At 40.4% G+C, this 69,383-nt stretch overlaps 5 protein-coding genes across 7 annotated transcripts in view; 3 read left to right on the top strand and 2 right to left on the bottom strand.

Annotated features, from left to right (window-relative positions):
- Nucleotides 1-12,194, top strand: part of tnfaip8l3 (tumor necrosis factor, alpha-induced protein 8-like 3) — an 18,209-nt gene extending 6,015 nt beyond the window's left edge. The window contains 2 exon segments of the mRNA XM_029454414.1: nucleotides 11,005-11,309; nucleotides 11,311-12,194. Of these exon segments, the coding sequence (XP_029310274.1) occupies nucleotides 11,005-11,309; nucleotides 11,311-11,568 (563 nt within the window). The 3' untranslated portion in view covers nucleotides 11,569-12,194.
- Nucleotides 12,195-18,590: 6,396 nt separating this feature from the next.
- Nucleotides 18,591-32,075, top strand: scg3 (secretogranin III). 3 transcript variants are annotated; one of them, XM_029428602.1, is made up of 12 exons: nucleotides 18,591-19,024; nucleotides 19,877-19,929; nucleotides 20,057-20,099; nucleotides 20,295-20,519; nucleotides 21,672-21,814; nucleotides 22,165-22,323; nucleotides 22,415-22,664; nucleotides 23,205-23,321; nucleotides 26,612-26,695; nucleotides 27,466-27,576; nucleotides 28,497-28,586; nucleotides 31,175-32,075. In XM_029428602.1, exons 1-12 carry the CDS (start codon nucleotides 18,922-18,924, stop codon nucleotides 31,291-31,293), a joined length of 1,497 nt encoding a protein of 498 aa, XP_029284462.1. In that variant the 5' UTR covers nucleotides 18,591-18,921; the 3' UTR covers nucleotides 31,294-32,075. The 3 variants fall into 3 exon arrangements, with proteins under 3 accessions (XP_029284462.1, XP_029284463.1, XP_029284464.1); XM_029428603.1 differs by having other exon boundaries at nucleotides 20,295-20,507; XM_029428604.1 differs by having other exon boundaries at nucleotides 18,592-19,024; nucleotides 20,295-20,495.
- Nucleotides 32,076-32,217: 142 nt separating this feature from the next.
- Nucleotides 32,218-37,335, bottom strand: lysmd2 (LysM, putative peptidoglycan-binding, domain containing 2). Its single transcript, XM_029428607.1, has 3 exons — nucleotides 36,304-37,335; nucleotides 35,128-35,456; nucleotides 32,218-32,935 (listed from the first exon to the last, which is right to left on the bottom strand). Exons 1-3 carry the CDS (start codon nucleotides 36,547-36,549, stop codon nucleotides 32,884-32,886), a joined length of 627 nt encoding a protein of 208 aa, XP_029284467.1. The 5' UTR covers nucleotides 36,550-37,335; the 3' UTR covers nucleotides 32,218-32,883.
- A 5,405-nt stretch (nucleotides 37,336-42,740) lies between these two features.
- On the bottom strand, nucleotides 42,741-60,721 carry tmod2 (tropomodulin 2). The gene is made up of 10 exons (XM_029428605.1): nucleotides 60,568-60,721; nucleotides 55,497-55,717; nucleotides 54,048-54,204; nucleotides 47,869-47,991; nucleotides 47,480-47,554; nucleotides 47,262-47,392; nucleotides 47,062-47,169; nucleotides 46,815-46,958; nucleotides 45,244-45,388; nucleotides 42,741-44,610 (listed from the first exon to the last, which is right to left on the bottom strand). The coding sequence occupies exons 2-10, from the start codon at nucleotides 55,620-55,622 to the stop codon at nucleotides 44,579-44,581; spliced, it is 1,041 nt and encodes a 346-aa protein (XP_029284465.1). The 5' UTR covers nucleotides 55,623-55,717; nucleotides 60,568-60,721; the 3' UTR covers nucleotides 42,741-44,578.
- A 2,772-nt stretch (nucleotides 60,722-63,493) lies between these two features.
- leo1 (LEO1 homolog, Paf1/RNA polymerase II complex component) overlaps nucleotides 63,494-69,383 on the top strand; it is a 9,478-nt gene continuing 3,588 nt past the window's right edge. Inside the window, exons 1-10 of the mRNA XM_029428601.1 lie at nucleotides 63,494-63,617; nucleotides 65,406-65,548; nucleotides 65,710-66,044; nucleotides 66,255-66,463; nucleotides 66,783-66,887; nucleotides 67,063-67,157; nucleotides 67,380-67,528; nucleotides 67,719-67,803; nucleotides 68,017-68,111; nucleotides 68,287-68,421. Coding sequence (XP_029284461.1) covers nucleotides 63,560-63,617; nucleotides 65,406-65,548; nucleotides 65,710-66,044; nucleotides 66,255-66,463; nucleotides 66,783-66,887; nucleotides 67,063-67,157; nucleotides 67,380-67,528; nucleotides 67,719-67,803; nucleotides 68,017-68,111; nucleotides 68,287-68,421 — 1,409 coding nt within the window. The 5' untranslated portion in view covers nucleotides 63,494-63,559. The remainder of the gene's footprint in view (nucleotides 63,618-65,405; nucleotides 65,549-65,709; nucleotides 66,045-66,254; nucleotides 66,464-66,782; nucleotides 66,888-67,062; nucleotides 67,158-67,379; nucleotides 67,529-67,718; nucleotides 67,804-68,016; nucleotides 68,112-68,286; nucleotides 68,422-69,383) is intronic.

Below are 69,383 nucleotides of genomic sequence, written 5' to 3' on the forward strand. Positions count from 1 at the left end.
TATTACAGCCATATCTGTATTTATAATGTAATTACTGCTATTACCAGTGGTGGAAAGTAACTTTACTCAAGTACATAGCTTTAGTACTATTTTGATGTTGCCTACTGATACTTTACTTGAACATTTACATTTTACACAGAAAACAATAACCAGAACTATAGTGAGTTTCTAAAATGATATGGAGTTAAGGGTTGAACTACCAAATTACAAGGTATATGGTAATTAAAATGAGCTCCACCTGGACCAGCTTCAACATTATTAGCCATGTTATAGTAATAATAATAATCAGATAGTCTATGACACAGTAGCATTACAACAACATACTAATACTTTCATACTTTTATTGCTACTTTTACTTAATTTAAATCATTGAATACTTCGTACACTTATTACAAATGTCCCTGTGATCCCTTGGACTGTAGTTGCAGACTGCCAACAAAGGGCACTAACAGACTGGGCCTCCAGGGGCTTGAAGCTTTCCAATGCCTCACTTTTACGTAAACTCTGTTTTAGTGGATGAGCTAGTAAACAAACCAGGAGGCCAAAGTTATGGGGAAAGTTGGCAAGGGCTGGAGGATTGTGTGCGTGATTGTGTGTGTGTGTGTGTGCGTGCACGTGTGTGTCTCTTTTGTAAACGATGCCACGGCATGCTGAGACTTGGCTGAGGTCTATGAGAGGAGCGACTCACCCAGGGCCGGAAAACCTTTACTTCCTTGCCACTCACGCTCGGCTGAGTGTAGATCTGGTGAGAAATTAAACAGAGAGAGGAAGAGATAAAACAAAAAGAGACGAGAGCTTCATGAATGTAAGACAAAGATTCACGCCACATCCGGTTCTCCATACAGCTGCAGAAGATCTAAAAGGGAATGAGGCTGAGGAGATGTTCTTGATGTTTTGTGGGTCTGTGTCTTACGTAAAGGGACATTGACAGCAGCTATGGACATATGATTTCACCTCTTTTTCTTTGACACCCCCACCTCCTCCATCCTTCTTTCTATCACTCCTCCACGCTTGTTTTAAATAAAGTGACACATCTGCAGGCTTTCAGAACGGCGGTGATTGTATATCTATTTTTATTTTCTTCTGCGATAATTCAGAGCATTTTTCAAGCAAATATATCCTCCTTCCGCTCATCTTTTCTACTGCTTTTCTATTAGTTTTGACTGAATGGTGTGAAATGAAAATGTACATATTGTCAGCTCGGCCCACCCTCTCCATATTTCTCTTGCCCTCTTCCTTTCTCTGTAAATAGCTTAGTTTCTTTGTGTCAGATGGAAAAAGTCAAAGGAACTTTCTGTCTGGGTTCCAGGCCAGATAAAGTAAGGAAAGCACCAATATTTTATCCTCCTCTGTTTTTTATTAGGCCTCAGTCTCACAGTCTGTCATTATGGTTCACACACACACACACACACACACACACCCACACATTTGGACCCAGCTTTCTATAAATAGAGTGTTCTATGAATCAAATCATTTTTTGAGTTGGTTATCTACAGGATTTTCAGCGAACATTTAAATCAAACCGCATTTTGTGTGCTGTCCCACATTACACAGTAAAGTTCGACTGTAGTTGGCGCTGTTTGTCTCCCCGGTGTTCCAAACAAACTGCTTCAGTTTCGGAGACATATGTTTTGAGCTGTAAATGCAAAACCTGGCTATAGTTTAAATGAATTACTGTGTTATAGAAATTACAAGTGGACATTTATTTATTCATGGAGAAATGTTTAGTATTTGGCCCTCATCCACCTGACGACTAATGATCGTGTCAGAGTGGTTTTCCAGAGAAGCTCCCAGAGGAGTGAAGCAGAAAGTGGACACTGCCTCCAGCCAGTTCCCATGCCCGGCTAACCAGCTAACTGTGGTCTGGCTCTTTACTGGTTACACAATGGAAGCAGAGGAGAGGTCAAAGGGCGGCGATCTCTCAGGGCCTTGTAGTCCTGACAGGATGTCGAGGATACCACTTCTCATCCTCTGTGGACCAGCCTCTTCTGTGGTCCTCGTGACGAGGAGTGACTTTGATGAAAGCCAAGGTCAGAACCAAATGTAGAGGTCAAATCGTTGATTCCTCCCTCGCCCTTTGCCCTCCTCCCGATACTTGTGACAGACGGTCAAGCCAGTGGTATATTAATCAATCAGACATCTCCTGCCACAGCCTCATTCCACCCTCATCTCTGCGGTTCAGCTCTACAGGGACATGGCCATTAAAACTAAGAGACAGAGAGAGGCGAAAAAAGACATGAGAGATGGAGCATTAAATAAAGGCCATGCAGCGATCTGTTCCTGTGTCCCTCCTGATTTAGAGAGGTTCCTAAGTGCTTTTCCCTGAACTGTTAGTCACAGTAGAGACACTTAGACCGGTCCCAGGATAAACACACTTGTATGTTCAAACACTGTCTCGTGCTGTATATCGGACCTCTTCATTACAGCTACATTGATGTACATCAATTTGCTTTAATTGACTCCTAACAAGTTTGTTTATGGGATTTTTAACCATTATGCATTTGGCAGTAACGCTGAGTGATACCTCTTGTGTGGCTGCTCATTTCCATGTACTCTGACCTGCACACGGAAAACATCCTGAAGTCTACCATCTTCATTTAGACTGCTTGTTATGCCTTGATGTTGGAAAGATGTGTGTGTGTGTGTGTGTGTGTGGGGGGGGGGGGGGGGGGGGGGGGCTAAAGCATGAATCATCTTTTTATCATAATTCACTAATGAACAAACAAATGCAGCCATTGCTTCATGTTATTTTAATGTCGTCAGAACATACATACAACATCAACACAAACAACAAACGTGTTTAACTACCGATATTGGATTATTGAAGCCAACACCGATACCGAGATGTGAGAGCTTTTAAATGATCTGATAATGATATATTGATATATATATATATCACTTTATAAACATCATGATTTTTACTAACATCCATTTTGCACTTTATAATGTTCCCTTTATCTTTATGTTTCTCATACGTTTCCTTGAGGGAACGCAGCTACTTTTGTGCCTCACCTCATCCACGTTTACTATTTAGGACAAATAAAAACTTCAAGCTGAGAAATGTAACACATGTAAAAAACATTAACAGCAAAAACAAATCCCTTTTACAAGCCTTGGGGATCTGTGAGGAGGATAAATCTGTATTTCCTGCTATTGCACTTTCTTCCAGTAAAGCACGAGTTAGCTGTAACCTGTGCGTTCCAGTTTCAGCCAGAAACACTAAATGATCCACAGCTACAAAAGGGAACGAACTTTACACTTTGTACCCCACTTCACACAAATGAGAGTCATTAAGGCATTAACAAGGAGTTATATATTAACCTTTAAGGTGTGAATGCTTCTCTACATCCTGAGCAGTTGTTAACTGCACGGTGAATGACCTCTTTCAGCACTAGAGTGCACTATATGTCATGAATAATGCAACTCAATGCACTACACTATACGTACTATACCGCACTCTCTTTATCTCAGTAAAATTCTCAATCTTGTTACTTTCATCTAAATACAAAAACACACACACAACAGACAGAGAGTGTGCAGGGGGTGGGTGGTTGTGGGGGGGAGAGTATTTGAGTCATCTTCTGATTAGATTAGTGGGAGTCAAAAGTACGCCAGAACGGAGCCTTTGCAGGTCCGCAGTAAGTGGAGGAGACATGAAAAGACAAAAAAAGCCTCAAATTGTTCCACCGCCTGGATACTTTTTCAGCTCTTTCCTTATGTCTGAGGCTTGAATCGTGATATATCTCTGCACACTCTATTTAATTGTGTGTGTGTGTGTGTGTGTGTGTGGTGTGTGTGTGTGTGTGTGTGTGTGTGTGTGTGTGTGTGTGTGTGTGGAAGTGAACTGACAAACACAAAGCCTACAGCACATCAAGTCGAGCTCTGGAACCAGCTGGCACAACACACCATCCTTCTCCTCCTCACTCCAGCCCACTGGCCTCCCAGGCTTGCTTAACACTAACCCTGCAGGCTATTAAAAACCTCTTTACTGTTGCTGAATGACCTGCTCCATTGTTTTCCTCAAGCCTCGTAAATGCAGCCAGAGAGAGTCTGCAGTGACTCTTCATTGGAAACCAGAAGCAAACGAAAAGGCCAAGGCAAAAGAAGAGGAAGTCAAGCTGTCACCCTTGTTTACGTCTCTTACTTCTCTTTCCACTGACATTTTCTTGCTATTGATACTTTGTTTAAGTTGTCTTTGTACTCTGTGAAATGGCAGTGCTGATGGATGACACACTTTATTACTGAGGCTGTTTTCCTTGACTTCTTGTCACAACATGAACACACTGTACACAAGCTGGCAGACTTTAAAGTCGCTTGTATATTAAATGTGATCGTACGCAACTACTGCAGAAGTTCAGTACATATTAGGGGGATTAGAACTTTACTGCTGTTTCCCTTATAAAAGAAAATATCTGAAAAGGAAAATGTCTGGAAAATGATTTCCGTTTTAGCATTTACAGGGTGCAAAGAATGGCCTGGCAACCGTTCATTTCAGTGAGGGGTGTCTTGCTATTCAGTTATAAAATACATTAAAATAATCGGTTGCACATGTGCAGCGGGTAATTGTGATGATGGCAACAACTGGGCAACAAAAAAGCTTTGCAGAGCTCAATACCTATTTCCGTTTGCCACTCAACAAAAACACTCTGAGCCGGGTTGTCTGTCAGCAACCTTTAATGTTTGGCTGTTTGAACTAAGGATGTTTAGAGGAAGGAGTGTCCGGTGCTAAGCAGTGGAGAGTATGGTAAATAGACCTTTTCTTTGTTTCTTTCCTCTCTTCTTATTGAATGTCACACGTTCATCCTGTGCTCATATCCAGCCCTAATAGAGTGATTGTGTATGAACACCTGTGTCTGAGAGTTCATATAATTGCATGTGAGGTGAACATGTATTTGCATCTAGCAAAAAAAAACAGAAAAACATCCAATGCACCTGTGCAGAGGGTGTGACTGGGTTTTGTCCAATACTAAACATGAGCATGTTGTTATTAGCAACGCCAAACAGAGAAGCATTGATAGAGCATTTTGTTTCCGTGTGTGTGTGTGTGTGTGTGTGTGTGTGTGTGTGTGTGTGTGTGTGTGTGTGTGTGTGTGTGTGTGTGTGTGTGTGTGTGTGTGTGTGTGTGTGTGTGCGCGCGTGTGTGTGCGTGTGTTTTAGATACCTGATAGCAGCAGCTCTGAATGATTCACAGCAAAAACATCTCGTTATTAGTGGCTGCAGTGTCCTTAAATATATTTCAGGATTATTTTAGTTTTGTATTCCCATTACTTTTTATTTTTAGATACCTTGAGATTCTTTTGTCAATGTCTGTGTTTGTGATAGTTTAATTGAGATTTTTCAACCAATATATGTGAAAATGCCTTGTTGTAATATATGACTATATATTATATTATTTAACATATTATATATATATATATTTATATATATTATATATATTTTATTTTGCTCTACAAATAGCTGCTGCCGTTTTGTTATGTATTTATGTATTTGTTTTCATTCAATTCAGTTGAATTTAATTTAATTTCCAGACAATAAAAAACAAATACTGAAGAACAATATTTGTTATCTAATATCAATATTACATAGGCATCGCCAGATGGGTAAATAAACTTCCACTGATCTAGCTCATGTCAGATGTATAACGTGCAGGTTTTGGTACCATTAAACAACATAGCATCAGTTATGCTATTCACTACTTTACCTACACATGTATACACATGTTTACACGACCATGTATATACAGTATACGTTTCCTTATCCCGGCCTGACGTCGGTACATTTCTGCAGATGAACATCCCTTACTTTATTTAGGCATTTAATTTATAGGATGTTTCTTACCCCAGTGGGTCTAATTCAGTTATTACTATCTGTTACTATCAACTATTTATCTTGAAGTGTTTTTTTATTTTGCTGTTGAGACATGAAGCCCGACCCACACACACACACACACACACACACACACACACACACACACTGGTCCTGCTAATGGCTCATTCCTTTGGTTGCTCTGGAACGAGACCAACACAAGTCTCAGGACCCGTCTCACAGTCCAGCTTCCCAGCACGCTATGGAAATTGACCAGATTAGCAAGTAATTTATTTAGTGTTAAGTTGAATTGCTATGGGGATAGGATCAGCTCACTTAACTTCAAAAGAAAGCCTACTTAGTTTTACCTTCGGCTTGTGTTACCTTTGGAAAGAGCTAGGCTAGCTGCTTCCCTTTGTTTCCAGTCATTGTGCTAAGATAAGCTAAGCTGCTGCGAGGTTGGTCAATTGCAATATTTACCCTAATTGTAACAAAGCTTGTAGTTTGACCAAGTGAATATCTGTTTTGTCTGTATATGAAGCCAGTTTGTTATTGCTTTGTTATTGCCAGTTCTGGACATTCAACACCATAAATTAGTTGTATCCTCCATCGTTGAGTACCAGCAGTGGTCAACGCAGCAATTGGCTGTGGCCACAAAGGTCACCGCAGCTCAGTCAGAGTTCAGTGCACCAAATACACACAGTCTTTTCCCGTGCCTGTGTTAATACAGCATAACTCTCTGCCAGAAAGCTAATAAGCATATTTACCAAAATGTTACTTTAGAGGGGATTAGTTTGCTAGAAGAATCCTTGTTTTTTGTGATAGCTTTACTGTAGAGCCATTTGCTAAAAGTGTCCTCCTCATTGATTTAAGTGTCTCTGACTAAAACGAAAATAAATCCACCCAGATGGCCATTTTTTTGCAGGGTACCAGCTTTAGCAGGGCAGGTTTGGCTGCTCTCCATGTTCCACACTGTATGTATGTTCTGATGCAGCGCAGCAGAAACTGTTGACTCAGTGCTCTAAAAACATCAGGCGGAACAAAGAGAGACTGTCTAGTCAACAGCCACGGCCAGAGAGCAGCGAGCACCTTACTAATCCTGATGTTAAAAGTAAACTTCACCAACTCCCAAAACACTCTTATGCAACCATTCTGAGGGGCCGGTGGCTGATACCACTGCATCGGTGGACAACTGTGCTCCTGGTGTGTTTTCAGTAACTCATTCCCACACGCTCACTTTATTTAAGTGAAAACTTTACACAAGTGAGAAAATATTGAGCAGGCAGAAGAGAAAGTGTGAGAGAGCCCTCTCCGCTGACAGCTTGGACTCTTCTCTAACTCCTTCTGACACTGGCTCATGAATGTCACTCATCTCAGCCTCTGGGTGACGGGCTGTATGTGAGTGTGCGATAGAGCTCGGACTTCTCTGTCTCCCTGTGCACACTTCTCATCTACGCTCGCTTACTGTATCTGCAGAAATCTCCAGCCAGACTCTGAATCATCCACCTCCTTCCCAAGCACTCTGACTCACGCCTCAAGTAGACTTGTGTCCATTCTTCAGTGGTATTCCCCCCCCCCCCCCACACACACACACACACACTCCTTCATTTTTTGCTTACATTCTTCGCTACGGGATGTGAAAACAGACTTGAGACAGGGGTCAAAGCGAGTGAGTCCATAGCCACCTGCTGGTCCTCAGAAACAGGCTCCAGGCTGTGTGGTGGGGGGTGGCAGGAGAATAATTAGTCTACTTTTATCTCTGCACTAAAAACAGAAAAGATCCAACCACTTCCTTTAATGCAGCACTCTTTTAAGTTATGTGTTAAACTGGTCGTTGCATTGAGAATCACCAGTATTGGTTGTTTCATTGCACACTGCGGCTCCAAATATAAATAGTCCGCATTGGTCTGACAAGGCCGGCTTTATGGAGCAAGCTGTCACCTTTATCCAGTTGGGTGTCTGAATATCAGAGGCTCCCTGGAACAAAGAGCTGCTTCAGAGAAACAAGAAATTACATTGACAAAGAGAGCCTGTTGATGAGAGGCACAGATCTGCCTAATGAGAACCAAAGTTATATGTTCTGGTATTCAAATATCATTGGAAACTACCGTATTGTTGTGAGGTATGTTATCTATTCATCACCTCTGGGGATGAGACAGTTTGATTCTTTCTCCCAGTAATGTTGACTATACAAATTTTAGGAGTCATTCTGAGTATTGTATGTAGGTTATGTTCTGGTCACAGTATATAACATCCTGTATAAATGCAAAATGCATCCAACAAAGAGCACAGAACAGGACTTTCTTGGATCAGTCACTTAATTCAATTTACTTGAAGCTGCACATATCAATATTTTCATGTCACCAATGATTATGTGTAACATGAAAGGAGTCGCTCACTGTGACAAACACATAGAGAAGTATTCTCTAACTTTGCAATGACACTTTTAGCATCTTTCAGCTTATTGTTTTGGTTTTGTGGAACACAACTTAAAGGTTTTGGTTCAGTCTCATCACTCTCATCAACCTTGTTTCTATCAGGAAGCTGTTTTCAGGGAAAGACTTTTGTGATCCCAATTTTAGCTACCTGCCAGAACCAAAATGCAGACGGACAACTAGCTAGTGAAGAAAGTAAAGCATTTAGCATCTTAAGAGCCAGATCCTTCGCTCAGAAGTTGGTAGAGACCAAAACAGAGCTAGAAGAAGAGAAATTGGATCACTCAATCAGTTGAATTTATTTACATAAAAATAATTTTATAAAACTTTATTTCTGCAGGTTTGGCGTCTTCATACTGACCCACACCACTTTTGTCTAACATACAATAATTCTGACCACCACTCATGAAGCTGCACAAAGGAGCAGTACATCAGATCTTATGTATTGGGAAATGTCTGTAGTCAAAGACATTTGCGTTATAACTTATAAATGTCAAAGTGGGCTAATTATATGTACATGAAATGTAATTTAGCTTGAGACCATCAAACAAAATGTCACTTCTGTACATTCACATGAAATGCCACGGATTGGATTTCTCCCAATTGTTGTGGAGTGTTAAACCTCTTGTGTATATAGACACACGCAGATGATGTGATGAGGGAGTGAATTCTGCACGGTCACATACGTAGCTGTCTGTTTTGATCAGAATTATAATGACAACAGAGCAGGTGTCTTTGAGCTTGGGCTCATCTGTTGTTCTGTGCAGAGCTTACTGGGCAATGATGCCCCCATCCGCTCTCTCTCTCTCTCTCTCTCTCTCTCTCTCTCTCTCTCTCTCTCTCTCTCTCTCTCTCTCTCTCTCTCTCTCTCTCTCTCTCTCTCTCTCTCTCTCTCGCACTCTCTCTGGACATACATGTGGAGGAGGACGAGGCTGACAAGGTGCCCAGGAAAGAGGAGGAAAAAGTTAAGCCTCTTTCCTGGGCTTTAATCATAATAGGAGTTATCTGGTGTGTAATTTGTAGCTGGGTGGCACCTAAATAAAACCCCTTTCCGTCCTCCCACTCCTCACATTCACACAGACACATGTTAAGCTGCTGGAATCGCTCTGTGATGACACAAGCAGCTTTTGATGTTCTCCTCTATGATAAATTGCGACTGCAGTGGGACATGGCATAAAACTGTGATCGTCTGAAGAGAGACAAAGTGCAGAGAAGTTCTTATCGGTGCACAGCTGTTATCCAGAGCAGATAATCATTCCTCTTATAGTCAGCCAACCACACCACAGGCAGCTCCAGGAAGGACACCGCCCTTCGTTGAATGTGGCTGCACCGCGTTTCATCTACTCCTCAGCTCTCACTTGTTCAGACTGTGTTCTGTATCAAGTTACTTCTGTAACTTTACAAAAGATATCAAAGTACAATTTAGTTTTTCGTGAAATAAAATTTTAGTCAGCAGCTGTTTTGTATGTCCAAGTTTGCATATACAAAATCAGGAGGAGGATGAGCCTTTGGTCATGCCAAAAATAAACTTAATCATCCACTGCTGCGCCTTCATATTTACTGGGGTCACATTAAATACTGCTACCAATGAGTTGTTTAACAACTTGCTGTTGAACAAAGCCAAGAGGCTTCCGCTGAATAACTAAGACATCTGTACATATTACTTTTCTTTTCTTTTTAGCACACAGAGTTCTTTATGCAAGGACAAAGTAATGTCAGTGAAAACAGGAGAAAGAAAGGACCCATATTTGTATTAGAAGGGGTCAACAGAGTTGCACAAGCCTGTTTGTCCAGATGGAAGTCAGCTGTTAAATGTAAACATACTGACATTTAAGGGCAGTGGTTGAAGTCTATAATAATAATATGTACCAAGATATACGGCAAAAGGGTTTATCTGTTTTATAATGTTCAGTCTACTGTATTTAGAGGGGTTGGTGGAAAACCAAAACAGAGCTAAAAGGAATATTAATGTTGGTTTGTTTGTGGACTACAGTTTTGAAGCCACGTTGTTACTGTATTTTATTCTATTTAATTGTGTACTCGCCACTTTACTTTCTTGTTCTTTTGCTGTAACACGGTAAATGTCCCCGTCGTGGGACTAATAAAGGATTTCTGATTCTGATTCTGAAGTTTGGTGCTTTGGCAGTCGCATCTTAGTTTGTTTCACTAGAAGGGACACAAGAGGGTGTAGCTAAGCACAACCGAATGCTGAACAAGACAATCGCAGGCGGCCAAAATGCCACAATTAACTTTCATGAACTGAAAACACACTGTTACTGTTAAAATGAAAACATGAGAGGACACAGACAGGACACACTGTGGTAGCAACCTGTCAATCACAAGCCCTAAAACATACCCTGATTTATCGTCTATTTTAATCGAAAATGTTTACTGAGGTAATGATGTCGCCCCCTGCTGGATATCAGAGAGAATGCAAGTTTAAGACACTTCTGCATTGTCTTCACTTTTTTCAGACTAAAACTCCAAACTAATGCAATTGTTGCATGCTGGATGTGTGACTAGTCAACTGTCTGCTAACACATTTTCCATATCAACCAACCATATCAATGAGTTGACAATATGTCTCTGTTGTGTTTCTAGAATGTTCTTCTGCCCCCCAGTGGCTGCCGCAGCAAGATCATTATTTTACTTTTTTGTTTGTTAGGTTCCCTGTTCCTTAAACAAAAAGTAATGTTGTAATAAAGATGTCTGACCTTTAGGCTTAACCTCTAACCACTTGTCTTTCTTCTTTCTCTCCCCTCAGGACAGGAGAGCTTTAACTCTCGCTCGCTGGCCCTGCAGGCCCAGAAGAAGATCCTGAGCAAGATGGCAACCATGGTGGTGGCCAACATGCTGACAGATGACACCAGCAGTGAGATCTTGGACGAGCTCTACAAGACCAGCCGGGAGTTCACCAAGAGCAAGAAGGAGGCCCACAAGATAATCAAGGACGTCATCAAGATCGCCCTGAAGATCGGCATCCTGTACCGTAACCATCAGTTCAGCCCCGACGAGCTGGACACAGTGGAGCGCTTCAAGAAGAAGATGAACCAGGCGGCCATGACGGCAGGTGTCGTTCTACGAGGTGGAGTACACCTTTGACAGGAATATTCTGTCTGAGCTCCTGCAGGATTGCAGGGACCTACTTCACACCCTGGTCGAGCAGCACCTGACGACGCGCTCACATGCACGCATTGATCACGTTTTCAACCATTTTGCCCATGGGGAGTACCTGGCCCAGCTGTACGGGGACAGAGAGGAGTACAGACTCTCCCTGAGGAAGATCTGCAACGGTATCAACAAACTGCTGGATGAAGGAACGCTTTAACCTCAAACACATGACCTCTTTCGTCTCTAGCTCTTTCTGTTGCTGGTCTCTCCTGCCTCCTTCTTTTTCCTTTTCACTTGCTCACCCCTGACCTCTCACATCCTCTGCCTTCTTTTTGCTCCCGTCTTCCTGTCTCTTCATCATCCATTACCATGAAGCGAGCTGTAACATCCTGCTGCTCTGGTTCAATGAGGGAATTTTATGGACTGTCTTTCCACTCCGTGCATCATTGCTGCACACTGGGACAGCCTGTGTCATGATTTATGCATTATAGCATTCCCTTTGTGTACTGTACCAATGGCCAAAAAACATACATTAGGTATAGTTGGATATGGAAGATAATCAGTAGTAATCAGTCTCTCTTTGTGTGTGTGTGTGTGTGTGTGTGTGTGTGTGTGTGTGTGTGTGTGTGTGTGTGTGTGTGTGTATGTGTGTGTGTGTGTGTGTGTGTGTGTGTGTGTGTGTGTGTGTGTGTGTGTGTGCGCCCATGTGTCTGTATGGGATTCGCTTGAATAATGTGTTTGTACATAAGACCAACTATGACATGACGTGTGTATTATGTAACTGTGTCAATCTTCTCTACAAGGGTGTAACACTTGTCTTTTATTAAAGATTTCTGGTAAACATTATTTTGCAATTCTTCTCAACAACCTCCATGTGAACTACAGAAATGTTTTAGGTAAGATGGGTTTGTTCCAGTCATAATAATAATTTTCTCTTATGAGACTAATTTCTGAGACATGTAAAGGAAAATAATGCTAAAGTTGCTTTCAGATTAATGTCTCAAATTCACTAAAACAAAAATTACTAAAGATTTTACCGCCTATTTTTCAAGGGGAAACAGCCACCATGACAGAAAATGCATCGGTGGATCGGATCTTGAAAATAAGCCACAAATGGTGCATTAAGCTACCACTTTCCCGTCCATTTGGCCCACATGCACGCCAAGCATAAATTTGCCAACACTCATTCTGAAGTGAGCAGGAAAAACAGTGATTTGTCATTTCTGTTTTTTTAGATGCCCTCTGGTGTGCTCTGCTCTCCAGTCCAGGAAAACATATTACTGGTGGCTTGGTGTGACTCCAGCTGAATTATGTTATCTCTGTCTCCTTGTAGAAACCCAAAATAGAAAGACCACCCACCCATTGAGCCTCTATTTGCTCTCACACGCTGACAGGCAGAAACACGTATCAAGTGAACCATGTAGTCGTAGTAAATTTAAATTTAAATGGTATTGGACATTAAGAGAAAAGTGGCATTTGTGTGAAACACGTAATTCATAATGTAGAATAGAAGATGACACACACACACACACACACACACACACACACACACACACACACACACACACACACACACACACACATCTTTTGATGTTTTCCTGGATTTGACTGAGATTTTAGAAACTGATCTTTTTTGTTATTTAACCTCCAAAAGCCTGCAGGGAAACTAAACAATGTGGTTTGGAACAGCTCATTCACATTGACACAAACAAGTGAATTAAGTAGTAGTAATCAATCACATATGTAGTTTTGGTCAGAGACTAGTTTCGATCATTAAATACAGTAGGTTCAGAGAGAAGTATCAATCTTCTTCTCTGCAAAACACGATCTTTCCTTTAACCCTAATTTCATCACACCCTTGACCTCATTTTAACCTTAAACCACCACATTAGTGTTGCACTAAAGTTGGGAGACTAATACAAATCGTAGTACCCAGTAAAATTACCCAGTATGAGTTAAATCAGTGGAGTTTAAAACTAAAACAGATAAAAGATGTTCCTATGATAAGGTGTTATAAACTCACACTGGTTCTCAGAAATGCAGGACCACACAAACAAAACAAAACATTTATGGACCTTTTCAGTGGAACAGCCTGTGGCTGGATGAACTCCCAAAGCTGCCAGCCAAAGGATCAGAGGTCTAGGAAGAAATCAGCAGCATCATCTGTCAGCTGTTGTACGAGAGGCCCAACTGCTGATAACACCGCTGGCAGGTCACATGTTTAATCCCTACATTAGGACGTGTGACCTTTTGAGAAGCAACAAAGGCTGTAACCTGCCTGAAGGTGATGCAAATAGTAAACTAATAAAAATAACATATTGTTATAACAAAACAGGAGTTGGCAGTGTGACTGATGTTCAGTGGCATTTCATCTACAAATAAGTTTCACTGAGGGCGATGCTCTCATAAACCAGTGGAACTAATTAGAAATAATATCATATAAAATGTATCAAAAGTATTTAGTGTGTTACAGCTGGGTGCTTTTCTCTGTCAACACTGCTGTTCGAATGGAACAAAGAACACTCTTCAAATGGGACGTATTTACACAGACACGATGACCACAGAATTATTTTCAGATTAATCGTTTCCACACAAAGGGTTGTTTGTCCCAAGTAACCACAGGATTTCTTGGAAAACACTGAACAAATAAAGTATCCTCTGCATAGTGTTTGAAAAAGACTGTAAATATATGACATATCAAAAGCTTCCCTGCTCTACAAAGTCACCGCTGCAGCCTTTGAAGTCATACAAACAGTTTGGGTCTGATATAAAGGGCGAATTCATTTCCTTCCATATCTGCCTTGTTCTCTGGAGACAGCATGTTTACTGTTTAGACCTTCCCAAAAGAGTCAAAGGGCATTTACAAATAACAGAAAAAGACAAATAAATACAGGGGTCAACGGTGCACCACCCAACACACACTCATTGCACACCCACAGCCAGTGACAAGGATTCTCATGTATTTGTGTGTTTTCTCCCCCCAATGTCAACCAACTACACTTGCACGTCATGGCGCAAACGTTGAGAAACTTCCATCATCAACCCTCCAGAAATGTTAACAAATGTTTATGCTGAAAATCCTCAGAGGTAAACTCCACAGATTTTACACACCACAGTCTGTTTGTGGAATATGACTGCATATATAAAAATATTTAAAAAAGTGCATAAAGCCTTTTAAGGATCTGATAAATTGCCTCGAGTGATGTCACTTGTGTCAGCGTCGGATCGGGCTGAAGTCTACAAGTATATTTATTGTTGCTTTGGACATAGGTGGTCATGTTAGTTTGTGTTGCTCCACTACTGTGTACGTTGACATTTAATAAAAATGATTTTGTATCCTGAAGATGTTCTTTAATTCAACAGTAGAATCATATATCTTCATCAAACATTTTCTTCAACCCCTCGGTTTTTTTTCTTTGAAAAATGTAACACAGTTTACTCTTTAACTGACCTTTGTTACACTTTTGTTAAGTACAATTGAGTAAAGTATCTAGTACTCTTTCCATCCCTGATGATATGTAGGCCTGTGTGTAACCAAAGTCTCATTTCAGCCCAAACTGTGGTATATTTAGTGAACACAGGATGGCAGTATATTCACTATATAGACCACGGTATAGGTCTAGGAATAATCTTCTTTAGCATATACAGATATAATTGTGTTAATGAAAATTAGGTTTGTGCCTAAAAATATTCACAGAAAGCAATAGTTAGAATAGAATATAATCAAGTAAGAATTGAAATAATGAGCACAAAACTATAATGTGAAACAATCTCACTTAAACACAGAGAGTTAAACTAAACGTGACTAAGACCAAAAAACTTTTGAAGAACAAAACAGATGATTTGAAAAACTCTTTAATTATTTGATATAATAATTATAGTAATAGTAATTCATGTCCAATGAGGCTTTGCCACTGCTTCTGTGGCTAAGATCAGGTTGTTGTTGTTGAATGTTAATGACAACATGAACCAAGTAGTGTTGATTGTTTTATTTATGATGAGTGGGTCGAAATGTAATAAAGCTGGACGAGGGCAGCAGTAAACCTTCATTCATCTTGAATTTTGAACAGAGAAGGTCTGTCTTATGTTTAAACTTTTTTAGAAAGACTGATTAAATGAACCATCTGTGAGAAAATATGAGCAGAGGCTATCTTAGAGTTTATACAAATAAAGAGTGAACTAGTGCAGCGTTTACAGGGGATGGGAATTAGCGAAATGTACAATTAGAGCCAAATCAGTAGATTACAAGAGATGGCGTCTTTTAGTGTTTTACAAGAGGTCAGGAAGTCCTTGTGAATGTCCTCTCTCAGGGAGGAAGCTGGCAGATAAAGAGTGTTTGGTTTTGGGGTTTCTTTTTGTTTACATGTTGACATTTTGTCAAGGTGCTTCTGGACAAATCAAATGACGAAAGAGTGTAATTACAGCCAATACGCACAAGATGTCAGTAGCGTCATGCATTGTGCACTTGGTGACAAACTGAGCAAGACTGACACAGAACAGATCAGATATGATGGTAGACAAATAAATCAAGCTGATGAAACTAAGATGATCCGTTGTTCTGATTTTCACCGCTTTTGGATGATTACATGGAGATGTGTTTTTCCTACTGGCCTGAGTATCTCCTAGACATTTCTCTTGGCAGTTGTCCTGTTCTTTAGTGCTGAGGCAGGCAGAGGACAGGAAGTAAAGTCATCCCACAGGAGGTGGCAAGCATCCCATACTGCACTGCACAGGGCAAAGTAATAAGGCAGAATTAATTTTACGATCTTAAAGCATCTGCACTGAGTAGGCAAAAATATTTAAAGATAATGATGATTATGATACAGTCTTAATGTTTTCTTCATTCTATCATTAAGGGAATGAACATTTTCTCAACTCACGTAAAACAAATGGCTCGGTGAACACATACATCCTGACACCGAGCAAAACATGTTGCATTATCTTTATGACAACCTTTTAGGGAACACATGGTGTTGTTGTATTAGACTGAATGCTGAGTTATTGTGTCTACTCCTTATACATACTGCTCATCATGCTAATAAACCTGAAGTGTATATAGTGCTCCCTGCTTGATACATGTTGTATACATTGTGTAATATATTTTCTATACTTCAATCACTGAAACCTTCCTTTAAACAGTTACATTACACACCCATCACAACTACCCCTTCTGAGTTGATTCTATTAAAAGCATAAGAGGCATCAACACTTAACTATGCTATGTAGGAAAGCAGGAGGTGTGTGTGCATGAGAATGATACTGAAAATAAAGTCCTGTGTCAGGTGGAGCTGCCCACACAAGTGTTTTCACTTGGGCTGCTTGATTCTTCTCAGGATTGTGTACAAACTGAGCTTAATCGACTTTTTCCTCACTGCTCTGTTAGTTTTGTTGCACAGCTTCAAGCTGAGAGGAGGTCGAATCAGCGAGAGTTATTGAAAACTCCTGCGTGGGTTTTGGTGGCCTTTTATACTGTATTTATAGACCTTTTTCATGGTAGGAAAAGCACAGGTGTAAATAATACGATTTCAGGTCCTAGCATTGTGCATGCTGCATGAATGGAATGGAACCATCTGTAAAGTTGCTAGTAACACTTGTACTTTTCTTATATAAAATACGTCTTCTGTGAAATTCTGTTGAATGCACCTAAAAGAAAGTGTAACTGTGACACACACACACACACACACACACACACACACACACACACACACACACACACACACACACACACACACACACACACACACACACACACACACACACACTAAAGGCATACAGACCAGCCAACAATGATACTAAATCATAACAGTGTGAAACCTTCTCTCCTACATACTGTGTGGGGAAAAGAACAACTGACGGTAAACAACATTTTATCAACGACATTCACTCACTCAGTGGAAGTACTCAGATCTTGAATTTTAGTAGTAAAAATCTAAAGATTATCCTTTACACGTAAAACTCCTGAAATGTTACTTAAATAAATGTACTTTAAGCATCAAAAGTAAAAGTACTCATGTAGAATGGCTCCTTTCAAAGTTATGTTATTATATAGTATTATAATCTGGTTCTATCACTCATAAATGCAAGTAGGAGCATTGTAATGTTGTAGTTGTTCAATTTAAGGCCCACTTTAGATATTACTGGGTATATTAGTAGTATAGTACTGCATCATATCATATAAACATAACCTGAGTTTCTTATGTAGAAAGTAACCATAAGTAGCCATAAGTGTCGAATAAATGTAGTGGTGTAAAAAGGGAAATATTTGCCTCTGAAATGTTTTTAGTTACATTCCATCTGATCAGATGCATTTTAATCTCAGACATGAGGCTTTCATAAACCAGAGGATTAACAGTGACAGGCCATGTCATCTACGTCATATGCCCTGATGCTACCGAGGACTTGCTTTTCATAATGACTTCTGATTTCACCTCATTTATGACATGTTTTACCCCAATTTGAAGACATTTATATTCCTGTTATAATAAGTGCAATATATTCAGTTAGGATGAGAAGAACTTTCCATGTGAAATGAAACCACTTTGTTTGGGAGCATCACTTCGGCACACTGGAAACTGAACCTGATAACACCTGAATCATCCATACGAGACGTGAGCATGGATCTAATTAGCAACACCCTGATCGTATGCAAGCAAAAGTGACCTAATATATCATCCCCGTTGTTCGTGTGTTTAATTGTTTGCCGTTTTAATATCGGTTGCTGTTGACTGGGCAGTGGAAGAAATACAATCATGACGCAGGTTGTGTGTGACGCACGACATGGGCGGATTTTCTGCTCTAACGCTGCGAAAAATACTCCACTCAGCATTTAGTTCTCTCCTGCACACTTAGTAATGTTATGGGTTAACGATTAGGCAAATAATTTACTGTAATACAAACATTGCTTACTTCCAGTGCAGTCTCACTTGTTTCTTAGGATGTTTCTGCAAAAAGTGATTTTGAATGATGGTTGAAAATGTTCTCCCCGTTAGTATCGAGACATGTCTACTTATGTAAAAATAAATTAAAAAATAAAGCAATAATATGTTCAATCATCTTATTGCATTCTTATATTGTTGCCCCTGATCAACAATGGGACACTTATATTTAAGGACTCCACCAGCTGAAATGTTTTGAGTAAAATGGGCACTTTTTGCAGTGTTCACCTCCTCTTCCTCCTCCCTCTCCTCCTCCCCCTCCTCCTCCTCCTCCTCCTCTGTAAAGACAGAGGGGGCAGGTCTTGTAGTGGCCTCTACTGTCTTGGCAGGTGATTCTAAAGCTCACACGGGGTTTGAAGAACCTCCCTACTTATCTGGTTATAATTATAGAGAGGTGACCTGGTTTCAGCACCGCCGCTCGTCAACAGCTCCGGTACACAGCGGAGATTTGACCAGCCCCTCCCCGCCCGGTACGTCTGACAGAGCGGGTACTCCAAGGCGCAGCCTCCGTGGCAGTTTCAGCACCAGCAGCCGGTCGGAGCGGAGCTGTCCACACATTCAGCACTTTACTTGTGGAGGAGGGAACCACAGACAGCAACACAGCCAGGATTTTTCTTCCTCCTGGACACTTCAGAATGGCGTCAAAATACCTCGGCCTTTTCGTCCTTTTCCAGCTTCTAGCCATGAATGTAGTGAGCCAGATATCTGCCTTCCCCACACCTACAGCCTCAACGGATGGTGAGTTAGCCATCGATCCCAACCGTGAGCTAGAAATGTATTGTGTTAATAATCATAATCATAATGTGTTTAAAACTGTATAAATGTTATTGAAAATTGTTACTGAAGGGAGTCAGGAATTTCCAAAAATCGCCACAAAGTATAAGGTCATAACACTCTCGATTTATCAGCACACATGGTGCCTGAAATACCTTAGAAAATACTACAAGGTTAAACTCATGACTGATAATCTTATCCTTAAAAAGATTTGTTTAAATATCTGGAGAGAAACTACAGTTGACCGTTACACGTTGCACACTTTGTACAGTATGCTACACTTATAGACATTTAAAGGGATATTATTAGATTTTATTTTAATTAACTATTTCTGTTCTGCTTTAGGGTTTGTACATCAGGAGCTCGATTGTTTTTTCGTAAACCTGTTGACTAAAAAAACGTGATAAAAATGCAGTGCCTTTAAAGTTGAGCTCCAGCCCAGCAGTGACTGGCAGAGTTTTTTAACGACGCCTGGTCTCGTGTTATTATGGCCGCTTGTGGTCTATTTTCGCCGCAGTTTAATCTTTTGTTTGATAATCCGATTAAGCTCTGCCTCTGCAGTGCATGTGGGAGCAGAAACGATCATATAAATCTGAAAGATACAAATGTATTAAAATTATAAAAAGATATGTGTCACTTTTAATAGAAGTAGCACTACTAGTAGTAGTAGTACGTAATTTTATATTTGTTAAAAGGTACATTTATCTATGTGCCAATTACTTTTGTAACCTACAAAAAAATCTGAGTCTGTTTATTTATAATAATGTCTGATTTGGCCCACCAGTTTAGTAATTACATGATTGTGTTATGTTGCAGACAAAACTGTGTACAATAGACAGTTAACAGAGGAAAGACCACTACAAGAGCAGGTAAGCCCTCTTTCTCCATGTCTCATAGCTAATTAAATTAAATCTCATCCAAATAGGCTTATTTGTCACTTGTGTATTATTAATCACAGTTTATATCCTGTTTGTTTAATGTTTGTCATTTCTCCAGATTGCTGAGGCGGACAGTGTAAAGGCTGCAGTACAGTCTGCTGGTAAGAGGAAACCTTACTGCCAATCAATTAATGACTTTATTTCCGCCTGCTGGGTCATGTTGCATCACTTCCAGTAAAACATGCTTCATCTCTACAGAAAAACAACAACTAATAGAACCACATTAATATGAGACGAGCTCATCTCCACCACTTGTGTTTCTCCTGTTGAATCATTTCCTCTCTGCTCCCTTTCAGAGAGCAAGCGTCCCTCTGCCTCCAAGGACGCAGAGTCAGAGCAGGACCTTGATGACTTCACCGTGCTGAAGTCACTGGCTGATGGCCAGAAATCAAAGGAGGCCACTGAGGTGCCACTGAAGAAGGCTCAGTACGCTCCAGATGAATCAGACTCCACCAAGAGCCGACGTCTGGCTGAGGACTACGACTCCACCAAGAACGGTATGGACTACGGCAAGTACCAGGGTACGCACACCTGTCACCATGCACCTCCTCCTGGCATGGTTTGTAAAGGTGCAGTGGGTTCTCTGACCTTTTCCACCATGGCCAAGGGCAGGCCTCATGCCACATACTTCTCTCTGTCACTGGCAGGCCACCAGGCAGACATTTTAAGAAAGAGAAGGCAGAGAAAACACGTGGGTGTGTGATGGGGATAAGCAGAGACAGATAGAAAGAGTCAAAGACAGAACACGTGCTTGCGAGAGAGAAAGATTATCCTCTCCCTCAGCAGTAGTGAAAGCTTGTGCTGGGCTACTATACCAGCTTCTTCTCTACACAGGATTCAATACGTGGCTTGGATCTTTCTCCGAGATGCCGACCATTCATTTTGGAATTCATAGGCCTATTTGTAAGGTCACTCAAAAAAACAATAAATAGCTGATATCTACATAGATAGTGAGTCTCAATAGATGTTATCAAATCAGCACACATTTCTGTGTATGCGCATGTAATTTGATATCTCAGGACAATAATCAGCATAAAGCAGAGACACCGAGGTGAGATGACTCAGACGCAAAGCGCTGAGTGCTACACTTCATTGATTCATGTGGTTGGCCCGGCAATGACAACCAGCTCGTCAGGTTACTCTACATCTATATTTAGCAAGCGCAGTCTGGATTTCATTTGTTATTTCCAGGAGTGACACAGAAATGTGTTTGAAGGTAAAATCACAGATGATTCAACCCACCAGTACGGGCAAAAGTATTCTGGCACTGATTATTTTTATCGGCGTGGACATTGGGAAGCAGCAGGAGCTGTTATGTAACAGTTAAGCTGTAACAATTGCACATGATTTACTCAGTAATGCAGATATAGATATGCTGAATATGAAGAGAGGAGGGGGAAAATCATTAATTACAAACTCATGTTGTTCCACCTAATGAGAGAGAGAGAGAATTAGTTTCTAGGTTCAGGTTTAACATGTTATGGAACAATAGAGAGCCATTGAAGAGACGGATGGAGTAAAGTAGATAGAGGAGAAACAAGCTTCATGAAATCTCCTATGGGAAGAAAATGGAGAAAAAGAAGTCAGATTAAGAGTTAAAGCAGAAACACCTGCTTTAGACCTGCACACAGCTGATGTGTGTAAATGATAACATATGTGTCGTTTCCTCTCAGATGACCCAGAAAGCTTCCGTCAGGTTGACGGCACTCCGCTGACAGCAGAAGACATTGTCCAGAAGATCGCAAACAAGATCTACGAGGAGGACGACAGAGGAGTGTTCGACAGGATCGTCTTAAAATTGCTTAAACTGGGGCTGGTAGGTAGTGTGAGCTTGTATGCCGTTCGATTTGACACAGCGTGTAGCATGACATTTACTCAACAGGAACTCTCTCTGTCTCTGCGCTGCACTCCCTCTTTCCTCACCGGGAGGGGGAGAGATGTGTGAAATTGTGCTTCGTTCCATGATTCCGGCTGTATTTCTTTTTGACACTCAATAAGTAGTTAGGAGGTGTCCAAATTGTTTCCTGCGATGGTTCTCTCAGTGGCAGTAATCAATATGTGATCCATAGAGGTTTATAGACAGGACATGTTCTGTTTTTATCTTGCAGGACATTTGTTATAACACACAAGTTCTCAGTCTGTCTCTGTCTCTTTCTTCCTCTGTAGATCACAGACAGTCAGGCAGACACTCTGGAGTACCAGGTGGCCGAGGCTCTCCAGGACCTCATCACCAGAAACGCCAAGAACAACGAGATTGAGGACGTTGAGAGCAACGACCAAGAAATAAAGGGAGAGCAGGACGGCCAGGGCTCAGACGCAATCAAGGTAAAAAAAAAGAAAACCTGTAAAGAATCTATAGTTATGATAATGATAGCAATAAGGGTGACAACAATAACAACAACTAAAACATTTCCAGGACACGTTGGAGCCACCCAAGCAGCGCTACAATGAAGACGAGGAGGGCGAAGAAGAAAATGAGGATGAGGTTGAGGACGAGGTGGACAGGGATGCAGAAGAAGAAGAAGAAGAAGAAGAAGGGGGCAATAAGGAAGCCAAAACCTGGGTCAAAGATACTGGGGAGGGCAACGAGGTGAGCCCTGAAGACGGGCTCCAGGACCTGCAGTACTTCCCCAACTTCTACCGTCTGCTCCGGAGCCTCGACTCAGGTGAAAACACAAACACAGGCCGGGCTCGCTGTGACAGTTGTATCTCAGAGGCACACAAGTCATTGCTTCACAGCATCCTTCATCCAAAGTTAGACATTCTTCATCACAAGACCGGGACTGGAGAGCCGTTGTTGTCATGGAGATATTGTTCTCCAGGATGAGTCAAAGCTTGCCTTTGTTTCCACGACACATCTTCCTCGGAAGTGCAGATGAAACGCACACACATAACAAATTATTTATAATCCCATGGTCCTGACCCCCACAGTCAAACACCATGTGGTAACATTAACACCATGGTGACCAATTACCATTAGCAGAACATTAACCATAGACTCCATTCTGTAGCATTATTATTATTAACCATGTTTGTATATATTGTAGTATAATGCACATAGTTTTATATTCTTATTTATAATTTCTCCATGTTTATATATATTTCTATTTCTAGAAGGAGAGAAACTGTAACGTAAGCCAATAAACCCAATAAATAACTTCTGATTGTGATTCGTGATAGATGTGTTCTCTGGTGTGCTGTTGCAGATCAAGACGCGCAGGAGAGAGAGACATTGATTACCATCATGAAGACGCTGATCGACTTTGTGAAGATGATGGTGAAGTACGGTACCATCACGCCGGAGGAGGGAGTGTCCTATCTGGGTAAGACATAACACAAAACCAACACAGTTTATCTGTTAGTCTGCTACATTTAGTGTCACAACGTGAGGTGGGGAATCATAAAACCAGCGCCACATTCACATCATTTACAGTAAATATTAATATGTATCTGTAGGGCAGGGCGATAATTTGATGATGAAGTATATCTTTAGTGTGAGAGTGCCTCCTTGACCTTGGAGATAGTAGTTTGACAAAATAATCCTCACTAAAGCTTAATTTATTAGCTTTTACGTTGTGGTTGAAATGTCCAGATAAGTCCCATAAAGCATTGTAGACCTCGATTTAAGATAAACTTTAATCCAATTATTCTATATCCACTCTCTGGAATCATGATTATATGATCCTATTATGTTATTGTTGTACAAAATAATGTCAGAAAAGTAATTACTCTAAATAACTAAAAAGGAGGTTTTTGTTTTGCACTTGCGAAGAGTTTTGCTGATGTGACACATTACAGTAGAAGACAGTTGCTTGCTTTGAAGAATCTTATTTTGTGAGATTTTGCATACATTTGCTGTATCACATTATATATTAATACATACATTAATATTAATGTAAAATTGATTCCAACCCTGTTGAGCAGCTCTGTATGTGCGGCCTACATGTGGATGAAAGTTTCGATCCGTCCATTGCATTAGCCGAGCTAGTGCATTTCTCTGTCTCTGTGTGTTATGTATGTGTTTAATGTGTGTTCAGCCGAGCTAATGTTCCCTATCAACCGGTGCAGTGGAGTGTGAAGCCTGCACAGACAGATTAGTGTCAGGGGCGCCCTATATAACCAGGCTGGTGTTTATGGCTGACCATCACATCAATAGCCAGTGGAAAGGTCAGCCACCTGTAAGGGACAGCTGTCATCTCTCTGTGTGAGCCTCAGGAAACACAAAGCATCTCTCTCTCTGCTCGAATAACTCAGTCCCAGTCAGAAAAACTAAAATGATGTGATGTTTCTTACACGGGAGGGGGTTTAGTTGTGCTTTAAATTCAACTTGGCAGACGTGGTCTTTTCTAGGCCAGCTACATTATTGTTATAATCGTTAATGTGTCAATTATTTTTACAAATGTTTTCCAATCAATTAATGTTGAAATTGTAAAAAATGCCCAAAATTTTCACGAGCCCAATGTGATGCCTTCAAATGACTTCAATCCAACTGGCGGTAACATAGTACCAACGGTACAGCACATAGATAAGCAGCCAATCCTCACAGAGAATGTTTGGCTTTGTTGTTATATAAATCAAAAGCTGTCGACCAATGAATTTGAATGAATAATTTTTTCACTACTAGTCTTAACACAGGTGAGAAATATCATTTCTAGCTAATTAAAATATGTTTACAATGTGCATATGCAACGATAAAGAGCCACATTCAAATATAATAACGAAGGCTGACCGGCTGTAAAATGACTATTCATTAGTCTTTCAGATGACCCCTAGCAGCGGGTCCTGTCTCTTACAGCGGAGCAAATGACCACGGCGGATGTTACACACCAGAACAAAACCAATCATTTACCGTTACACAAGATGTGGGTTGTGGGTTTCCTAGGCAACCCCTTTGGCTTTATGTAGTTCAGATTGTGAGGACGGGATTCCTCCATTGCCTAGCAACGAGTTAATGCCCCCCCAGTCCAGTGAGTCACCAGGTACAGAACGCTACACACAGGGCTGTCAATCAACGCTAATCGGGTAATACAGGCCCCTAGATAGAGAGAGATGTAGAGGGGGACAGTGGGGGAGGAAGAAAGATGTGTGTGTGTGTGTGTGTGTGTGTGTGTGTGTGTGTGTGTGTGTGTGTGTGTGTGTGTGTGTGTGTGTGTGTGTGCGCAGAGGGGGAGGATGAAATAATAATGGTCTTCCACTGTGCTACAGGTGGGAGGAGGCAGATTAAATATACTGAAAGTGCAAGTGAGATGCTTGGAGATAATAAGAAATGAAAGGAGACTGGAGTGAACGCAGTTGAGACGAGAAATTGTAGGCTCCTTGATGCTCAGTTACTGTGCTGAAATGAAGCCATGTTTCTGCTATATCTTTATTTTCCTAATATCTAGATATATAATATCCTGTCACAATGACAAACTCCCGTAAGATCTGGACCCACGTTAGAAAGAAATAACCCTCTGCTAGACCTTTTCAAATGTGGGCGCCGTGCTGAGGCCACATGCTATTTCCATCACCACCACCATAGGTGTGGTTCTCCAAAAGACTATCGATGAACATATAAGAATAAACACAAGAACACTCATTCAGTGACGCCTTACTTTTTATTTATCACCGACAATGTTAAATAAAAAGTACGTTTAGAACTGCCATTTGTTTTACTTAAAATAAATTACTTACAATAAATCACCAAAATGTCAAATGTTTAACTTTAACAGAATTGTAATTCACCCAGGTGGAGAGGTGCTTCTTAGGAACTTGGGTCACATTTTACTTCAAGTCCCCCTATTTAACATTTATAAGCAATAGCCAATACAAACATTTAATAAATGTTTTGTAACACACAATAATGTTGTTGTAAACAGATATAAATGTCCTGTGAGGCACCCATAAGTGGAGATCATGAATGATGTTATGGTAAAACACATGTCTTCATAAGATGAAGTGCTGAAAATACTGTACATTAATGAACATGCATCCTTATATCTGCCTGCAACTGCATTATAGTGTGTAATACACTATGTATTAAATGTTTAAATAGTGCTTTATAAATGTTAAATAGAGGGACCTATAGTAAAGTGCTACATGATATAGAGGATGACAGCTGATCTCTGGGATGTGTGTATCTTCACAACATCTGCTTCTTCTATCTTTGAACATAATGTTTAGCCATTTGTTAATCCACAGAGGATTAGTTTACATTTAATTTCAGTCTCTTTGAACCGAATCCTGTTTGTCTTTTACATTCTCTGATCTTGATGTGAAAGTGTAAACCACTGTGAGTAACACACCCACACATGACAAATTAAATAACTAATAAATGTGGTTGTTTGGATCAATTATCCCTAAAGGCTGTTCTTACTGTACTTTCTAATCCAACTTTCAGTCCACAATGCATAACTAAATTAATGAACATTATAGGAGAAAATATCAAGGTTTTCGTCATTGTCATCGTCATACTCTTGAACCTCCGTTTCATTAATTAGATGAAACCCTTTTCTAATGATAATCGCCCTCTGAGTCACACAGGAACAGCGTGGGAGTGTCTGTAGAGTGAACTGACGTCACAATGCTGATCAAATCTAAGAGTAAATGTTTGGCCTGTTTCACCCACATGCAGAGAACCTGGATGCTATGATCGCCATGCAGACCAAGAACAAGCTGGGCAAGGCTCTCGGACCTCCTGACTTCACTGGACCCAACGGTAACATTACAAGTTATTCTCCAAGCATGTCAATCATCGGTCGAATCTTAACATTTTATTCAACATAATCAGATGTAATTAGTATATTAGGCGCGTAAGTAGAGGCTAATTGTTTTTTCTTATATATGGTTTAAAATATAATTTGATCATGTTTCTATCTACCAAACATTCAATGATCAACAGCATACCCGCAAGAGTTTTTAAATGTTTTAAGTTATACAAACCAACGTAGAAAGATGTGGGACAAAACTTCTAAGTCAGGGGTGTCAAACTCATTTTAGTTCATGGGCCAGATGCAGCCCACTTTTATTGGATCCTTTGGCGGGGCGGTTCTTTCCCTCGGGCCTTATGTTTGACATCCCCGTTCCAAGTAGTTGTAGGTTTTGGGGGCTTACATTTACCTTTATAGAAACAGTTTGAGATTTTGTGAAATATACTTATTTGCTTTTTGAGTTAGATGAGAACATTAATACCACTCTCAAATCTGTCGCTACAGCCAGTTAGCATAGCACAACGACAGGGGGAAATAGCTAGCCTCAGAAGATAAGAAAATCCGTCTACCAACACACAAAACTCATTTAATCTTGTTTGTTTAATCCTTATAAGAACCTAAATGTACAGAAAAGTCTACACTTCAGTTTTTGTACAGATAAAACTAATAAATATTCAACATGTTAAGTCGTCTCCGCCAGATCAAAAATGTTGAGCTACTGCAATAATTATTGCCAACTAAGCAACTTTTTGCTCTATGTGCTGTTTCTTTGCTTTAGGAAAGAACTTGGACGAGGACGACAACACCAAGGCTGAGGCCGCCAAGATGCAGAAGGAGTATGAGAACCTGAAAGACTCAACCAAGGAGGAGCAGCCATCAACTGAGACCAGTCAGTCCACTATCCAATCCTGATGACCAGAGCAATAGCTTTTTGTTTAGCGACATGATAACTTGCTAAAATAATTTGATACCATTATACCATTTTGCCCCTTAAAAATATAAACTATGTGCCTCGTAAATTGAGTTTTATTTCGTTTTTTTGAGTTATGATTTTATTGTTTTGTTTTGTGTCAAATGTTCCAAATAAATGCAGATTGCTCAATTATAGCAGATTCCTACCACATCAGTTTAATGAAGCAAAACATCATCTTAACTCTACCTCAGCGAAAGGTCTTCAAAATGAGCTTTAATGTAAATGGCCGAGACCATTTCATGTTGTTTTCACTCAGCAGGGCTGACAGGAAGTAAACAACACTGTGTAGTCTGGCCAATCATAGTTAAGTCCCTGCTTGTCCCTGAACTAGGCCAGTCCAATAACACTCACAGGAAAGCTTCTCCCAGCTGCCATTATTCTCTGTGCCTGTGAACTGAACTGTACCCGCTCATCAGTCTAATCCCCACAAACATACACGAAGGCACGCATAAAAATGAAAACCAAGACAAAACACAGAGAAGGATTACCACCAGGACATTTGTTTCAGCAGGAAATTACATAAATTCCGAGTAATGTCAATTTAAATATATATATATATATATATTGATGGAACATGGGGGCATGTGTTATAATCCAACTTTAATCTGTGGTTAATTAATAGTCTGATTTTGATTGGGGACAATCTTAAACTGTAGATATCATATACTTACTGTAGCTTCCTCTTTTCCACATTGAGTGCCAGAAAATGAAACAAGGATCTTCTGAGTGAATGTAGTACAGAAGTAGTAATGGCAAATTCATTTATTTTATATTTTCGAATACATTAAAGAGGAAGTTTTTCATGTCTCCTCTTTATTTTCTCCTTCTCTTTCCAGATCAGCCTGGCAAGTCAGAGACTTATCTGGAGGCCATCAGGAAGAACATTGAGTGGTTGAAGAAACACAACAAAGATGAAGGCAAAGATGGTGAGAAACAATTTCTTACTAAAATATTTCTATTTCAAGCAGTCAGTCTGAACTGCTCTCACTGTTCCAAGTTTTGAGGCAGACCAAAAAAACATCCTCAATTTGCAAACACTTGTCTCCTCACTAAACTGTGGTGTGTCACAGACAGGTCCGAGGCGACGCACTGAAGAACAGAACAATTTGAAGCCTCTTTTGTTAGCCCCAAATTTGCAATTAAAATGAGTGTGGGATATCAGGATAGATGCTTCACTCCAGACCTCATGAATATGGATAATTCTTGATGCGTCTGTCTTAATTCTAGTCCTAGTTCAGAGACAAAGGTCTATTCATTTGTTCCTTTTCTACCTGTTCCTCAACATTATAGTGTGTGCAACTGGGCATGTGTGAGAGGGTTTGAAAAGGACATGGTTGAATGGTTCATCATTTTAATTTCTATCTCAACGACACAAAAAAGCATGAAAGAATGAAAAGGCTTGAATGAAATGTATCTAGATTCATAGTGTTGGTGAGGGTGCATTTATATGTACTGCTTTATACACACTGTAACTGACTGCATTCATAAAAAAGCAGCATGTAACCCATAAACTGCATCAGTCCGCTGAGCTGTGGAAACTATGTGCACTCGTTTGACAGGAGAAGCCTGCTGTTGGACTCTCCACAGAGTAAAATCAATGGCCCAGTGATGCATTAAGCAGCAGAGAATGAAATGCTAATGAGTTCTCACTATTCAGGCCATCCGTCTACTGTGAATCATCAGGACATTTTAGACAAAAACAAAACTCAAACTCAAAACTCACTGAGATTTATATTTCCTGCTAAAGTTCAGTGGCCTGATCTAATCTGAGACAATCAATAAATGATTTAACCACTAGTGTGTCACATAAACAATCAAACGACAGAGAAATGAGACATAAAAACAAAGTTTGACCTAGATTCTTGTGTGTATCTTAAAGCATATAGATAGATAATAAAATAGATTTAAAAAAAAGGGCTGGGACTGAGTTTAAACTGCTGCAAAGTCCGGAGCCGAAGCAGCAGGGAAGTTTTGTTTTGGTGCTCATCTCCATCCTGGCTCTATATAGGGCACTTCATTAGCATTCTGGTGCGTGGAGCGGTAGTCTGGGACAACAGGGGCCTCCCCGCCTGCCCGTTAGTGATCTGGGCAGAGGAGACAGGCAGATAATGGTGTCAAAAACAGACAAGCGCACTCTGAAAATGCGCCCCAAAAATCACCCGATCTTCCTGTAGTGGCACTCTCAGTCGCTACAATGATACACTGCTTTTCTAACACACTTTGCATCACATTATACCTCATCTTTTTTCTCTCTCTCTCTCTTCGGAGAAAGTACAGCTGGAGGAGAACAAAAGCCTTTTCAACCAAAAAGCAGTGTCATAGTAACAGAGTGGGCGACGGGCCATTTATTGTGTTTACTCTACCACAGGCACTCATTAGGACAATCTCAGCGAGCTCTCTGTGTGCGTTTAAATGTGTGAGTGTGTGTGAGTGTACATCTACACACTGCACAGATTAGCCAGAGGAGCAGATGGACGTGGAAGCAACATCCTGGTCTTTGCCCTTTTGATCCTCGCAGCCAACATTGAGCAAGGCGGAGCTGTCTCTAATCACATCCAGTTCATACCTGCAAAGCAACACTGTATTGTTGAGCTGTTGCAATAAATTGCAGCTGTTAGAAATGTCATTAGAAAGGTTGTTGTGTGACTTCGTGGCTGTCCTCTGTCCTTCTGCTCCCCTTCGTTCCAGAGTCCATCAGAGCAGGGAGAAATGGTGCAGCAGCTGTTGGCCTGCCTGCTCTCTGAAACTCATTTGTTACCATGATGGATAATACAGAGTTAGCTTGTGTTCATTTCTAAATATAGCCACATCCTGCTGCGGCCTTATGGTGCTTTGTTAAATGAAATGACTGGTCTAGAGTTAGGTGAATACAAATGGTGCTTTAATGGAAAAAGGTTTGGACCTTGTCTTTAAGATAAGATGTTTGTTTCAAACTTCTCCATCGATGGTATCCAGCAAAGCATTATTAAGAGTAAGAAAGGACGTTGATATTAATTTCTCTTTCTGTGGAATTGATAGTTAAAGAACTTTACACTTGTTTTGGAGATGTCCTTATACATTTCTGGAAAGAATTTGCCAAATATATTCACTGTAAAACTTCTGCTCATTTTTCATTATTATACAAAGATTTGCTTTTTGTTTTTTATGATCAGCTCAGAACAAGAACAGTATTATATTATGAAACTTTTTGTTATTTTAGCAATTTATTTTCATATTAACAAAAATACATTCCACCAAATCTTTTAGTGTTCTTAGTATAACTTGGCTATAAGGTTTCACTCTGTGATCTTTCAGTCTTCTTATTATGTATGTGGTATCTTCTTAACCCCAGACAGACATGCCAACTCTGACCTTAATCCTCCTTGATACCAAACTACCAGATTACGGCTTGTTTGGGTGTGCTGTCTTAAGAAGTTAAATGTCTGATCTATCCTACCAACCACCACAACCTCATGATCTTCCTCTTTGATTGGATCTCAGATTATAAACACCTCCTTTGTTTGTCTGTTTACAGATTATGACCTGTCCAAACTGAAGGACTTCATGGACCAGCAGGTCGACTCCTACATTGAGAAGGGCATCATCGCCAAGGATGAAGGCGACACCATCAAGAGGATCTACAGCAGCCTGTAACAACATCCCATCCTCCAACCAACCTCTGGCCTAAAACACAGGACTGAATCTGACATTAACATCTCCAACAAAACCCTGACTACTTAGTTATTTCCCATGGCATGGTAAAGTATATACTGTGTATTCAAAACTACCTGCTTAGGGGACTTTTTTTTACCCTCCCAGACATTCCTAAAATGTATCAAGAGAAGGGATTTAATAATGCTATCATCAAAATGATTCATTACAGCTACCTAACTGGTTATATTTGCACGCCAAGATCGCAGAGTAATAATCACTAGAATATTATTGAGAGAAATCGATATTTTATGTAACCAACTCACACGTCCAACTAAAAGCTAGCATTTACTCCAACCTGACTCCTCCTGCAGGAAATGAATGTTCGGAGAGTATGATGACGTAGCTTTGTCATCAACCGTTTCCAATACAATGTTTGCAACAAAATGCACATATATCAAATTGTACTCATTCTGTGTAACCTGTCTTAGCCGATTATATTTCCTTTTCCCAGTGTATATGTAAGATCTTAATGTATTTTTGCTTTTCTTTTACCAAAAATATATTTGTTGTGTATAATGTCAGTGCTCTCAGTAATACTGATATGTTCTGCTGTAATTCTTCTGGGGCCCACTAGGGGGCCGTGTTTCTATCATCAATTCTCTCTGCATGTCTCTCTGAGTTCACATTTCCATCTCGGTAGAGACTCAAGATAAGTATTTTTAAATGTAAATATTTGTGATTTTTTTCCTAAAGTTTAAAAGCAATTAAAACATTGCCTTTTCTTTATCTGTGTACTTAAATGTGACAATGAAGCAGCACGGAAGGGGGGGAGGGGGAGACGACACACACACACACACACCAATAACTGACATCCACATGCTCACAGGAACCTGCATTGTCATAAAAACACATGAGATCTCCATGTCTGGTTTAATTACATATTTATTCTCCCCACATGAAACCAATATAATTTAAAAGCACAATAAAACAGCTGTTACAGACAGTTTTCCACACACATAAATAATGCATTCACACTTCAAAAATAGAGCAGTCCCTTCTTTTCCCCCAAAGAAAAAAAAAAAGCTTCAATGAGGCAAGTGGAACGTGTCCAAAGGCTTGAGTCCATACACCGCTTCTGTGTGGGGTGTGCTCGTACAGGGTAAACACTCATGAGGAAGGCCTGAATATACTTTCCAATGACACTATTCTAGGTCGGGGATTTAGCACTTCAGAGGCAGTTAGCAAATCTAACAAGCTAATCCCTCTGGAAATGCTTAGCGTAGTGTGTGTGTGTGTGTGTGTGTGTGTGTGTGTTTGAATGTGAATATATGCAGCAGGTGGGTTCTGTACAGCAGCTTCCGAAGCATATGATGAGAGGATGGGCACGTGAGCTCAGATAATTGTATCAGATACTCCTCCGTGCTGTTAAGTCTCCAAGTAAAACTGTACAAAACAATGACAATCATACATCGTAATAATTGCATATCAATAAATTAAAAGGCAAACATTACACTTTTGTTCAACGTGGTTTGGGAAAAGCAAAACAGGTTAAGAGAAAAAATAAGTGTGTGCAGTAAACTGGCTGGTCCTTTATATCTCCTGATATGACGTTGTGGGGGCCGTGTAGTCCTCCTCATTGTTCCTGCGGATTAGAAAAAGATGGATAGGATTTAATTGTTTTTGGACGTTTTCCACAGTGAAAACACATTTTAATATAATTGCACACACACACACACTTCTTTAACTCTTTTCTCCTCTTCCTCGCTCTGCTTAACTGGTCGCCACAGTTTCTAGGTGAGCGTGCCATGTGTGAATAATGGATGAGGCTGCCGTATTGTTCTCCACTCACAGTCTCATCTGGCCTCTCAGTATAACGGTCTTCAGCTTAATCTTAAAATATTACTTTTGCTGTTAGCAAAAACTACTTCAGAAATGCAAGAGGTCACAAATTCCTTCATTGAGAAGAATACTTTTTTCTTTCTTTAGAGCTTGCAGTACATGCTGAGGATGAGAAACAAGTCCAGCCGGTCACAATTAATTAGGTGAAGAAATATAGAACGATCAAAATCAATAGAGGATGGAGAGCAAGGTTTTACACAACGACTTTGCAGATACAAATTGAAGAGAGGAAAGAGAATAGTAAATGTGGGAGGCTAAACAATGTTTTGCTATAGAGCTATAGATTTACTTTGACTAAAAAGTATCCCAAGGGATGACAGGCCTAATCCCACGTTAATCTGAAAATTATGCACTCAATCTTGTCTTTTAGTTTCTCTTTCAACAGGATATCTCCATCTGTCTATCTATATCAAAATGGACATAACATTTGGTGGAGAGCGAGACCTCAATCCAAGGGGCAACACGTTGAATGTTTTGGTGATATATATATATATTTACATATTCAACATTTAATATTTCAATTAAAACTTGTTCTGACTCCCTCTGTCTACTTTGACCTGTTTATTTGTTCCAACTCTATTTTCCTTATAATCCTGTCTTTTTATTACACTTTATAATCATTGAGTAACGCCTGTTTCTATTGATATACAAATTAAGTTATTATACAATGAACGTAAGTGACAAGAAGGACGTCTTTGGACTCAAAAGCAAGTTGCAAGACTGCAGTGTTGACAGTTTGTGGAGTAATGTGGCCACATTTTGAGATTAAAATATGAAAAATCTTTACAATGTAGGAGCATATATTGAGATCATTGTTACTGATCAAACTATAAGATGTACCGTATGACGATGTAGGGGCTTCTAAAGGAGATGGTCAAACTGCAGGTCAAATACTCCCTACACTTTGTTTTAAGAGGTTTGTGGTTTGTTCCATTGGAGGGAGGAAGCTTAACAGGCATGCGGTCTGTGTTTGCTCTGGGACTGTGTGGAAACAACGGAGTGAGCGACTCTGTTTGTCTAAACACACAGCAGCTCCACAAGCTTTGATGTGGCTGGAGACAGAGTCGAGGCTTTTACACAAAGCTCGGCTTTGCCTCAGCGGGTAGGTAAACATTTAAAGAGAAATTAAATTGCACATTTACTCAAGGCTCGTGTCTTTGTAAAAACAAAACTCAGGTCTGGAGTCACTGGCACATCATGACAAAATTAAATCAGAAATGTTGTGCAGTCATAGAATAATGAAATACTTGCATCCTGTGTGTATAATTTAGTTTTAGTTTAGTTAGTTTGTACAAAATGTTTTTTCTTTTGTAAAGTGTCTTATCTAGAAAAGCGCTATATAAATTAAATGTATTATTATTATTATTACAATATTATCTTACACTGACATATAGTATGTACAGTATTTAAAAACATGGACCAAGTTTTATCACATGATGTTGATAAAGAAAGTCCTAGTTAGAAGCGACAATAGAAATCAAAGACAATGGACAGTTGATAGTGGAGCAACTGCCAACTCGGTCAGGTAATGTTTCCCGGAGCACAACAGGAAGTAAATTAACATAACGGCTGTTCCACTGTAATACAAACAAAACACTTTTAAAGAGTATGAAGTGGAAATACTATTTACACTCGATGTCTGTAGGGGAAACTGCTGCAGTCTGACTCAGTCCTGACTAAACTGATAGCACCAACAGCGCTTGTTTGTCCATGAATGGGCTGTGCTGGGCATTCATTACTACCTCACAACTGAGCAGATGTGCGAGTGTTCGCCGTCTCAACATGCAGCGTCAGGAAGACACGCTCAGGCCTGATTCAGCAAGCCAAATCTCCACCTAAATGTCTGATTGTTGCATCACGTTGCATAAGCACCACCTGAAAGTGTGCACTCAGAGCGCACACAGCTTTTTGGCCGGGGGTTGTTCATCACCTCACCTTACTTCCTCTTCTTTCAGTCTGCGTGCTGCCTGCTTTGATTGTTTAATTTGCAAGTCCAGTCTGTGTAAGAAGTCTTTGGCGGACAGCTCCTCTGGCTGGGGGGGTTTGGAGTTCTCAGGGGGTGGCGAGGGTCCCTCGATATCCTGCAACATAACACAAGGTGCATCTGCCTCGTGGCACACTGCTTCACCGTCCCCATCAGGAGACTCCAGAGACAGTCCGTTAAATATGTAGCGCTTCTCCGACAGCACAGGGATGTTGAGGTTGTTCTTCAGAAAAATGCAGTCGTTGCTGAACAGCTTGTTGGCTCTCTTGATTTGCTCCATCTGGCACAAATAGGTGACAGGAAATACGACAGTGTTAAAATAGTATCGCTTCTATGACTAAGCTACTACCTTCCTTGTTTTGATCATTTGCATGTAAGCTTTACACCTGTAACACCTTATATAAATCTGTCTTTAAATTGAGATTTAGTTTCTTATCAAACATAATATTTATACTTTACATTTTTAAAATGTGTCATTACATGTTGTTTTGGCTGTGTTTATCAAATCAGCAGTGAATGTAATGACAGGCTAATATGCAATATGTATTTAAAAAGTGGAATAAAGTAGAATGTAGAAAATACTTTTTAATAACATAATGCAGGACCTGTTTTAATAGATATTGGCACAAACAAATGTGTATGTAATAACATTTCCGACAACCAAATACACAACAACCCTGGGCCCCAGACAGAAACTTGGTAAACCTTTCGCTTTCAATGAGCTGTAAATGAATACTGTCTGCCCCCACTCTCCAGCTCTTTATTGTTTTAAATATAATAATCCTATTGCAGTTATTTTGGGCTCTAAGAACTGTCACCACCTTTCCTCAAATCACTGGTGTTGTCACATGGTGTAAAAACGAAAGTTAAATCAAGATGTAAACCCAAAAGGTGAAGTGAAATTATGTGTTAGGTCAAAACTCCCTTCACGAGGCCTTGAAGATGCTGCAGCAACATTTCTAAATAGCTCTGGCTGTTAAAACACCACTAAATGCTCTTTACGTCAGGCTTAAATAAAGGTTTGAATCAAAGGCATTAACACTCATTTAATATTCCACCGGATCTTCTTGTCAAGGTGAACATCACAGCACAAACTTAACATTGTACTGGTTATGTGGCAACCTTACCGTAACACCGTATCTGAGAGCAATCCCTTGCAGGGTATCACTGTCTGTAACCCGGTGTTCTATGTATTTCTCCCCCAGAGAGGCCGTGACGCTCGCTGTGCTTCCGTACGAGCGGATCTTGGTCCGGGCCAGGCTCTGTGACAGTTCGCTCTCCGACTCGGAACCGGACCTGGACCGAGGGAAGATGGGCTGGCCAAAACGTCCTCCTCCATCCCGCATCGACAGTACGGGCGAGAACTCCGCCATCTTCTCTTGAATAAAAAAAAGAGCCCCGGTTACCGCTGTTGGTTTTAACGCTCCTCTCGACTCGCGGCTGTAAAGTAAACGCTGGTTTAGGTGGAGGGGAGATTCCCACCCCCGGTCATATTCAGCATATCAGCCCAGGGGATAAGAGACATGTTTCGGGGACCACTACCTCACGGGCAGCTGTTTGTCATAGATCCGTTACGTTGACGTACAAAAGTCTATGAAGTCCAGGAGGAACAACAATAATACGGTTTCCGGGAACACTTTCAAAATAATTCATATTACCATAGACTTACATTGAGATAATAACGAACATTTGTTGCAAGGTTTTAAAGTAACAAATACCGGTGGATTTGAAGTTCACGAATTAGTCGGAGTAAACTACAATTTAAGTATCGTTTCAACCGAAGATGTCAAATATAGACATCATGCTAATCGTCGTAATTTCCTGATAAAAAATAACAGTTGCTAACTTATTAGTATCGTTAGTTAACTTCCGCAACTGTAAGTAGCAGTAAGTGTCTAGCTCAACTAAAAGAAAAGAGGACGTAAACAGAACCGCATTACGATTTGTATTGATTGAACTAACGTTACATTGTACGTTTGTGTTCGCTGGCCTAGCTTGCTCCAGCCTCAGATGACATTAGCCACGCTAACGTTAGCTCCATTCAGCCAACTCCAACCCTGCGGTGTGCAACACACGTGCGTGTTACCAAAGACAAGACAATACAAGTTTGTTTTTTAGACTTGTACTGGCCTAGGTATGACTAATCCAACCGCCAACATATCTTCCTAAAACTGAAACTACCCAAACTAGAATCTATTAATCTGCCATTAGAGCGAAACCAGACATCCATTACACTGTTAAATTAAAGTGTGCTACCATATTTGGCTATTTAATTATTGCACATTTAATCTAATTGTGTTTACATGTTGTATTTTAGTCAATAAAGTTGTGACTAATACAATTGCACAAATACAAAGCTGGCCCAGGAGTGTTGGATGCTGGTTATCCCTTTTATCAGATTGCTACTAAAACATAAATTAAAAAAAAGGCTACATGAAAGGTCCTTAAATTCAAGACTGAGCTGATTGTAAAGTACACCACTTTTCTTGTGTTACACATAATGAAGTAGGACTTTCACATTAGGTGGAAACATTCAGCAGGTCTCTGTGACCACTAACCACTGCATGTGACATCTGGAGCCAAAGCTTTTAAATGCATGTTCACTTTTGATGGCCTCTTTGAGAGGTTAACGGACCATATATGCATTAAAATAACATGTTTTTTTATATATATACTGTATATATAAATAGGGATTTTCCCAGCCTGGGATATCGGTGTCATAAAGTCTGCCATTTGAGGACCTGACTGTTTAAAGAGATGTTTCCATATTCCCTGCAATCATCTAACATCAGTTGCACAAACAATACATACACCTTTATTGTTACAACGGAAAGGAATAATTAAATTGAGGTGATGCAGTTACAGTAAAAACAACATCAATTAAGTAGATTAATTCCTACACTCCATCTACAGTGTATTGCATGATGATTTTGATTTGATTCCCTGGAAGATGTCTGTTTCTGGGTACATTTGTAATCATAGTTTGTCATTTAAAATTAATACATTGCCTCCTTCAAAATCATGATTGACCCATATAATACTTATAATACATACTGTTCAACAATACATAGTTGCTCTGTGTTTTTCCATTCTGGCTTCTACAATTGGTGGTACTGTTTTATGTCAAACTAATTTGGATTTTATTTGTATGGTTTTACCAATAATAACATTGTGAATATCAGTTTTTCAGTACATTAATGTTGTCATTGTAAGACACTGGCAATAGGAAACATAGTTTTTTTCTAGAGTTTGACATGCAATAAAATTCCTATTATCTAATCTTGTTTTTTAGATGATGTGGTGAAATCCTGGACATCTTTTATTATTATTAGGCCATATAAACCCACACTCTGCGACAGGTCAGTTAATCATTGTGGAATGGCAAATGAAAGACCATAAATGAACAAGATAAGTCCCAGCTAAATAACCAAGTAACATGATAGCCCATATGTGAACTCGGACAGTACACCTTTAATTATGTATTCCTTAGTTGGTGGTAGCTGATGGAAATGTTCATTGCCCCCTGTTGTCTGTGTAACTCACTGTGGTTCCTGAATATTCAGATTACTGTGGTGCTGAATTCCCAGAGGTTGTTTTCTCTTTTTTGAAACACTGTGTTAGAAAGCCTTGTGATTACTTTCCAATATGAGCAAAGTACTGACAGTCGAAAGCAATGATGATACAGCTATTATTAACATACTAATTTTAATGTGGTGTTGGTGAAAGGTAGGCATTTAACAGGAACACAAAGGATTTTGGACGCACGGGATGGAGCTCCATGAAATCTAACACGCTGTTGATCAAATACTGGGAAGCAACAAGTGGATGTCTGAATGATTCATTTATTCAATTAGTCTCTTTTGGTTGGAGATGAACTCACTGGCATGTTCTAATGGAAATCAGGTCATTAAACTAATGTAAGAGTACAAAGAGAGACCTACTGTAGACGAGGGAGCTCAATGCACTGATTATGCATGATGTTCTCTATGTGAGATGTCACTTGTTTTTAGAATGAACTGCAAATCAGTTCACTAAATGATGTTGTATTTGATGATAGAGAAAAAGAAAATGACATTAGAAATGTAACGATCCAATTTGTTTTCCAGAAAAGTTCATTGTGTGTTTTACATTTATATCTACAGTGAAGTCCTGGGATCTACTCAGGGGTCAAAACAACAAGAGGAGATTACATTGGCAGACTGACCTACAGCAGGAATCAGATTACTTCACTTCAATCACTGTTTCTCTTTCTCTTGTAGGAAAAAACAAACAAAGGAAACAAAAGCAAGAAGACGCAACGATGCTGTGAGTCATATGTCACAACGTTACCATGACAACAATCCTGATCCAACTGCACCCGCAGGTCTTGGGAGAGAAGATCAGTGCAATATCTTCTCTGACAAGTGAACCAGATGGGAGCACGGTTGTTCCAGTTATACGCAGGTGGTTTAAAAGTTCACAGGTGTTAAATCATGTCTGTGGAACACGATGAAATGAAATGTTTGCATCTGCATGAGGTTAATGTTCGGATAATGAAGTTGGATAGAGGTTATCCATCAGCACACTGTCGTAGAAAACATGATCAACATGAGACACTTACAGCATCTTTTTCAATATCTTCTTCAATAATTTATTAGTCAGTTATAGTCTGACTCCTACTGGACAGTTTTTTGGTATGACACCTGTGCAAAGTCCCTCATGTTTCCAACCACCAGGTGGTGCAATTTAATCACCTGTCAATCTGCAACTTTGTGAAACACATAAATGTAGTTAATCATGCCGGTTTTTGATCATTTAATGCTTTAAAAATAAGTCCAGTGCCCATAGATCTACATTATAACATTCTGCATTTAACAAACTCTGATTTGAAGGGTTGAATAACCAGAGCCATTATGAAAGACTGATGAAGAACCACGGTGCGTGTGCAATACTTGTTAATGTGGACATTGAGCAACAAATTGCTGGAGGGATCCACCCCTTCATATAATGCAAAGTACTGGTTTAGACGTCCAAGTAGTTCTTTAAATTGTAAACTTTTGATTACAATCAAGCCTGCAAATATTTGAAGAGCCAGCATTTGTTTTATAGCTGCTGATTATTATTTTTCCACTCCGAACCCGATTGTGCGGGAAGTTTCTCCGGGAAGAATGTTTTTGATTATGAGGGTTAGGAAACTTACTATATTTACCACAAAGGGAAGGAAATGTAATAGTACAGTGTTGCTTTGGCTGCCTTGCAATAGAGATGGCTGTTATTCCTGTTAAAGCTGACTTTTAGGGCAGGATGCACTTTCTTTTATTAATTAGGGCTATTCATGTCTCATCATCTTCAAATCCTCCACCACTTCTTGTATAAACAGTGATCTGTGTGCTCTTCCAAATACTTAGACCAACTATATGCTTAGCCAAACAGCTGCATATGTTCAGGCTTAGGAGGATGAGATCAAACACAAACTCACAGATGTTGCTTACTTCTTCTCAAGGTGTTTTCAGTTTGGGCGGTTACATAACCCAGTCAGGTATGAAGCAGTGTTTGGAGGACACCAACATTGCTCCTTTTGTCCTGAGAACATGTCAGCTCTCACCCTTCAGGGGCTTCAGCAGTTGCATCTGATGGGAGCACAGGGAATTAGTGCCGGTGATTTTTGTTTCTTGAAGTGAATGTTATTTCCTCTAAAATGAACTATAGTGTATATGCTACAGTACTTTTATTTCAATGAGTGGTAGCTTTGTGAAAACAGTACAATACGAGTGCCCTTCCCATTCTCTCCTCTGCCTTGTAATCTGTGAGCCTTTGTTTCCCGAGCGCATGAGGTCATGACAGAGAGGGACTGCTGAGAGCTTTGTTCAGGGCGGTCTCACTACAGCACTCATTTTGAGGAAAAATCCACTGCAGGACTGAAGGTGAACATACCTGTGAAAGAACAAAGACCCTGTGTGAAAGGCTGGCAGAGGGAGAGAAGGAGGGGAAGAGCAGAGGGGTGTAGAGCATATCTGTTGATGTACAATTTCTCCAGTCCACTCTGATGTTGGAGTCAGTCCCGTCCAGTGATGTTTAATCCTCGTCAGCATCACTGCCTGTACCCACCTAATCCACACTCCTGACCAGCAGCTGCATCACATCTAATCATACTGCCCATGCCAAAGTGCTAAGAAGAATATCATCAATGTCATTCTCAGTTACTGATTCTTTGCAGGTTTTTTCATTATGAGCCAGTGCCTTGCTGTTTGATGTTAGGAGAGCCTAGTCTCAGTTGTGTAATAACCTGGGCTGTACAGTCAGCATGTTGCTTGGGTTTGGATGACCCGTGAATATCTCCTTTAAGGCTTCATATTCTTGCATCATCTTAAAACTAACATAGCATCGTAGGTATGACAGTGCTCTCTGGACATGAGCTTCAAATAAAGACATTTACTAGAAGCTGTTTGTTCTAGTCTATTTTCTTCCACATGCGGAGGAGCAGTGCTTATTAATAGTCATGGTCTCTGAGGGAACAGTTGTACTGCACTTACATAAGAACACAACTGTATATTGCAATCAGATTCTGGGTTTATATTTTCCCTTTGAAATGATGAACAGACATGACCTAAATCTACAGTTCTCCTTTTCTCTCTTCTCTCAGAGTGGAAACACTTGAGTCATTCACTCCAGCCACAGTTCACTGCCAACAGTGCAGCGTTTTCTCTGACGGTAGCTCACCGCAGCACTCTGGCACAGGAAACCCAGAGAGGGATGGAGTCATATGCATTACATCATCTCTCAGGCATGTGCAAACAATCTGAAAAACTGGATCTGATTACAGGGCACATACGTACAGCACCTCGAGTACCTCCCAAACCAAAAGGCAGTTCTTCCCTGGCTGTCTGTCAATCAGTCGACCACTTGATACACACTGAAATATCTTAATGCCTGGTACTCCTGCAGATGATGAAGCTTGCTGACTTCCCCTCTAGCGCCATCAGGTTAAAATTAAAAACTGTCCCAACACTTTGGTTCATGGCCAAATACCTGCTAAATAACATTCCCCATCAGCCTCAGCTGTACTTTGGTCAGCATGTTAACATCAACACCACTTATCTCTGGATGCACAAGATATATACAACATAGTAGAAATTGAAGTTTCATTATTGACTTTGGAACACCAACACCAACACCACTTATCTCTGGATGCACAAGATATATACAACATAGTAGAAATTGAAGTTTCATTATTGACTTTGGAAGTGGTAGTTTGACAAAATTATTCTTAGCACAAGGTTCACTTATACAAAGTCCTGTGGAGCTTTAAGCCACGTTTGGATGCTCCTGTCAACAACTGAGCATCTCCATGACAACTGAAGAAACTCCATCTGCTGATGAAAGCAACCAGATGAAGCTGAAAGCTATGAACATTTTCCCAAAGAGGAAAAGAGATTTTTCTTTTGTATTGAATATAGTTTTATTTGTCTAGATTAAAAGCTATTTTTAAGCAATTTAAAGCGAAAACATGCATCAAATCAAATCTCTGCCGTGTTAATACATTTTAAAGATTCATTTAGAAAAACATGCACAAAATGGCACATACGAGTATGTAAAAACATTTATTGTTGAGGATGTCTTATATTCAGCAGTGCATTTTACCATTCCTGTGGTTTTATAATCATACATATTCCTTATATTGAGTCTACACCTGGGTTTTGATTTAAGGTACAAAAAAAAATCTCAGCGATGAGTTGTGTAGATTTAAGTGGTACACACATACAAATCTGTGTGTGTGAGTGTGTGTGCACTTTGAGTTTGAGATGGCATTTTACAATTAATAATATACATATTATGAATTACAGAATATTCTTAACAAGACCAGGCAAAGAAGCAGATTTCCACTTAAGCTGACTGTCCACCTGCAAAGCACAGTAATGTAAAAACAAAGAGGTCCAAGAAGAAATACTAGCAGATATGAGCAGGTAAGAAGTACACAGATATAAAACCTAAAACTGTTGTCTGAGCAACGTGAGGCTTTTAGGATGAAAGAACATTTTTGGTCTACAGAAACATGTTCACGTGTGATGTTTATGCCAGCATATTGTTCCTATTACACTAGTATATACAAGTTTCAAGTAATCCTGAATTAGTCCCGTTATACCCATCTCAAGCAGGTAAGTGTACCTCAGGAAGTTCAGTTCGAGGCACACATAGCATGTTGTTATCTGTTACATAAGGAATGACATGCTACTGCTGAGATGCTGCTGAGAGCCAAGTGGAAGTGTGAAAGAAGGAAAGTGAAATTTAAGATCTGGGAGATGTAGTTCATAGAAACATTACCATATTGATACTTTAAGTACTGCATGTGTTAGTCTTTGGCGTGGTTACGTACCAGAGAAACCCAGCGTGTTGTGCAGACATTTACAGCATTATCTGTAAGAGCAGGCTGAAGTTAATGTGCTGTTCCTTTTACAATACAGTCCCACTTTAACTTGACCCAAACCTAGTTATAATTTCATGTTAAGGGATATAAGTGATAACCACCATCAGAATTAGAAGGAAAAAAAAGATCTTTGCTAGACTAAAACAGTAAAGTAATATAAAACATTATGCATCGATATGTACAGTATTAAATTCATGTAAGGGGATGAGAGCCAACATCTGTTCTGAGGCCAGCACAAACTTAACCGTTACACACACACACACAACAGCCAGACAGTCGAGCTAGCTTTACAAGGCAGCTCCAATAAACAACACCTGCAAACCACCGTGGTGACTTATGTTACCGTATGAGAACTTAAGTCATCTTACAGCTGTACAGTCATAAGGTTTGCAGTAGTCATGATCAGTAAGCTGCGGTTCTAACAGACTTCACGTCACTTCCTGATGCTTAAGTCTCAATCGACCCTATCGTTCAAATGACATTGTGCTGGTTCAACACAGATATTCCACTGGGCGCTTAGGCCTCAAACTATCATGGTCGAGGATACAGGGCTCTCTCAAAGTTAGTTATTGTTTTCACAAAAGGTGTTACTTTGTTTCTGTTACTTGGTAATGTTTATATTTACTCCACATGATTATAGCGTAGTATAAAAAGGAAAAAGAAAGCAGTTTAAAAGTCTGGACAGACAACGTAAAGGCTCAAAAACAATAAAGAAAGAAAAAAGGAGCAGCTGAAATAAAAAGACTAAAAACTAATCAGATTTACACCTTCAATAACAACATAATAATAATAAACATAAGTATGAACATGTAAATGGGAGAGGGCAATTCCAGTTATTTCCCTTCTTCTCAGATGTATGTTCTGGTTGAGCATGCCTTGCCCCACAGTTTGGCACAAGACTAAAGTTTCCACACAGTGAGATGAGACCAGGGCATTGGCTGAAATTATTCCACATGGTGAGATGATACAACAGGAGTGGCTGGGAGACAGCTCCGTCCCTACACGTCCCCTTCCACTCGCTTCTTGCGGACTAGAGATGAGAAGAACAATGAAAAAGAGCAAGGGTTGGTTTTTTTTCCTCCACAAAATCAATTGATTGACAGAGTAAAGATTATAAGAATGAACACACATGCTACAAAACCTTTAACCTACACAGGCCTGTTAGTTTATCATAAAAACACTGAGTGAGTCGTCACGAGCAAAGCGGTCAAAGTGGAGAGCCTTTGTCAACAGCATGTGACAGCGTGTGCAGAAAACAGGAAGTGAGATGTCGTCACTCTCAAAGCTGTGTGATTACACCGTGACTGTGTTAATTCAATCAAACACTTCGATGCACTGACACACTCGGAGTCACACCCATGCATCAGACCTGTGCTACCATGACTCTGACAGGAGGAGGAGCTAAAAGAGAGCAGAGGTCGTCACTGTGGACTGACTTCTTGTGGGGAATAAAACACATTGTAGATACAGATGCAGATAAACTGCAGAGGTATTGGAACTGTTGAGTCATTCTCCCAAAGAGAGACACCAGGTGGAAGACAATGTAATAAGCAACTACTTACTCAACAGTTTCAAGTTTGAACAAATCTGAAATAGTTCAGTGTGTGCGTGTGTGTGTGTGTGTGTGTGTGTGTGTGTGTGTGTGTGTGTGTGTCAGTCATACCCAGGTCATTGTTCTTGGTGATAGCTGCAGCAGCTCTGGAGCGAGGTCCTTGCTGGGTGAAGCGGTAGCCAAACTTCACTACGGTGTTGTTGTCTTCCAACATTTTTGCTATCTCCATCTCTACGGTAGTACCCAGCTGCTGCCTCTGAAACACACACACACAAATATACACAAGTCAAGATCTGAACATCAGTCAGAACTTCCCTTTGGTTTAAAGACTATAGGAAGAATGCCTAGTCTACACATAGACGTAGCTTTATTTACACGCACGCGCACACACACACACACACACACACACACACACACACTAAATCATAACAGTGTGAAACCTTAACACAGTTTTTGGCTTGTAACGTCAGAGTGTGTGCAGTAATCTCATTTGTGAGGCGCCACAAATGAGTCGACACGAGAACGAAGAAGGAAAAGCCCCGTTTACAAAAATACCCGTGTATGTGTGGACTTGTACCGCAGGGGTTTAGATTAACTTCTTTTCCACTACTGGAAACTCTCAACTGGTGTTTTACGTTATATTCAGGCAGTGGTTTGTTTTAGTTGGCATTTTCTTCAACTGCAGGCTGCTTAAAACCACTTTATTTAAAAGAGTGCATAGACTTCCTTAGCTATAGATCGTGTGCATGTTCCATTCAGCCATGTTGGATGTACATACAACCAAGACGGCGCCCGTTCGCGTGGGAGTTGCTGCAACGCTTTGTAATTTTCTTTGTATTTAAACGTCTAAGATTTTTTTTAAAAATGGCAACCTTGTGCGCAGTGTATAATTGTAGAACCGTCTCTCTGGGTCACGCTACTCGTGACCCAGAGAGACGGTTCTTTAGATTTCCTACAATCATCAAAAACAACGATCCACAAAAGAGGGATGAATTGCTGTCTACCGAACGCCGTCAGCTGGTTTAGCAACATAACTCGTGAGGATTTAACAGAAGAAAAAGCACAATTCACCCGTGTGTGTGGCGTCCACTTTATATCTGATAAGAGCTCGTGCTAAAGCTATGTTTTCAATGTTTACGTTAAACATTTGTGCTTATGATATACCCGAACACTGTAAGACCTCACCTCACTCACAAACCACGGCTTGAGCGGTGTATCGCGAGCTCTTTGAGAGTGATTTACACGGGCATGGACGAGCACCCTGTCATCTTTCAGTGGTTTGGTAAGAAGACTACCAACCCAGCCAGAAACAAAGAAATTATAAGCATCTAAGCTCTTGCGTGCCTTCATTTGTGCGTTGGTTGCCCACAACGTTTGTAGCACAAGGTAGTTCACAATATCCGGATATTCAATCGGCGGTAATGAATCTAAATCCTCAATATAATCCGACGGCTTTAGCGTGTACGGGTCAAGGCCGCAAATTTGGACTTTTTCCTCTGAATCTTGCCTTTACAGAGGACTCCAGAGAGTCAAAATACTTTGAAGAAGTCGGAGTTGTATTGTTCGCTTTAGACGCCATTGTTGATTTGTTTTCCAACCAACATGGCGTCGCACGCATACGTCACACAGTTTTGTCACGTGTTTGGACACTGTGTGTGTGTGTGTGTGTGCGCATCTGGTACCTGGTTGTCTATCTTGATCTCTGTGAGTGTGTCGTTGTCTCGCAACGCATCAATCAAAGTCTGCACCCCTGCCCCGGTGATAAAGTTGGACTCCAAGTTCAAACTCCGCAACGTCTTGTTCTCTCGCAGCATGTCACTGAACACCTGGGGGGGAGGAGGAAGAGGAAGAAGAGGAGGAAATAAAGCAAAGAGTTAAATATGGAGTTGTCAGGTGTCAACAAAGCCATTAAAAGCCACTCCCTCTCACCACAGCGATTGGGTCGTTACTCCGTGTTGCTGCCAGGCTGAACTTCTTGACAGTCGTGTTCTTCTCCATGGCTTTGGCGAAGTCCTTCAGCGTGGGAATTGGGATGTTCTGGAAAAGCAACCAAGACACACTGCCGTCAGTCCAGAGATAGATAAGCATATACACACTCGGACAATCTTAAAGCTTGTGTCTCTGCGTACCTTAATGTTGTTGAGGTTGACCTCTGTTAAAGAGCCGTCATTGCTTTTTATCCTGTGCAGAGTTTCATCTACATTAGTGGGATTGGGAGGCTCATCAAACACTGGAGTCATCTTCTCCCCTTTGATCACATCTAGAAAAGACACACAGGCAAAAGTCAATACATTTATCTTTTTGGGACCTTTGGACAAACAGAGTTAAATTCCATGATTGCACTTACTGTTGTAACCCTCTTCAGATGAAGTCCCATCATATGTCCGACTACTGGTGACCAGCGTGTGAACACCCAGGATCGCTGCGAAACAAAAGCAAATGTTAGGCTCAGCAGCTGCGGTGAGGAATCAGTGTGTACGCATGTGTTCAGTGAATGAAGGGTAACCAAATCTAGAGGCCCTAGCAGACAAGTAGTTTTATTTTGCTTTTTAAGGACAATCAGAGTGAAAAGAGCTTGTGTTCTACTGTCCCAGCAGAGACCGGGCTCAGGCAGACCGAAAGTTTCTTACAACTACAGCATTTTCCTTTTCAAATAAACTCCCATACAGAGGTTTGTTTTTAAAACCTTTTAACAATGACTTCTTAGCTTTCTCGGAGGGATTTATCCATTCTTACCTGCTAGATCACACAGTTCTGTATCTGTGGCGCTGGACAGGGCTTCCTCTAATTCTGGATCGAGGGTTGTGACATCCTCCTGGCATGCTTCTATCGGTTTCTGCTTAGGAACAAATACTTTACCTATGGAGAAAGAAGGAAAGGACGGTGAGGGAAGGAGAATTTCTAAACTCAACGAAGATGATTCAGCCCTCGTAAAAATGAGCAGGCAATAAATGACTGAAACGTCAACACAGACACAAGAAACGGGTCCATGCAGGCCGGGTGAAGGATTTATGAGATGAGACATGCAATTTCTATAAAACAAATGTTCAACTGTTGACTGTTGGATAATGTGAGACGTTTTTCACCTGCAACCATTCCTATACTCATGCCTGGTCATAAGACTGCCAAGTGCTGTGTTAGTGTGTGTGCGTGTAAGCAAATGGAAGCATTCCAAGATAAAGCAACGGTATAATTAACACACACACACACACACACACACACACACACACACACACACACACACACACACACACACACACACACACACACACACACACACACACACACACACACACACACACACACACACACGTTTGGAATTAACACCAACACTAATCAGACCTTGCATCTCGAGTCACTACACATTAAGCTTTTATTTTTGTTATACATCAGAGAGCACATTTCACAACCTTTAAGTTGTCGTCACTCTCCGTTGCTCTTAATCTCTCATTTGAAGTTATTTCTTGCCCGTGTGTTCCTTGACTTGTTTACTTAAATCCATTTAATGTCTCGTGCTTTTTTGCAATGCACAGAGAATCAGCAAAGATCAAGTGGCAGATACTTATTTTCACTTTGACACCCACTGTTTTTGTTTCTGTTAGTCAGCGTTACAAAATCCTAATTACATCCGATGTTATTGAACACATTCTTGTTTAGGCCAGCTTATAATACCTAATAACCTACCCTTTCTCGCTAAAATCCTTGAGAAAGCAGTCGCAAAACAGTTGTGTGACTTTTTACATAATAATAGTTTATTTGAGGTTTTTCAATCTGGATTTAGAGTTCATCATAGCACAGAGACGGCACTGGTGAAAGTTACCAATGACCTTCTATTGGCATTCAGACAAAGGACTTGTCTGTGTTCTTGTCTTGTTAGACCTCAGTGCTGCTTTCAAAACTGTTGATCATGACATTCTACTACAGAGACTGGAACATTGTGTTGGCATAAAACCGCACTAAGCTGGTTCAAGTCCTATTTGTCTGAACGATCTCAATTTGTATGTGTTAACGATAAATCCTCCATGACAGCCAAAGTCAGTCTTGGAGTTCCGCAGGGTTCTGTACTTGGACCGATTCTATTCACCTTATATATGCTTCCTTTGGGCAATATTATAAGGAACCACTCTATAAACTTTCATTGTTATGCGGATGATACCCAATTATATCTATCAATTAAACCAGACGAAACCAATCAATTGGCTAAACTTCAAGCATGCCTTAAGGACATAAAAACTTGGATGTCTAGCAACTTTTTGATGTTAAACACAGAGAAAACTGAAGTTATTATACTTGGTCCTAAACGCCTCCGAAACGCATTTTCTAATGACATAGAAGCTCTGGATGGCATTAACTTGGCCTCCAGCACCACTGTAAGGAATCTTGGCGTCATCTTTGATCAAGATCTGTCGTTTAACTCCCACATAAAACGAATCTCAAGGACTGCCTTCTTTCATCTACGTAACATTGCAAAAATAAGACACATCCTGTCTCAAAATGATGCAGAAAAACTAGTCCATGCATTTGTTACTTCAAGGCTGGATTACTGCAACTCATTGTTATCAGGTTGTCCCAAAAAGTCGCTTAAGACTCTTCAGTTGATCCAAAATGCAGCGGCACGTGTATTGACTAGAACAAGGAAACGGGATCATATTACTCCTGTCTTAGCTGCTCTGCACTGGCTCCCGGTAAAATACAGAATAGAATTCAAAATCCTTCTCCTGACTTACAAATCAATTAAAGGTCAGGCTCCAGCATATCTTAAAGATCTCATAGTACCTTATAAACCAACTAGAGCATTACGCTCCCAGACTGCAGGGTTACTTGTAGTTCCTAGAGTCTCTAAGAGTACAATGGGAGCCAGAGCCTTCAGCTATCAAGCTCTTCTCCAGTGGAACCAGCTTCCAGTTTGTGTTCAGGAGGCAGACACACTCTCCACATTTAAGAGTAGGCTAAAGACTTTCCTTTTTGATAAAGCTTATAGTTAGGGCTGGCTCAGGTTTGCCCTGGATCAGCCCCTAGTTATGCTGCTATAGGCTTAGACTGCCGGGGGACACCTCCCTGCTCTCTTCTCTCCTCTCTATCTGTATGCATTTATGTAAATGTATGTTACTAACTCACCATCCGGGGTATCATCCCCGGAGTGTCTGTCTCTCATGTGGCAGGTTGCCACTGATAAAGTTTACGTCAGGATCATGAATCGTGACAGCGCCTGCTGACCTGGTCCTGCTGGACACCGGGAAGCCTTATTGACATTTTCCTGGATTCATCCAAACTTTCTATTTCTTTTTTTTCCAACACAACATAATTTCTGTCAAATGTTGTATTTGTACTATGTTGTTTATCCTGTACACATGACATCTATTGCACGTCTGTCCGTCCTGGGAGGGGGATCCCTCCTCAGTTGCTCTCCCTGAGGTTTCTTCCATTTTTTTCCCCTTTAATTTTGGGGTTTCTTTTAGGAAGTTTTTCCTTGTGCGATGCGAGGGTCTAAGGACAGAGGATGTCGTAACCTGTACAGTCTGTAAAGCACACTGAGACAAATGTATAATTTGTGATATTGGGCTATACAAATAAATTTGATTTGATTTGATAATAATGGTAATGTTTGTGACAAAGAAGTGAAGTCTGGACAACAGAAATGTGCTGTTTGAATAAGTCTGGGCCTCCTGCTATTTTACACAACATTCCCTAACCCTCAGTGGTTCAGACCAGCTGAACTCAGTCCAGCCATGACTGTCTGACAACTGTGGCATTGCCATAGTAACCCATCTGAGGGAAGAAACGGAAAGAGCGAAGGAAGTTGTGGAACAATGACTGAAGTCTAATCTAAACCGCACTGCTGGGGCAACAACCACTGAGAGACCATCCAGTGGGTGCCATTCGCTTTCTAAATGCTTGTCTCCTTAAACAAAAAAACACCCCAAGAACAGGCCCTCCCTCCCTCTTTCTCTCCTTCCAAGTCAGTCAAGCCAGTCAAATCTTCCTAAATGGCCCTGAGGGGGGGCTCTGGCACTTCCTGAAAGCCTAGTAAACAGTCATCAGGCATCCTGTGCCAGTCCCTCTGGAGCGACATTTAATATTTTAATTTGATGGGGCAGCATTCATCACTGCTATTCATGCTAAAAACTAGACACATAATACATCATGCTGGGGTCTCATGTTGATAGCGGTACTGTAAAGTTTGTTTTTTAAATGTAAGATAACAGTACACAACTTAAAGGAACATTCCAGTTGATTGCAATTTGGGTCTTACTTTTGTAGTCTTGGAAATCAATTCTTAGAGTTATGATAACATTCGACATGCCAAGGTAACTGCTAAGGTCTCGCAACACAGGGACATCGATAACAAAATCAGATGAGGGAAAACATTTCAGCGTCCAGAAAATCAGTTAGAGTTTAGACAGATTACCTGAAACACTATATTTGAAGGTAAAACAGAAATTGAATGCACCAAAAAATTATTGTAACAATCCCTCATTGCACAGAAACACTGTTTCCATACAGCAGGTGAGTGGGACAGTTGAACCCAGAAATTGTTGTGTAAACTTTCATTAGTGTTTGCAATAAACTGTTGGCTTGCGGTTTCTGTTCCAAATACATTTGTTTAACTCGTGGGTTTGTTGACCTCAATATGATGAGATCAGCCAGAGCAATCCTGTAGACTTTGCAGTAGCTGATTTATTGGCTTTGCAGTACCCGTTCCCTGTTACACATGGCTGCTTGATGGCAAACTGTGAAAACAATACAAAACAAAAACTGAATACTAGAGGAGGCGTGCGGTCGAGAGCTGCTGTGTTTTTATTGGTCCACCAGCCACACCCTCCACTGTAACCTCAACAAACATGATGTTTATCAGACTTGAACAGAAGCATGCCTTTAAGTTATATTCCTTTGTGCTGACACGTGATAATTAAGTCAACTTAAACCTCAACTGAACCCCATTGTAAAAACAATCTTCCTTCAACAACCACCGATGTCGACTAACCTCAAAAGGAAATCAAGGACAAAAAGAAGAAAAGAAAAAACCCGATGGATTACAGAATACAATAATAACTGACCCAATATAATACGGTCTAAGTGGTTAAAAGGCTGCAATGGTTGCCGTGGCATTTAAGCAGGTCGTTTTCCTCTGAATTGTGTGTGTTATTGAAAGGAGACACACACACACTCATGACCACATTATTTATCAGCAAGGGGTGAGTTTAACAAGGGGAAGAGAGTGAGCTGCATTCCACTGAACCGCCACAGTGATTTGTTTTCCATGTTGTCATAGGGTGTGCTCTCTCACACTCACACACACACACTCACACACACACACACACACATCCGGAGTATAATCTCTAACAGGCCAGGGTTGGGTCAGGGGTAAGATGTCAAGCTCCATATTTTCTCTCCGTAGAGGGAGCAGCGTTCAGATCTCTGGAGATCCCAAACAAAGGAATTCCTCTGGACAAGTGTTTCTACTCATTCACTTAAACATGAAGCAGCTCCTTTTTCATTCTTCTACAAGGTGACTAATATTATTATCACAAGTATGTCTAAATGCCTGTTTAAACAGAACTGGCTTTCTCGAGAAGATCAGCTTATTCCAGTTTTTACAGCAGCATTAATCCCATCTGGGTCAGCAGTGGGTGTTTGTTACACACGTACTGTGTTGTGGCAAAACTCAAGAGTGCTCCGACATTTTTTTATTCCCCTTTAGGTAGACGACTGCATGATATCACAGACTCTTGTAATGATGATGCGTCCAACATTCAAGGCATCGTTCAATGTCAAAACTACAGGCCTTCTAAAAAGCCTGATTATATAACGGTGTCCGTATCAAATACAAGCACATTAAACTACTGTAAGATAAAAGATTTGTGCAGTGCCTGTTAAACAACGGGACGATTGTTTTGGCGCTCAGTTGGGCCCTGAGCAATACACCTACCACGACATTGCATCCCCTAGCAAAGTTAGAGTAAACACGTTATTTGGGTGCAAAGGCTCACACGAGCATCGATGGAGGTGATGGAGTCGTTCGGTGGTGTAGCAGTTAATAGGGGTCCCCTCCCAATACACTGTACATAAGGCACTACTGATAAATACGTCTCCTTCCACTTTAGTGAGATGACTTTTATGGCATTAGGACTTTATTGTATTGTTACGACATGAGACAAAAGGTCCACAGCTGGACTCAAAGTGTGCATCTTTAAGCAGTGAGTCCCCGAGATATTTGTGGATTGACATTTCAATCGCTGAACAAAGACAAAGACAAAAAATCCACCCATTAAAATAAGGTTTTAGGCTCAGATGTGCAGTTTTGTCTGAGAAAAGTCTTGGGCTCATCCGGTCAAGGTTAACTCGTCACGAGAAACTGAACTCAAATCAATAAACAGATGGATTCAAGCATTTAATCCTGACCTTGCCTCCTCCTTTGACACTCCCTGCCTGCTCTCCCCTGGTACAAACACTCCTCCCCCACACTGCTGTATGTTGCATAAGAGCTGATATGCATTAATAATACCTGCAAAGACAGCAGAAGAGTTACTGCTGTGTGTCTGTACTGCTGATACAGACATAAACACAAACAGACACACCTCCGTCGTTCACCCCCTGAGAAACACACTACTAACATGTGATAGCACCACACCAATGATGTTCTTCATGAGAGTTGTGCATGGTACACTATGTAACACTGGATTACATCCCTACTGCAATTTGAATGAAAATACTTGACTTTAGTATTTGTTCTCAATTGGAAAGCTCTTTGTAACTATGTTTGTGTTGATCTGTAGGGAGTGAGGTTCATTTAAAGTAAAACACATGTCACGCAACAATCAAAAAACTAAACATAAAGATTCTGATCTCAAACAAGGACTGTTATCCTCCGAATGTCTTTGTCGAAAAGCCTCTAAAACAGTGAATATTCAAACCTTTTCTCTCCCCAGTGAAGGGCACTACATCATCTCTGTCCTTGTACTCCATGGCTTCCTTCTCCAGGTATTTGAGAAGGCCATCTCTGCTGAATGATCCTGTTGCTTGCTTAGCAGTATGGTCCTTCTGACGTAAGCCCGCTGGGAGAAGAGCGTGCTGAGGAGGAGACAAGGAGACCTATCAGACCTGTCAACGGATGAAGACTTCAATACACTTTGGTAAAGGGTAAATTGTTTTGTTTTTTTTACCGTAAATGTATCTGTATGCCTTCTATATAATGAAAAAATATCCATTCATGCAATTACTTTTAAATTTCTGAAAGGGTGTCATACCACTCTGCTGCCCAATCTGGCCCAGTCTGTACTATTGCACCAGTATAGCATCACATGTATTTAAGCAGACAGCATTTTTCATAACTGTGTACGAGGCAGACGGGTCTGGATTGTCTTAAACTTTTGTCAGATAAAGCGCTGCAAGCAAATGTATATTTCTTGTTGCATCTTCAGGTCTGTGTGGTAGTTGGAATCAATGCCAGATGTAGTAGTTTGAGATTCACATGGGAAATAAACATTGAATTACAAATTCCGCAAAACAGGAAGTAAACATACTATGAACCTGTTGAACTGGATGCATGTGAACCAAAGCCTCATGGCTAAAAATACCAACCATAAAAGTACAAGCAATTATGTTTGTAGGTGCGTCACAACTCGGTGGAGGTGACGAGGATGTGAGAACATTTTGAAAACTTTGTCCAGCCAGCCTGTGTTTGTTGAAAACTAAACGCAGTGCTTCTTTTTGTGAACACACCCAATTCTTATTTGTCTATTTAATGACATCCAGAAATAAATATTATCCCACTGTTTCCTGTGGGCCATGTTGGTGATTTATCTCACTCAGTTGAGATGGTATTTAAATAAAAACGCCTAGGCGCCTGGGGGGGGGGAGGGTCATTATACTCTCTCTAGCTCTACTCACAAATGAACACACAAACAGCCTGCGGACAGACTTCCTATTTAAATGTTTCCAACCTTGTGGTTAGAGGATGCAAAAGGAAAAATCCTTGTGATGTCCAATGCATCCCAGGAGGTCAAACTGTAATGATGTGGTACAATATATATATTTTGGTGGATTCCCATTCCATTAATCTACTTCAACCATGTCCACCTTCTACAATTCCCTAGAATTACTACAACCACGACAGGAGTCATAAACGTGTTGGTACCAGGTATCATCAGATATCATTTTTGTGAAGCTGGGGCATGTCTAAGATTAGAATTGTGTACCTTATTTGAGAAAATTAATTATGGGTACAAATATTTTATTTGACTGCCTAAAAATGCTTTAAGTTTTTGTTTTTTATTCTGAAATGTCTCAATAAATCCCATTGCCACAGAATTCCCTCCCGCTAAAGAGCCCTGGAGCTCCCCCAACCCTCGCTGAGTCCTGACCTCAGGGTCCATCTCCTCGAGGGCCGTCTCCAGCTGTTTGAGCTCCTCTGCCGACAGTTTGTTGAGGATTTCATCTTCGTCGAGATCCTTGTACTTGTCCAGGTCCTTCTTGAATGACAACGCCATGGTGCCGGCTATAGCTTTCTAAGCAACACTGCACAGAAGACCACAGCCACAATGTTCCCTCTCGGGCTCACTGCTCCAGACCAGGGAGAGGCTACCTGAAGAAGAACGCACACAAATAAACATTCATCATGATGGGGCATAAAATGTTCTTTAATTTACCTGACTAAAACAATGTAATGTAATTATATCTAAACTGAGAGCCCTGTGAAACAATAGTCGATCCCAGCTGGGCTGGGTAATGAGACCTTGCAATGATGCAACACATACACACAGCTGGAACAAACAAAGAACTTTCTCAGGCTCAGACAAATCATCTGACCCCTCCCATGAGGATCCCCAACAACTGTGTGCTACTTTGGAAAACATTAACAACTTCAAAGAAGCAAAACGAGCATACTGGAGAAAGATCTAAGTAGATATACAAGAACATACCACCACAGTTAAGATTAAATAAAGCTCAGATAAGTGAATGAGTTAGGGAGTGAGTGTGCGCCCTGTCAAACAAAATGAAGAGGCTTCGGCTCCTCCCACGCCACAGTACGAACACTAAATGACCTCATGATTTCCAGATTCTCTGCAGGACTCTACAGATGGTCTCAGTCCTCCTAATCACACACACTTCACTGTACACACTCAAACTTACAGTCTACTTTCCCAAAGGGCTTGCTCAAGCCGTTATCGAAAATACAAAATAAACTTTTTAAGGAAAGACAAAGCTGTGCATGTCTGTGTAAATACAAACTAGGCACAACAATTAAGTACTTTCTTGCAGGACTATTGCACCAGTCTCACCGATTCTTGTCAATTGAGAAACACAGCACTATTTCTAAACTTGGTGACAGCAGAAAAAAAAATACACTGTGCTTCAACTCTGGTTCAGCAAAGGATTCTTTAAACTTTTAGTGCCATTTCCCCGGGGCTGCCTGAGTGATTTCTCCAGTTCAGAGGAATTCCCTGAGAGTCTGCCACTGTCTGTGTCTCTCGGACTGTTCAGTTCTCCACAATCCAGGCTCTGTCCTGAACTAATTCTTACCCTCACCTCCTGCATTAGACCACTACAGCTACACACTTATTTCTGAAATGGTTATGAGAGTTATAGCAAGAGCATTTGCGAGCCAGCAGATGAAGCTGGGCCCAAATGTCAGCACTGATTACGTTAATAAAAGCGTATGATATAATGAGCTACAATAATAATGTCACCCAAATGTTCCACTGTACAGTAGTTTAATCAGATCTTGTTAAAGAGAGCGAGTACAGAAATGACTACTGCAGGATATTATTACCGCTAACTGGGAGGAAGCCATTCAAGCTGCAGTGAAGCTAAGCTAATGGTGCAAGACGACAAGCAAGGTGGTGAAACAACATGAATGCACGTTCAAATCTGGCCGAAATTAAATCGTCAGGTTGTAAAATAATGTGAATAAAACTTCATTAACATAGGCTTACAGAAGAAGTTCTAAAAAAAATAAATAAATAAAAAAGACAAAAGACAAAAAAAAAGTGAACACAGCATTAAACTGGAGAACCAACACAAATCCAAATAACTTTTTTAACTTGGGCATTATATCTGATGGAATACGCATATCCCATGAATGCAAATCATATGAAAATCATTGTGCGTGTTGCGTCCACAACAGCAGTCTTTTGTGCTGGGATCATGGACCAGCGCCAAGATTGGTTTCACATGACGTCTTTCCAAGCCTTTGCTCACATGTTTTTGGAAAGAGGGAGTTTTGTTCATCTTTCATAATCGAAACGGAGATGTCCAGGGACAGGGAAGAAAACACATGGAGGCTTTACTGTGATTATGTGAAAATTAAGACTTTGATGTATTCTGCCAAAAAGCCCTCACATCTAGTCCTAACTCATTTAATTTCCCTCCACATCAGTCAAATATGTGCTAGCCAGTGAGAACATGTGAAAAGATTGGTCTTGCTGTGTCATATGAAGTTTGATTCATGACTTTCTTGGTCCTAATTTTGATTAAATTACCCTAATAATATGCAGAATGACATTACATTTCTGGGCGTCAGCTGAGACGTCAGCCTGGGATAAAAGGTAAATCACACACATGCACACACACACAAACACACATAATGTTTTTATGACACGACCAGCTCAAAATAACACCATTTACCATACTATTCTGCTTTCCACTTCACTGACAAATAATTAAACACATTTAAAACAACAGCCACTGTTTACAGTGTGGTCCAGTACATGTGAGCGTGCGAACAGAAGAGTAATGGAGCATGCAGACAGGGATAATGATGGCGATGGCGATGGGTGGGCTCAGACCACAGTGGAGACATTGAGAGGAAACATTAGTCGAGTCTGATTGATTCCTTCCTTCCTTTCTCCTTCTCCTCTCGGTTAATCCTTCAAGACAACAACAGATGGCTCTGAGCCAATAATACTACACTCTACGCTCACCTCACACTTGCATACACTGACCCGTTCACTCAGGCTGCTGTTGGGAAGATAAACATATTATTGAAGATTGCACAAGGACAAATACACAAATATCACAATTTAGTGTTCACCTGACTAGATGCTTCAGTGTTAAGGTTCAAGTGATACAAACATGGCTGATTTGAGCAAGGCTATAAGGTGGTCACATTTACAAAGTTAAACCAAGCTTCAATGGAAAAAGCTCATCTACTGTGTGAAAAAAAACAAACCAAAGAAACAGCTATTTTATTCTTGAGAAGATGGATAACCTTTAATTGAAGTTAAACTATGGGTAAGGATAAGAATATGTTTCAATCATGGGCAAATTACTGACCACGTTCTTTTACAAATTAAGTAATAGAGCTGCACAATAATGGCCTATATTTTTTTGTCATCGTGATGTCAACTTGCACGATAAACATATTGCTAAAGACTGCAACATTGCACTGAGGATTGTATTTAGTTAGTTGAAAGACTATCCGTAGAAAATGACAATTAAAATGTAACTATTATTCTTTTTCAATTTTTCTTTTGTGTTCAGTTCAATGTTCAATTTGTTGAATAAAATATAGGAAATCATTTTCTTTCAACAAGCAATTTGTTGTATTTTATACTGAATGCCGTTTTAAAGCAGAACTGAGTACACTTTATGATCGGTTTATTTATTATTTAAAAAATGTATCATAACATGCAGCTCTATTAGAGGACAGTGAAAAAAAACATATTACATTTATCTCCATCAAGTAAAACTCTTGCAATCAACATCCAGGTTGCCTGCGCTATTTTAGATATATGAGGCAGAAGCTGGAGGAAAAGTGACTTGCAGCTCAGAGATGAACAGGAAGCACCGACTGGTTATTATTACATTATCAGAGATCACTGCCCCGTCAACCCACTAAAAGACTATAGTTAGAATGACCCAGCTTTGCTACCCATGGGACAAGAGTCTGCCTCCTCCCACCTACCAACTCTATATTCTCTACCCTTCTGTCTCTACTCCCTGTTGTAACTCAGTACTCCTGTATCCTGTTCATCACCTGCCTCTTAAGGTGATTTAAAGTTTTAGAAATGATAAAAAACAGATGGAAGGAGAGAAATAGCAACAGAGGGTCTGATCATACAGTCACTAAGGTATGTTAACTGCAATACATGAACAAGTAACAAATGACCTGTAATGTAAAAAAAAAAAAAAACACCATGTCAGAACAAGAAAAATAACTCTTGTACAAGGGCCAGACAGGAAGTGGGGTGTTTCTCTAACAAACACACATGATTTGTATACTCCCCGTTTTAGCCACACACTCCAGACACAGACACACACACACACAGACACACACACACACAGACACACACACTCTATTATTATATAATGAGAAAACAGTGGTTGTCACTTTTACACCGTTGTAAAAAAACTAAGGACAGTTGCTAATCACTACTGTGTCTATAATTACACCAAGGGTGAAACAAGGCATTCACAGCCAGGTTTCACTCCCCCAGTGAAAGGTATGCAGGTAAACAAATCCTATCAGAGTAGCCCGTTTATCTGCAATACTGCACTGCAGAGGGTGGTACGGTAGGCACCATCAACAAAAATGCCATGTCAGCAGGCACCACGACATTCCACAGTTACCTGCTGCACCCCTTCAGGAGGGTAACCTGCCTACAGGCTTTAAGGGGGAAAACCACACCTCCCTAAGCAGACGTCCTCCTTAAAACTTGGACCACACCCTGCATTCACCATTGAGCCCTGCTGGTCGAACTACCTTTGTGAACACACACATAAACCCTCACATTAGCTCTTGAACAAGGAATGTGTCAGTCGTATACTCATTGCCACAGGTACAATTACCTTACACCTATCCAACAAGTAGAATTGCAGCACACTGGTGTGAGTCATCCTACCAAAAATACGTCCTTAAAAACACTGAAACTCCTGTCTTGGTCAAACACACAATCGAGGTATCGATGCTCATGTCTGTGAAATGCATTGTCAGGATGACAGGGATGGGCCGCTGAGATTAAATGTTGTACTATATTATAAATACAATTAGCAACAGTATTACCCAATAAAACAAGAAGTATGAACACAATTGTTTCGTCCATCTCTTGTGGACATAGCGGGCAACGGAAAGACGTTAGCGAACTCGCGCTTGACATGTTTATGATTATCACACTGACAGTAAACGTGTTGATCGTGATATTCATCGCACAGCAAGATATACCACACGTTAGCTAAGAAATAGTTAAAGCCAGACAAAGCGGTTTATTGGACTCTTAGTTTGGTAACTTAGCTACATGTTTTTGCCGGATGCAGTAACACCATGCGAAATAGCCCGATGACATGTAGCAGCTAACATGCTAACAGTTGACTCAAGTTGTTAGCCGTTAAGCTAAACCAGCACATATGAAAGTGGCAGTATGTAAAACAGTACGGCTAGCAAGTTCACTAAATTATCATACTAAGTCTGGCACCCCGACGTATGTATGTCCTTACCTGAGGCTAATGGGACCTAAACTAAGGAATCTCCAAATAATACCAGTCTTCCCAATGAATGCGATGTCTTCACTGCTTGATTTCTCACTCAGCCCAAGGGCGGTAACACAGGAAGGGAGAGCCAGAGCATTCTCTGAGTGGCGTCTGAAGGAACCTATAGGCAGAGAGTATGTCATTCGTGAACTAACATCGCACATAGGCCCGCCCCTTTTTATATAGAAGAACCAATCAGATGAGAGATAGGAAAATAAATAAAATAAAGGTAAGTAGGTAAGTGGACCTTGAATTAAGATTTTCTGTTGTTCAAACCATGCAATACATTCTATTATAAGCTTAGATGGGTGCCAACTACATTGAATCATTACAGATAGTTTGGTTTCCACAGAACCACACTTAAAACAGAGTGATAAGGTCAAGGTGATTTATATTGTATAGCCCAAAGTCCTATTTTTGCACTAACAACAAACAACATTGTCATATTGAGTAAATGTAAAGTGTAATGAGGTGAGGTTCTCCAAGCTCACCTCACCAAGCTGTTTGGAGTGAAGTCTGTGGATCAAAGAAGATGTCAAGCAAGATGCGTCAAAATACCATGGACCATACAGACTACATAAAGACATGCAAAACTAAACTCTCTCTCTCTCTCTCTCTCTCTCTCTCTCTCTCTCTCTCTCTCTCTCTCTCTCTCTCTCTCTCTCTCTCTCTCTCTCTCTCTCTCTCTCTCTCTGCCTTCCTCTCCTTCTTTCACACAAATGCATACACAGACACAACATACAGTGTGTACACTAAAAACTTTACCTCATCTTTGATTGTAAAGATGAAGGGGCGCTCTTCCTCTCTTTTTATTACACTGCATTGCACAATAGAGGAGATAGAATTTCTTGTACCCTCTCGGTTAACACAATATGGGCATTGTAACAAGATGCCCTGCATGTAACATCGGAACTTTGGGAAGAGATGTGGGTGCTGATTCAGTACTGCTGAAATCAGATAATTGATAGTAATCAGCTAAGGAGGTTTAAATGTACTGAGATGAAGACTTCTTTACTGCCATTTGAAACCAATTTTACACCAGAGATAAATGTGCATGCAGTAGATCTCTGTCAGTGCATTAATACATAATGGCTGAAGGTGAAGACAGGGTTACTGCAGGGTAACAGAGCACTTCGCACTCAGCATAGTTTTTCTATGCTGAGTGCGAAGTGTCATTTGTCAACCTCTTTAACTTATCATACAGCACTTCCTGCCTCTCAAAACCATAACAAGTATAAGGTGAAGATTTGTGCCAGCTAGTGCTTGACTCTGTGACATCTGACATCTGTGAAAATAATAGGAATATATCATATTTATCAATTGAAAAACTATTATACGATATTCATGTAATATTCCTAATGGAACTGATATACTTGCAAGTCTGACTTTGTTTACCAATTCATGAATTGTGTTTTTTATATAAAACCCTATAGCATCACAATTTGGTTGCTATTTCTATAGTGAACCATTGCACGCTGATACACTAAGGTCATCATTCCAAATACATAATTGATTACAAGCATGACATGACAAATTGTTTCACACATGAGATGCAAGCTTTACTTACTATACAGTACTACTGTATATAATACTTTACAAATGCCATAAATTACTTGCTTTTCTCCTTTTATATCTTCATAAATTGAGTAGCTATGTGGATTTTTGGCTTTTTAATTATTTTGTATGAAATTACAATTAATATTTTATATTAAATAATGCAATGGTATACCTTCATCGGTAGACGTAAAATTACTCTGTTAATTATTTTGTTTTTAAAATGTTTTGTTATATTTTTACACATGTCAATGTTGTTGAAAATCTAAATTTAATAAAATTTATTTTATTAAGTGAAAAGGCAAGTGGTAGGAAACTGGGGGAAACTGGAGGGAAAGTTTCTGAAACGTATATACTCTTCAAACATATATGCTGGAAAAATTCAGGTACAGCCGATGGACAAAATATATAATACAAAATATATAAAACCAGATAAATATTTGTCAAACATAAAATTATTCCATTCATTTGAGTATTTTATGTTAAGACTATAGACTGTTTATATATACGGTTAGACCAGGGGTCTGCAACCTGCAGCTCAGGAGTCACAGTGCGGCTCTTTAACCCCTCTGTAGTGGCTCCCTGTAGCTTTGACACAAACAAAAACATGGAACTACATGTTTATTTTTATGTATTTTTTGTTGCACAGTGGACAATCTTTCAAAGGGAACACCTTATCTTGGAGTTTGAGGTGATATTGTGACACTGACACTGGAGTGAAAACGGACATAATTAAATACAAACTAGCCTATGTTTTCATGATTACTCTTTTAAGCTATTAGGCTGCAGACATACGTTTGTTTGTTTTTCAAAGTGGGATACTTTTGTATTAATTTCATTTTTATATTGTATTTTCTTTGTTCTGTGTATTTTTATATTATATTCATTTCATTTTTATTTGATTCAACAAATATGGGGATGACTCAAATAGGCCTGCATAGTTCTGTGTTTAATTTGTTTTCAAAGTAGGCCTAAATATGCCAGTGTATTTTTTCCTTCTTCAAAAGAGTTTGGTGTTTTCCTTTTGTTAAAACAGCTAAAAATAGCAATACTATCTCAACAGTTTCCTTTATTGTCATTCTGTCATTTCATACATGCAACAAATACAGTATAACTATATATAACATTTATAAGCTGTGTTATCAAATATGTTTTGCGGGTCCAGACCAATCTTATTTGGTGGAAGAGGAGGCAAAATGGCTCTTTTGATAGTAAAGGTTGCCGACCCCTGGGTTAGACAGACAACCAGCCCCTGAGTTTCCCGTGGTGTGTACCGCCCCCCTGTGATTGTTATCGCTCACTACACCAACATGTCCGCCGCAGCTTGAACTCGGAAACAAAACCTTTCCTCAAAGCCCGGCGATCATTTCCTGTTAGGTCACATTGTTGCTACAGTTTGGGAGAAATGGCGGACATGGATGAATTGTTCGGGAGTGATGGGGACAGCGATAATGAGCAACGAGGTAATTATGTCTCTCAGCCGGTGGAAATCTTAGTTGTTAGTGAAGTTAGCTTATTAGCGGTGTCCAATCTTTCCTGTTGCTAAGCACAGACGAGCTCTGTCGGAACGATTATCTGGGAAGTGGAACCTGAACGTAACGTAACACCGATGTAACTTATCTTACAAAGTAACTTTAATGCATCAAATAAATGTTTTCTAAAAGCAAGGTATTTTTTTTTAGAATAGAGTACAAGTTTGTTATATCCTTCATTTAGTTTATGTCTTTGCGATAGCTTGCGTTAACCTAGCTAGCGCTTTCTGTGTTTTAATGAGCTAGCATAGTTAGCTTAGCTCGAAGTCGTTCCATCTAACGACTGCAACAATATTTCTAGCTCTGTTCATTTAATCAGATGAAAATGAAACGACGCTCAAACTGCTTAAATCGTCTATTAAGATTTGACTAGTGTTGTGAAATTAATTTTGCACAGTTAAATGGCTAAAGTGCATCTTAACAATATGCAAGAGTACACTGAACCTTAATAGAACTTATAATAACCCTGTAATTGAAACATTTTCTGTAGCTAAATAATAGTATCAATCAAATCCTATGCCATACAAACACCAGTTTCAGTATGTTAACAGTATGTAACTTTTTCGCTGTGTGTTGGGATGGGATATTATAGTCATAAGACTATACAACTCCTCTCAGTGATGGCCGGGGGATTCCAACTTTTGTAATTATTTATAACAGTCTGTATTTTTACATTTGTATTTATAATGTACAGCCTTTATCGCTTATTCTAAATTGTATTTTTACTTACTTTTTAATGGAGGGAGGTGTGTGTGTGTGTGTGTGTGTGTGTGTGTGTGTGTGTGTGTGTGTGTGTGTGTGTGTGTGTGTAATGTTAATATATGTATAATGTCTTTTAAGCTACTGGATGCCTAAATTTCCCTCGGGATGAATAAAGTATCTATCTATCTATTAGTTTTTAATATTGCTATTCACTAAGTTTTCCCTTGATTAGTTATTTATTATGTTTCATATTTTTATTGTGTATTTCTATTCTGTATTTATGTTCTTGACTTTTGCACACATGCAACATGCAGCATGTGTTTATTTCCCCTTATTATGTTTATTGTAACAAACACCAAGGCAAATTCATTGTAAGTGAAACACTAGGCCTACTAGTCAATAAACCTTATTCTGATTCTAATTAGGTAAACCATATAATTTATTACAATGCGATACAACTGATCAGTCTACATTTACTCTGTCAGAGAGCAATTCATTTAACTATATTAAATATTGAGGTCGTTTTCTCTCTCTGGCCTTTCAAATCCTGCTGTCTGTATGGCCACAACACTTTGGGTGATGTTTTACTGTTACATTACACTTTGGGGAGGAATATTTGAGCATGATGATGACAAAATCAGATTCATTAGTCATTTATGTTTGAAAGATTCTCACGGTTGACTGAAATATTTAGAATGTGAGGATTTACACAATGAGTACACTAATAAATGGGTCTAGCAAAAATATATTAATATATGAAATGTATTCAGATCACAGAGGCTTACTCTGTGTGAAAGGAGTGAAATCTTACCTATACTGTAATATCAAATGAGTTTTCCGTGTGTGTGTATGCAGTATTTTAAGAATAATGATATGCTCAATGGTATAGATATTGATATAGAACTGTGCGAGAGCAATTAAGAAAAACTGTAATATGCTGAAATGTGTCACTTAGCCACCACAACATTCACCCGCTGTAAACTGATGAACTGTACTGTCTGCTTTATTGTGTTCCAGCGTCTGGCTCTGGCTCCGGTTCAGACTCTGAGCAGGAGAGACCCCGATCCGCCAGCAATGCCTCGGGCAGCGACAGTGAGAGGGAACGGGATGAGGATGATGAAGAGGAAGGCCAGGAGGCAGGAAAACCCAGTATTAACAAGGTGTGTGTTTGACGGATGACGCTCAGCAGCATGTTACCCTAACCTTTTTACACCAGGGGTCAGCCACCATGAATAAAGTGTCAACCTACCAGCAACACTGAGTAATTTACATTGTGAACGCCTCTCTCACAAATTTACTTACCTTTCTTTCTACCTAACAGGAGCTGTTTGGAGACGACAGTGAAGATGAGCAACACAGTCGACACAGTCAGCACAGTCAGCACAGTCAGCACAGTCGACACAGTCGGCACAGTGGCAGCGACAACCAGTCTGAACGCTCAGGGAACCAGTCGGACGCCAGTATGCACTCAGACCAGGGGGACAACGATCAATCCGATGCAGAGCCGCACAGCGGCTCAGAGCGTGGCAATCGAGACGAGGATGATGACGAGGAGGACAGGGGCCACCGGTCGGACGGAGGAAGCCCGGCTGGCAGCGCGATGTCTGGAGCAGGGAGCCCTCGCTCTGAGAGGGGCAGTGTCCGCTCAGACAGAAGGTACACGGACTGGATGTGTCTCATTATTTAACTGGGATAACGAGATGATGTCAGAGGGGACCCCACAAATACACTATGCACTTTAGTTTTTTAAAAACATTTCTTAGACTTACACAACATTTACTTGTGATTCTTCATCTTAGAAGAACAATCTTTCCTTTGTAGTCAGAAATCCGATTTACATTTCTTGATATGTTTGTTTGAAACCAGCGTGCACAGTGATCCTGCGACTCCGCAGTCGGCGCCTGGTACCCCTCACTCTGATGGAGAAGCTTCTGCCAGGGAGAACCAGTCAGATGATGAGAAGTGGGAAGGAGGGGCTAAGAGCGACCAGTCTGAGGATGAGGAGGAGAAACGTCATTACTCTGATGAAGAAAGAGAGAACTCTGATGACGAGGGGCCGAGAAACAGGAAGTCAGGTACTCCCAGGGTCTGGTGTTAAAGGTGGAGAATATATTGTACACAAACTGCATCACAAGCCTGCCGTCTGTGTTAATCTTGACACATTGGATTTTGTGGAAGAGGATTAGAGCAATATGTGAAAATGTTATTCTGAGCTCTAACGTTAATCTCAGGACTCTGAGATTAATGGGAGATTAATTTTTTTCTGAGATTATTTGCATGTGATTGTTTTTTCATTCACTGTAAGATGTGTTTGTGTCCTGTAACTTGAGTTTACCCCATACTGCCATGTGGATATTACACTGCTTCATCACCTGTTGTGCGTTTATTCTTCAGAGTCTGCAAGGGGCAGTGACAGTGAAGATGATTTCCTCAGAGTGAAACCCAAAGCAAAAATCGCCTCTGATTCAGATTCAGACAGCGATATCGGAACAAAGAGAGGTTAGAAACCGTTGAGCACAGAAATATATTTATCTTACTGCAAACCTAATCTTGTTGGTTTACAGTAGTATGTACAATTCAATTTTGAGTTTTGATTGTATTAATTGCAGCTGAAGTTTGCATCTTTATTGCTCTTATGTACTTTAAAGTAGTTCCTCCTCCGTAATGTTCACAGTAAAGAAGACGGCAGCAGACGACCTGTTTGGAGAGGCTGACGACATTTCGTCAGACAGCGATGCAGAGAAGCCTCCGACCCCGGGACAGCCCCTGGTACGTCCGTCCGTCCTCTCACTCTCTGTGCTCCACTGAACATCAAGCCTCTTTAATTGTGCCTAGTCCTTTTTTTATAAGAGTTCCCAAATCTCTCTTTCTCAGAGCCTCTTGGTAAGCCTCTCTGAGCTGATCCCTATTATCATGGACCATTGAATCATAGTGTTTTTGAAATGTTCTCTTCCTCTTCCTCTCTTTGTGTGTGTGTCTGTGTGTTTGTAGGATGCAGAGGATGGGATGGAGGGGGATCGAACAGAGGAAGAGCCTACTGCCGAAACTCGCATTGAAGTAGAGATCCCAAAAGTCAGCACAGACCTGGGATCTGACCTTTATTTTGTTAAGCTGCCAAACTTCCTGTCTGTGGAGCCCAGGTCAGCACTGTCAATAAATGCAACATTCTAAAGACATGATGAAGAAAGGCATATAGCAAGGAGGAATTGCAAGATCTTATACTTACTTTGAAGTGTCGAGCTATACGTGTTGGCTCTTGATGAGCATAAAAGCCTCTGCGTAACTTGAAAGTAAATTTAATTTGGATTTTCATTCATTCACCATTTATAGACCCTTTGATCCTCAGTACTATGAGGATGAATTTGAGGATGAAGAAATGCTGGATGAAGAGGGACGGACCAGACTCAAGTTGAAGGTATGTAGTATGTAGTATGTAGTGTATGTTAATGTGTTTGTAGTCTTTGTGGGATAAAATGGAACAAATATTGTGCCATAGGGCGAGAAGATATTATCGCACTTTATGTGGTGGGTCGTTTGACTCTGCTGCCAATTATCGACTTCTAAAGATACTCTGCTGTATACGGCTAATGTTGTTACCAAGAGAGTGACAAGAGTTTCTCTCCAACAGGTGGAGAATACAATTCGGTGGAGAGCCAAAAGAGACGAGGAAGGAAATGAAACACGAGATAGCAACGCACGCATTGTCAAATGGTCTGATGGCAGGTGTGTGTGTGTGTGTGTGTGTGTGTGTGTGTGTGTGTGTGTGTGTGTGTGTGTGTGTGTGTGTGTGTGTGTGTGTGTGTGTGTGTGTGTGTGTGTGTGTGTGTGTGTGTGTTGTGTGTGTGCAGAATGTGCTCTGTACTTTCCTTGGTTTTAAAATGTCTCTTTCTTGCCACAGCATGTCCCTTCACCTGGGGAATGAAGTGTTTGATGTTTACAAAGCTCCTCTCCAGGGAGACCACAACCACCTGTTCATCCGTCAGGGCACTGGACTGCAGGGACAGGCTGTGTTCAAAACCAAACTCACATTCAGGTAACACGGTAACATGCCACTGTTGTTATTGGTGACAGGCTGCTATTAAGACGTCAGTCTCAAACAAAGACACGTTTTCTCGCTTGAGGCAAAATAATAAATTGCTTGCAATACGCCTCCTCTGTCTGGCTCCCTGATATGCAAATAAGCCCCACGCTGCTCTAAGTCTAAACAACAACAATAGGCTTCATTCAAGCTCAATTCAGAAATGTACTCTATACTGCAAGTCCTGGATCACCTTGTGCAAGCTGCCCAGATTTCTCCCAATAAGAAGTGTGTAAGCCTCTTAGCGGCCCCCAAGTCCACCTGGATGTTCTGTCACCTCAGACCACATGGGACTAGCAGGACACTGGACAAAGCTGCTTTCATGTTGCTTCCATGATGCCAGACAGGACATTACCATTTGTTCTGGTTGCGTAATATGATCAGAGCAGAGTTTTTGATTTAGGATTAGAGCTGAAGCTGCTCAGGGTACAAATGGATAGGACACACTGTTTCCTTTTTAAAGAGGCAATTTCACAAATTTATGGAGCGAAAATAAAATTCCGGCTGAGAATTTCTGTTACATCTGGTTAATTAACAAGGCTCATGTTGCCAAACGGTGAATAGAAAACATTATCCCCTTTTCACTGCAACATGCTTTCAGTGTCTGCTGGTCTCGGATCATGAATTAGTTGTAATCTAACATTTTTTTAAACAAATAAGTTATAAAAATATCTCTTAATGTGACATAAGAACTGATCATTTAGGGAATCTATTTGGTTCTTTCTTGAGTATAATTGAGCCAGTTTTGATAGAAAATGAATAGGCTTGTGCAGCAATAAATGTGCCCAATTCACCAAGTTTAAAAAAGAAATTACAGTTTGGACTAAAACAGGTTTAGCAGTATAGATTGATGTTCTTTGCCTGTTTACTGTACAAATGTATTGGTTAAATAACCTTTTTTTTTTGTGCAAATGACC

This window comes from Cottoperca gobio, chromosome 3 (assembly GCF_900634415.1).
Source record: "Cottoperca gobio chromosome 3, fCotGob3.1, whole genome shotgun sequence".
Taxonomy (NCBI): Eukaryota; Metazoa; Chordata; class Actinopteri; order Perciformes; family Bovichtidae; genus Cottoperca; species Cottoperca gobio.

Coding starts and splice junctions, on each gene's coding strand:
- tmod2 (XM_029428605.1), bottom strand. CDS start 55,622: ATGGCGTTGTCATTCAAGAAGGACCTGGACAAGTACAAGGATCTCGAC. Junction 54,205..55,496: donor TCGAGGAGATGGACCCTGAG/GTCAGGACTCAG, acceptor TCTCCTCCTCAG/CACGCTCTTCTCCCAGCGGG. Junction 47,170..47,261: donor TCAACCTCAACAACATTAAG/GTACGCAGAGAC, acceptor TTGCTTTTCCAG/AACATCCCAATTCCCACGCT.
- scg3 (XM_029428602.1), top strand. CDS start 18,922: ATGGCGTCAAAATACCTCGGCCTTTTCGTCCTTTTCCAGCTTCTAGCC. Junction 19,025..19,876: donor ACCTACAGCCTCAACGGATG/GTGAGTTAGCCA, acceptor GTTATGTTGCAG/ACAAAACTGTGTACAATAGA. Junction 26,696..27,465: donor TGACTTCACTGGACCCAACG/GTAACATTACAA, acceptor TCTTTGCTTTAG/GAAAGAACTTGGACGAGGAC.
- lysmd2 (XM_029428607.1), bottom strand. CDS start 36,549: ATGGCGGAGTTCTCGCCCGTACTGTCGATGCGGGATGGAGGAGGACGT. Junction 35,457..36,303: donor CTCTCAGATACGGTGTTACG/GTAAGGTTGCCA, acceptor TATTTGTGCCAG/ATGGAGCAAATCAAGAGAGC. Junction 32,936..35,127: donor CTGAAAGAAGAGGAAGTAAG/GTGAGGTGATGA, acceptor TCTAATCCGCAG/GAACAATGAGGAGGACTACA.